The sequence below is a fragment of the Helianthus annuus genome, chromosome 2, assembly GCF_002127325.2.
Source record: "Helianthus annuus cultivar XRQ/B chromosome 2, HanXRQr2.0-SUNRISE, whole genome shotgun sequence".
Classification (NCBI taxonomy): Eukaryota; Viridiplantae; Streptophyta; class Magnoliopsida; order Asterales; family Asteraceae; genus Helianthus; species Helianthus annuus.
The window spans coordinates 72,193,483-72,265,571 of NC_035434.2; the positions used below are offsets into that span (position 1 = coordinate 72,193,483).

The 72,089-nt window shown below is 39.6% G+C and overlaps 2 long non-coding RNA genes across 4 annotated transcripts; both read left to right on the forward strand.

Annotated features, from left to right (window-relative positions):
• The first annotated feature begins 23,618 nt into the window (after window positions 1-23,618).
• LOC110903970 lies at window positions 23,619-25,300 on the forward strand. Of its 3 annotated transcripts, none has more exons than XR_004872632.1 (4): window positions 23,619-23,774; window positions 23,941-24,014; window positions 24,197-24,425; window positions 25,170-25,300. It is a non-coding gene; the product is annotated as an uncharacterized LOC110903970 (long non-coding RNA). The 3 variants fall into 3 exon arrangements; XR_004872631.1 differs by lacking the exon at window positions 25,170-25,300 and adding an exon at window positions 24,503-24,713; XR_004872633.1 differs by lacking the exon at window positions 25,170-25,300 and adding an exon at window positions 24,509-24,713.
• Window positions 25,301-25,565: 265 nt separating this feature from the next.
• Window positions 25,566-28,890, forward strand: LOC110916287. Its single transcript, XR_004872634.1, has 7 exons — window positions 25,566-25,721; window positions 25,949-26,510; window positions 26,588-27,236; window positions 27,321-27,452; window positions 27,620-27,796; window positions 27,932-28,065; window positions 28,178-28,890. It is a non-coding gene; the product is annotated as an uncharacterized LOC110916287 (long non-coding RNA).
• The last annotated feature ends 43,199 nt before the right edge of the window (window positions 28,891-72,089 follow it).

Sequence of the window (72,089 nt, forward strand, 5' to 3'; positions counted from 1 at the left end):
CGTCTTCGCATTCCCCCTATTTCATTTATGGCGATCACGCTATGTTCGACATTCCATGGTAATGTCAACTAACAAACGATTATCAAGCAAAATTCCAGGTAAAGTCCTTAAATTTCATTTGTTGAAATTTCGACGTTTTGCATATAGTGAGTAGATTTTTGCATTTCTACTCCCTCATCATGATCATTGCATCACAAATATTTTCTTTCGTAATAGCGAATGCTCATTTGCTTCATTCTTGATGAATTCATATTTATACATGCGTTGTTTGTTACGCATGTGACTTTACTTGAAATTGTTGCTTTATCAAGTTCAAATATTATTTCGCTATACTCACTCCTTGCATTGTGATCTAGATAAACCATGTTATTGCATAATGTTGACTCTTTGATACCGAGTCAACGTAACTCGTTGAAACTCCTTTCTTTTTAGCCACATACATGGTTTTCGTTGTAACCATGTCGAAATCTTCTTGTTGATACACGCATCCATTGTTGGATTGTGTTTCTACCAAGTTCAATTGTTTGAACTTGCTCGTAATATACATTCAATTCAAGGTTCCATATGATGGATTGAGGCCATCATATTCAACTTAATCCTAACAAGCACTTCATTTGTTTTGAACTATAACATGCTTGTTTGGTCTTTGACTTTATTGAATTGTTTCTTTGATCACAATCACCTTGTGGTGGTGTCTTTCACAAGTTTGAAGCTTGCGCTAATCTCGTTGCTCACATCATGTACGGATTTAATTATTTATTTATTTTTTTATTGATATTAAATCCGCTTTGTTGGTTTATCATATTAAAGCAATCTTAACACAATCGTGTGTTAAGATAATGGTACACAAATTTATGTCATATTCTGGTGTACCTCTTAACGGATCATTCATCATCAATCGAACGTTTTGTGATATTTATTGCTCTTTCATCTTCGCTCGAAAACATTGTTTATTTGTTTCATTATCAATTGAAAATCCTCTGATATTTGTTGGAACGAGCATTCAAAATTAACTTCGTTGAGCCTTCATTTGATTGCAAACGCGATGATACTTGTTCGGTCACCGCTATTATTGAATTATTCCATTCACTACGACACCTTGTGGCGTCGATATAAACTTGTAGCTTGCGCTAATTTTGATAAATCGTTTCCTGCGAAATTACATATGCTTTTCGTTCGACTCACCATTTAAACAGTCTTAATGCAACTATGTATTAAGACGATGATACACCAGGTTCGGTTGTATTTCATTTCGGTGTATCCTTGCAACTCAACAATGTCAACACCTTGATTTTATCTTATTCATTTATTGGTTCGATGGTTGACAAATCATTTTTATGATTCTATTTATTTGAGTTTGTTGAATTCGAGTTTCAATCATACAACAACCAATGCAAGTTTCCATTGGTAGTGAATTCTATTGTTTCAAAAAAATTGAATGCCTATTGTGAATGTTCATTTGGAATTCCATTGGTTGAATTTCCTCTTTTGTTGAACCCAGTAAACCTAGTCACATTGGTGATAGTATCACAACATTTCGTTCACTTGACATCGATTTCTGGAACAAACTCAGTTGATTTGTTGGGTTCTTATTGATTCAAAATGTCCTTACATTCACGTGATCTGAATAAGTTTTGATTCAATTACGGTCATTCACTTTGTTATTATTCGGACTTACCTGCGAACAACACAACTTTGAGAAGATAACATAGACTAAATTTCGAGGACGAAATTTCTGCAACAGGGGGAGAATGTGACAACCGGTAATTAACGGCTTCTAATTAAGCGATTAACAGATGTTTGAAACAATAATAAATAGTGTTTAAGACGTGGATTAACTTAATTAGGCCTTTGGAGTGGTTAGAAACATCTACTCGACAATTCAGTACGCGTATGACGATCTGAGGAGAAACTGCTGGAATTTAAACGGTAACAAACTGAAACCAAACAAAATGCTGACCACACCGACAAATACGAACTTTATGCATATAATATAAACATATGAATGGGATTTTGCGAAAATATTATCCTATCAAACGACGCAAAGCGCAAACGTGAACAAAAAACGCGGAAACGTTAACGCACCGACAATCAACGACAAAACGGAAGCCCCAGACTCGAATTACGTCGCGATATTAATATATTACGATAGATTTAGCTTCGTTTTAAAATTTTATTATCCGTAGTTGAAAACTAATCACAGAACGGACACGAAACGACGAACAACGCGTTTTACGCGTTTTAACGTAACCGACAAACGGACGCAGTAAACATCAAGTTATGACGTAATTCCTAGCGTTTCGACTCTAAAACTTTAAAAACGACATTTTACACCAAACATGATTCGAAAACGGGCCTTGGATAGTTAGCGGGTCCCTTAAAGCACGCGATTGGGCTTGTGGGCCTTGGCCCAAGCCCACTTAACCAACACATACCCTAGCTATTTAAATCTAGTGAAAACCCTAAATCCCACTTTAGATCAGCTGCTACCCCCATTTCCTTTAAACCCCTGCGCAAAACAACACCCCTAACTCTCTCATCACCTCGTATCCTCCAAACACCCACTGTCTTCTTCATGTCTCCGGTTGCCGGAGATCGACTGCCGGCTGTGACTACTCCGATGAACTCACGATGGCAGCGACCAGACAGAGGGCATGAAGAAAGAGGAGTGACGGCGGAACCCGACGAGAAGCAGAGAGAGAGAGAGACGGGAACGAGAGACTGAGGAGAGAGAGAGAGGGACCGAGGTGGTGGTGAGCGGCGACAACATTCAACACGGGTCGGGCCTGCTCCGATGAAGATGATGTCGCTGATGATGATGACGACAATCGCCATCCAGCGACGACTCCGGCTGCTGAAATCCAAGTCAGTTCGGTAAGCACATCTCCACTCGTCTCTACTCCAGATCATTGGATCTGTTAGTTTTCTTTAAATTTTCCTTTCTTTTGTTTTCCGGTAACGACAAACGAAGGTGACGAAGATGATGACCGATAGTGATGATGGTGTGAACATCAGTTGATGATGATGTTCGAGTTTTCAAGTTTGGTTGGAATCAAGTTCGGGTTCAGGCACAGTCAACTGACTCAACAGGTTCGGGTTTGCTCCGGTTTGAGGTGTAAGAACACAAGTGAGTTTTGGCTTCGGTTCAAAGTGGATTATGATTCGGTTCGCGTTTTATTTCAGATTCGGTTCAAGTCAGCTATCGGCCAACCTTAACTTCTGTTCAAGACTCGGTCACACCGAGTCAACTCGGGTAAACTCAGTCGGTTCCGGGTCAAAGCAGTCAAAGTCAGTCAGGCTACGGGTCAACAGGTCAACGGCTTGGTCAAAGTCAGATTCGGGTTCGGTCAATATTCAGTCAACGCCCGGTCAACTCACAAGACCCGGTAAAGTGATAAGAGTAGCGGGTTATTCTTCTTAAAAGTATATAGATTTTTTTAGACTACGCGAAACCGAGCTCGACCCGTTTCAACTAGATATTAGTTACGTTTTTTTATAAAGTTGATAAAACCTATATTTAGTTGATTATATTAATTGAACTGTTGTTGAATTTTTGACAAATAACGACAATTTTTATTGTCGGGTTATTCGAAAAAACAGGGGAAACTCTGCCCGATTTTTGTTAAAACCCGGTTTACTAAACATATATTGTTATAATAAAAAAAACTACACTTGTTGAAAAATCCGAGTTTTTATCATAAAGTAAATACATAAATATACTTATTTTGGTGACGCTTTACGGATTACAAAAAACGACGTTATAATATTCCAACAAACTTAACTTATTACTTAACGAAACCCGAAGATTTCTATAGAACCAAAATAATTAGTTATATTATTTTCAACGATTAGAAACCTCGAAACTCGATATTTATATAGAATAAACATGAATATTTATGTTCTATTCAAAACGCCAATAATCGAAATACGTGAATATTTTCATAAAATAAATATGAAATTTCTATTTATTTTAAGTGTCGAGATTTCTAAACACATTTATAAAGTAAATATAATGTTCTATGTTCGTTTCAACGTCGTTATACGTATAATTTTTATATGATAAATATATTTCCTTATAGTTATTTCGAACGACTATTATTCGACGATTATTTAACAAACTATAATTAGTTATTTATTATAACCGTTGTTAGTTCGAATAATCTTATAAAATGAATATATTTGTTTATATTCGTTCAAACGTCAAGTTTTCGAATATATACATGTATACATATTTATCTACTTCCATCATACGAAAACTACAACGGTGTATTACCGTATCATTATCGATCTACGCCTTCTATTCGCGACGACTAACACGCATTCGTATACACACACATATATAAATATATATGATTATATACATAATCGTATATATTTTCTAAAACACTCGAAAACTAAGTTGTTTTTGAGAATTAGTTTTATCCCGATTATCAATGGGATCAAATAACCATAGTTCAGTTATTTCAAAACAAAGTATTAACACCTTCGTAGAGTCGTCTTATTAGCGACTCGGTAGAGCTCGGACACGTGGTTTAGCTACGTTTAAATTAGAAAACTCATAAGTATTCATTCGTAGGGATGCCATAGTTGCACGCTAGCTAATCCACATTCTTGGAACGACACTATGGAATCACGCTAAGCTAGCACTGCACAGGAATGTCAAGGTGAGTTCATAACCCCCACTTTTTAATGTTTTACATTTTTATAAAATGTTTTCGGGGGTGGAAAGACATGCAAGTTTTTGCAAAAGAAAACACTATTTCGATGAACAAAAACACATATTCATAAACCATGTTGCAAATGAATTTCAACAAACTCAGATGGTTTACGAAAAGATTATGCTAAACATACTGGTTTTATAAAAACATAAGTGTTTTTCGAAACATGCATGAGTTTTAATAACACGAATGGCGTGGGCAAAGGCCCAAGGACATGGGCAGAGGCCCAAGGACATGAATAACTCTCACATTATACGTTAACTAGGGTATGGTTAAGCTAGGGAATGAACTGTTAGATCAGGTGAGCGAATAGTAATCTCTCTTAAGTGCCATTAATCTTGTATAAGACCGAGGGCAAAAGTGGTAGATCTATCGGGTGTAGCGAGCCCCACTCTTGGGTCCTTGTGTGGCCCATGTAGTGCTTTTGTTGTTCTAACCGGGTGGACCGGGGGAAATCCGCTAGGGTTGAGTGCTTCCTATGTCGCCACACATATTAATGTCCTTGCAAAACATTAATGATCTGTTCATAGACGCTTACATACCAGTTTTAATACTCAGATTTTCAAATGTTTTTAAGATTCATTTGAAGTAAACTCACAAATACATGGATTTACAAACTTTGGTAACGTTTTTCAAACTATACCTAAGTAAAAGGACACGCTGATCCTGCTTACAAAGGTTCGTTTGGGCTCGGCCCATTCTCTCTCGTGCAATGCACAAAGACTCTCGTGGGCTAGACTCACAGTTTTCATATATCATGCCAAGAAAATGATTTTACTATATCTTCTCAGCAATCTTAAAACCGGTTATCAAAAAGATTTATTTTAAATCTTTTCAAAACAAACTATGAACTCGCTCAACTTTATGTTGACTTTTTCGCATGTTCTTTCTCAGGTTACTTTTCAAAGATATGGCATGGTTGGAATAGGAGAACCCATGGGAATTCGAGTACTTAGCAGGCGTTTAATTTCTAGAAGTCTTAGCTTATTTGCTTCCACTGTGCAATGAAGATACCGGTCCAGTCACGCCAGCTCTGATATTTCAGGGTGTGACAGATAGCACTGGAAAGCTTGCTGAGATATACCTGAAAGAAATTGTGACGCGTCATGGGGTGCCTATCTCAATTATTTCAGACAGAGATGGACGCTTTGTCTCAAGAATCTGGCAATCCTTTCAGGAAGCCTTTGGATCTCAACTAGATCTAAGCACGGCATTCCATCTACAAACAGACGGACAGAGCGAACGGACTATACAAACGTTAGAAGATATGCTTCACGCATGCGTCATGGACCTAGGCGGCAGCTGGGATACTCACCTACCTTTGGTTGAGTTTTCCTACAATAACAGTTATCATACGAGCATAAAAGCCGCACCGTTCGAAGCTCTGTATGGCCGCAAGTGCCGATCACCCTTATGTTGGGCAGACGCTGGAGATAAATGTATGGTTGGTCCTGAACTTTTGCAAGAGACAACCGACAAGATTACACAGATCCGAGAGTGCATTAAGGCGGCCCGAGATCGAAAAAAGAGCTACGCTGATCAAAGACGGAAACCCTTAGAATTCGAGGTAGGAGACAAAGTGTTGTTGAAAGTCTCACCTTGGAAGGGCGTAGTGAGATTCGGAAAACGTGGGAAGCTGAATCCACGATACATCGGACCATTCAAGATCTTAGAGAGAATTGGTACCGTAGCATACAAGTTGGAATTACCGGAAGAACTGAATGGAGTACATGACACGTTCCATGTATCCAACCTCAAGAAGAGTCCAACACAAGAAAACGTGATCATCCCTGCGGATGAAGTGCATATTGATGACGCCCTCCGATTTACAGAACAACCCATTGAGGTTACAGACTGGAAAGTCAACAAGACCAGGAGGAGCACTGTTAAACTTGTCAAAGTACGTTGGAACTCCAAGCACGGACCCGAGTACACGTGGGAACGTGAAGACCAGTTCAAAGAAAAGTATCCCCACCTGTTCAAGAAGACTCCTGCGAGAGTTAGTTCAGCCTGAATTTCGGGACGAAATTCTTTTAACGGGAGGAGACTGTGACAACTGGCACCAAACCGGTAATTTCCGTACACTTTATTTATTATTTAATGACTGCAATTATGTGCTTTAGTGTCAACATTATCTGATTTCATACAATACAAGTGAATTCATGCACGTTTTATACTACCAAATATTGCTTTATACATTAACGACAGCGTTGCGTCAAAAATACTAGTAAACTCACCGGTAAGACACAATGTGTCAACAGAACTGCAGAAAGCAGTCAGACATTAGAATTAGGGCCTAGGTGTAGGTCCAACAACAAGAATAGTTAACATATAAACATTCCGGAAGCTAAAATAAGCACTAAAAAGCACCCAAAACGCACCTTAAGTGCAGAATTTTAATAAATTCATCTCAAATCAGCTTTTTAACCTCAAAAGATTATGTAGAATTTACGTTTTATCATCCAGAATATTTCCCTAAGTGTCGGGAATTGAAAATATCACAAAAGGGCACTTAAAAGACACTTAGCAGTGCAATTTAGCACTTTAACGAATCGGTAATTAACCGAACAACCGGACTTTACCTGGAACACAAAAATATTGTCAAACACATTGTTTTTATTTTTCTAAGCTAGTTAGGGCCCTCGAACACCCTAACACACTATATATTAATTAACACACATAAACCACTAATTATTTCATTTATTTCCTAACTAGATTAGTAACTAACCATTACCACCCAACCAAGCACCCCCCCCCCATCTAAGGGCCGGTTAAAGGGACCCCACTTGTTGATTTTTTTTATTATATTTGATATGTTATGAAGATCTTGGACATAATAACCATAGAATAAAGAAATGTTGGAGTAAAGTCTATATAAACCAAGGGATCTTGCATACTTAACATCTCATCACCCTAAACCACACTACACCTTCTTCTTCTCCTCCATTACCTACGGCTCCAACACCCCTCCATCATCTTCATTTCTTTAGCTAAATTCCAAGTATTCTAAGCATACATTGAGGTGTAAGAAGGTCACTAACGAAGCTTGGTGTGTTCGGAAGTTGAAAGACCACTCTCGTTTTCTTTTATCCACCACATTTATACTCTTGAACTCCCCTAGCCTTGTGCTAGTAGTAAGTGTCTTAGATCTTCATAATCTTCATATTCTTGTTGGTTAATAGTAAAAAGGATGGTGAAATATTAAGAAACTCTAAGAACATAAACAAGTCTTGAACATAAACTAACAAGGTGATGAAGTATGGTTAAAGTAATGAAGAAATCATGTTATACTTATGTTGTTATGCTTGTTGTTTATTGTTTACTAGTAAAAATGATATGGTTCATCACATGGACTTGCTAGATCATGTTTAAAGACTTGAACTAGCAAGATGTGAAAGTTAGAGATGTGTAGGATGATGGAATCATCCACACATAAACAATGAACTTGAACAAATAAGTGTTTTCTAGGAAAATAAAGATCAAAGTAAGTTATAATCTTGTAGATCTAAAGATCCATGAGTGGTTTTTCGAAATAACCATGTGAAAAGTATGAGTTTTGTTAAAACTTGGATCTTACATAAACTTAACACATTTTTAGTGGGTAAACAAGTGTAGAAACACTTGTGAAAAAAGAAAATTTCACAAAGAAATACTTTTAGAAAATATGACTAGAAGTTGTAAATGTACAAACTCTTTAAAAATAAAGTTTTTAAAAGAACTAATCACATTTTGAGAGGCAACAAGACTTACTAAATACACTAGTAAGTTACTACACATTTTTGTAAATTTTCAAGTTCATGAAATAGAGAAATTAGTATATGTTGTTGATGATTGTTGTTGAAATTGATTGGTGATGATTTTTAAAAAGAAAATAAACACATGTTTTGAAAACATGGGAAACCTCCATTTTTAGGGGAAACTCTGTCAAAATTTTTATAGAATTTTGACACTTAGAAAAATATAAGTTTCGAGAAACTTATCCCCTAAAAACGTGTCTAGAAAATTTACCAAGGTTTCCCTAATTTTTATGATAAGAAATGATGATTTCTTCAAGACTAAAATTGGTATTAAGTATGTATATTTTTGAGAAAAATACATATATTATTTGATCACCAAACTTTGTGCTAAGTGTATGTAGTATGTATTATACGTGCTAGTGTATTAGCACTTGAAAATATACTAAATACTCTTGAGAAGTAAAAACACAAAGATACACATACAACATACAAGATACATAACTCGGGTGCAAAATACAAAATACTTATATTAATTTCGAGAAAATAATATAAGTAAGATACATAGTTAAAAATATAAAATATTTTTAACACAACAACACATATACAAAAGATAGTGACTTGTGCTTGTACGATACAAGTCTAGTGACTGACGATAATAAAACACGTTTAGGTCACGACGCACTATAAGCAAATCCGGTGAAGTTTACGACGCAAGGAACGCAAAGTTGTGAGTTTATGCTCCCCCTTTTTCTTTTAACTGTTTTCAGTTTTATAATGACGGGGGTGAAATAGATGTTACAAATACTTCAATAGTTACAAAATGGTATGATGTGTACTAAAACGAGAAGTACTCTTGGTGAAAACTAGTGCCAAGAATTGATACGAGAAAATCGTGTCACGAATAGGGTACCATAAGCACCATTAATCGTGTACATATTTAGACCGCAGAACAAAAGGTTAGATCTAATGGGTTTCAGGGCAGCCCCACTCTTGGTGACAACTAGAACCAAGTAGTGTTTTTGTGTCTCAGTCATGAATCGACTACAGAAAAATGCCTATGGTTTGGTGACTTCCTATTTCGTGTCACATGTTAATGGCTTTGCAACCCATTAACACTTGATACATATAGAAATATTTGATTTATACATGAATACGTGATTTAAACAAAATACATACCATGTTTTTCATACAAAGTATACAAACGTTCAATACAAAAACTGCATGAATTCACACCAACATTATGTTGACGTTTTTTTTTTCCAAAACTCACATGTATTTCAGGTAACTAGAAGTGGATGTGCGCGCGGCTTTACTCATGCTTGTGGATGTCGCTTATGCTTATCTTTAAATAAAGTTGTAAACTTTTTAAGACAATGTTTTATGCTATCTCGCGATGTAAACTCTAACTTATGATTTCAAATTATGAAATGTTTGGTATTTGAAGTTATTTTTTTTACGAGCATGTAGTATGTGTACCTTTCGTATGCAATGAGAACCTTTCATGATCACACCTCGTGCTTCCGCCGCAGAAAGGGGTGTGACAATCGACCAGCCCTTTCCACTTATGGTAAGCTTATAAATATCCCTGTCAACATCACAAACTTACCATTTCTGCACCTCTCGTCCGACCAGCGCTCTTGCCCACTTTTCTTCAGATTTCTCGCTATTCTTGTAAGTTTTCCATCTAAATTTTGTACTTTCTTGATCTACACGCACTCCTACACCTTTCTATCTTTTGAATCTTAACTTTTAACCGTGAAATCACTAGGTTTGAGGTGTTCTAGGATGATGTCATCATGGTGTTCTTGAGAACTTCATGTTTTGGCTTCAATCCACCAAGAACAACTTAGATCTGAACGATTTCCATATGAATAAACAAAGATCTTTCATAGATCTAAACATATTCATGGTGAAAAGGATTGAAAGATGGTTTTCCAACTTTCTTTCAACTCTTTTACACTCAATGCACTCAAAACCGATAGAATCAGAGCTTGTTCTGATCTTCTACTCTTTCTTGTGGATGCGTTGGTTCAAGATCTGGATTCTATCCACGAGATTACTGATTTCGGGTTAGACATGGAACGCCGTCTCGAACAATTAACTGGTCGGATTTGGGTGATTCCTGTCCGATCAGGTTACTAAGTCTTGACGAGGTTTTTGTTGTCTAATACGTTATCAAATCATCTTGATATAATGACAAACCATCAAAATGACCAAGGAAGAAGACGATCAGGTCGACCAGGTTGGAGTGTCGCCCGATCGGACTACTGTCCGATCGGATTGTCACCCGATCGGGTTGCCGCCCGATCGGCTTGCACCTTGGCCCCAGATTTAACTTTTATTTCCATTTTCAAACTTTTGAGGTTGGACATCGAACGAAGTGCTGTCCGAGCGAGCTACCGTCCGAACGGATTGTCACTCGACCATGTTATGCACTGACCTCAACACTTAAACAATTTTCAACATGTTCAATGCACAAGGGTTGCCACCCGATCGGATTGCCATCCGATCGAGTGACCGTCCTGCGGTGAACTTGTTCTCAACCTGAGAAGCATCGCCAATCGGATTGTCGTCCGATCGAACTACCGACCAATCGACTGACCTGAAAGGTAGAGACATTTCAATGTTTTCGAAGTACTACAACGAAAGCTTCAAAAGACAAGCTATCATACACAAACACATCCTTCCCAAAGGAAGTAACAATCCACTCGGAAGGTCACCCGATCGGATGACCATCCGAGCGGATTGTCACTCGACCAATCGGCCACCCGATCGCATTGCCATCCGATCGGATTGCTGTCCGACCCACTTACACTTTGCATCGTTTTACGCGTTGCTTATCATTATGCTATCATTCTGATCAGGCTAACTTTACTCTCTAGCGCTCCCTTCAATCCATCCATCGCTGTGAGTATGCTCGATCCCTTTTTGATTTATGCACTTTTGGGTGTTACATACGTTACTTATTCTAAATCACATCGAACACACTACGCAATACTTTAATTGTTAACCAATTACCGCATGTTATACGTGACTTAATGAATGCTTGTTTGTTATGTTTACACATGGAATGCTGTCTACCTGCCTTAGCAACGATAGTACTATTTCTTTGGACTCAGCACCTGTTCTCAGGGGTTGTTAAGGATAATTTGTTACATGGCTCACAGTGGTGAGTGCGTATTACGAACTGCCTTGGGCAGTCAACCCGCAGTCATTGGTATCGATAGGTTCATGTCGATAACTAACATGCCTCATTTTACACTGTGTACGTGCTAGTTATGCGTAACGATTTCGAACTCTATTATGTCTATTAAACTTGTATGCTCACCTTTACGCTATGTGTATTGACTTTTACTTTAACGTATGTGACAGGTGCTTAGGATGCTTATATGCTTAGCTTGCTGTGAAATCGAGGCTAGGAAAGGTCTAGAAACAAATAAACAATTGTCTGTATTTTGAAATCTGAGTTGTCGGAACAGAACAATTTGACTAGATCTTATCTGTAATAATTATGTTATCTTTTATGACATGGTATGGGACATGTTACTTTAAATAACTAGTAATTATAGTTATTATGGAAACTTCTGGACAATCTGTTTCGCTCAGTGCCGTGCCCCGATGATTCCGCCATCGATTGGGGTGTGACAGATTGGTATCAAAGCCATAACTATAGAATTAGGCAAGACTCGACCTAGTCCGGGTCGATGTCTTAGAAATGACCTAGTCTATAGTTAGGTACCGATAGACCAACTTGTGCATATCCAGTAGGGATGATGTACGAGTTTACTGCTATCTCTCGCTATTCTCGCCTACGCTACACTAATTACTGCACTTTAATTTTCAAAAATGAACGAGCGATTAGGTCAAGATTAGGTGTGAAAACCGCAAACTCTAGACTAAACTGCTTGCTCAACCGGCATTTTATCTATAGACACGAGAATTTGCGTTGAATCAAGAGTGAAATCCCTACTTTGACGCATAATTCTTCTCCATTTTTATCAAAACAGGAACAAAGTTGTAAAGTCAGGGGTGAAACCCGAACCTTGACGACTTATTCCGCCCCATTTTGTTTTACAAACTCTCACCAAAGTCTCGACGGACTCCAATCGACTTGAAGTCACGATATGACTGGACGGATGCGTGCCGATCGCCCAGATTCGAGGCGAGAGCACAGTCCCGAAGGCCAAAGTGTGTACCAAGAGTCCTTGTGAATAGTCAAACCGCTTTGGTTAGTCAACGTCTATATAGCCATAAACAATCTGTTTCTCGATTTCTATGTGTTTCGATTCTGAGCTCGCTACTGCCGACTCTGAAAAATCGTCATTTTTTTGTAGATTTTATGTGATTATCTGTTTACGTGTTACGGTTTTTGGTGATTTATTCGCTTTCGCTATCGCTTTAATCGACACACACGACTCGCACTGCATATCTATCTCAAAACGTTAACAAATCGCTACCATTAGTGGAACGACCTTATGCCATATTGTTTGCTATGTTATCCGATCATACTATACTACTCGTTATGTTAATCGCGGACGCTATTTCTCGAACGCTCGCGGACTTTGTATGATAGGTTTCTGTATTCTGACTGCCTCTTGTGATTACATGCGTATGTGCTTCTGTGTTTATGTGCCTTAGGTGCTTCTGTGCTTATGTGAATCTGTGATTATGTGCCTACGTGGTTACATGATTATACGTGTTCCTGAGCTTTAGTATTATCAGACGTGTGAGGAGAGATTCGACTATGTTGTGTCCGAGACCTATGACGATGTCTGTTGCAGACAATGTCATCATCTGGACCATCATCTGGACCCTGTCACCCACGAGTTACTCGTCAAGAACATAGAGACAAACGCCTTGCTGCTCTCGTCACTAAACAAGTAGCAAAGGTTGTTCCTAAGATCGTGAGTGAGCTATACGAGACTTTGAGCAAATCGTCCGAAGAATCCAGGATCGAGACTCCCAAAGCTACTCCTGCAGCTGCTTTCAGCTTCAAACAGTTCAAGGCATGCAGACCGAAAGAGTTCACTGGCGAAGATGGCCCTACGGCGTTGTTTCAATGGTTCGACTCGATCGAAGTCACCTTGCGCCAGAGTGGATGTCCTGACAATCTACGCACTCTGAATGCTACCGGCGTTTTCCAGTCCCGCGCACTAGACTGGTGGACGCCCGAGAGGAACAAGCGCGGAAACGATGCAGCCTATGGTCTGTCATGGGACGAGTTGAAGAACGTTATGATCGAAGAGTTCTGCCCTCTCCATGAGCTCCAAAAGCTGGAGGATGAATTCTGGCACATCAAGAAGAAATATGGTGACAACGCTGCTTTGACTGCTCGCTTCAAGCAGCTCAGTATCATCTGCCCCGATCAAGTGAATACTACTGAGATAACAATCAAGAAGTACATCCGCGCTCTGCCGGATTGTGTTGCAGATTTTGTGCAAGCTTCAAAGCCAACAACAATCTAAGAAACTTACTTGCCGTTGAAATCAACGACAAGCGAGTAAAAGCTGGTTTTTGGGATAAAGCTTCGAAGAACCTGCACCAAGCTACCACCGCACCAACCACCGACACCGCCACCGCATCGCAGTCATCGAAGTCCTCTCGCCGCAAGAGGAAGAACAACAACAGCAGCTCCAGCAACAAGAACTATGCTGTCACAACCACTACTGCTCCACTCCAAGTCGTACCGGCTCAGCAGCAACCCCAGCACCGATTAGCACCAGCACCGGTTACCTATGCACCGCCTGCAACGCGTGCATATACAGGTCCTCACACTGCTTGCCCAACCTGTACTTATCATCACCCAGTGGGTATCGCCTGCCTTTTTGCGTGCACTGCAATATTTACGGCCACTTCACCGCAAACTGCCGTACTGGTCCTCTCCAAGCACCAGCTCAAGCCATTGCTCATTAAGCTCTATTTCCAGCTCCTCAAGGCCAACAAGCGGCTCAGGCACCCGCGATCAACGCCGGAGTCTGCTTCGCATGTGGTGATCCCAACCACTTTGCGAACATGTGCCCGAACAGGGTTGTGAAACAAGAGCCCCAGCAGCAGCAGCCTCAGCAACAGGAACAGGAGCAGCAACAGCCTCAAAAGCAACAGCAACAAGCCGCCCGCGCCAGAACTTTCTACATCAACACGCGCCACGCCCAAGCCGACAACAATGTGGTTAATGGTACGTTTCTCGTGAACGGTATTTATGCTTCGTGTTTGTTTAATACTGGAGCCGATAACTGTTTTGTGTCATTTGAATTCGAGAAGCTCCTTAATCGTAAGCGCTCCCATCTCCCCTCGACATTCGATGTCGAAGTCGCCACCGGAAGAACCGTCGTCGTTAATTCTGTTCTTCGTGATTGTACTCTTGAACTCAACAATCACATCTTTTCGATTTATCTTATTCCAATGCAGCTCGGAAGTTTTGACATCATAGTAGGCATGGACTTTCTTCGTGAAAACCATGCTGAAGTTGTGTGCTTCGATAAGATGATTCGTTTCGCGCTCGCTAACGGTAATATATTGTGTGTTTATGGTGAAACTCCTTCAAAAGGTCTCAAGCTTATGTCGTGTGTCCAAGCTAGCAAGTATCTCCGCAAGGAATACAGAGCTTTCTTGGCCAACATTGTAGTCGCGGAGAAGGAAAAAAAAGGGAAGACAAAAGTGAAAGACGTTCCTGTGGTTTGTGAATTTCCTAATGTGTTTCCTGATGATCTTCCTGGTCTTCCGCCAAGTCGTGATATCGACTTTCGTATCGACCTCATTCCTGGAGCAAACCCTATTGCTAGAGCTCCCTATCGACTCGCCCCATCCGAAATGCGTGAACTCTCGAGTTAGCTCCAGAAATTACTTGATAAAGGCTTCATTCGCCCGAGCACCTCTCCATGGGGCGCACCAGTCCTTTTCGTCAAAAAGAAGGATGGGTCGTTCAGGATGTGCATCGACTATCTGGAATTGAACAAGCTGACAATCAAGAATCGCTATCCGCTGCCTCGAATTGATGATTTGTTTGACCAGTTACAAGGTGCTACGTGTTTCTCAAAGATCGATCTACGCTCAGGCTATCACCAACTACGCATTCAAGAGGAGGATATACCTAAAACCGCTTTTCGCACTCGATACGGCCACTATAAGTTCGTTGTTATGCCTTTTGGTTTAACTAACGCACATGCGGTTTTCATGGATCTGATGAATCCGGTGTGTAAACCATTTCTTGACCGCTTCGTCAACGTGTTCATCGATGATATCCTTATCAATTCCAAGTCGAAAGCCGAACACGCGCAACATCTACGTTTGGTTCTCGAGCTACTCCAAGGGAATCGACTCTATGCCAAGTTCTCCAAGTGCGAATTTTGGCTGGAGGAGGTTTAATTCCTCGGTCATATTGTCAATAGTCAAGGTATTCATGTCGATCCAACGAAGATTGAAGCAGTTAAGAGTTGGGTTACGCCAAAGAACCCGTCAGAAGTCCATTCTTTTCTCGGACTAGCGGGCTATTATCGTCGATTTATCGAAGAATTCTCTAAAATCGCTGTGCCGCTTACCGCCCTCACGCATAAAGACAAGCCTTTTGTTTGGGGGACTGAACAAGAGTCTGCTTTCCAAACTCTCAAGCGTATGCTTTGTAATGCTCCTATTCTCACTTTACCTGACGGAGACGACGACTTTATTGTCTATTGCGATGCCTCAAACCTTGGTCTTGATTGTGTTCTCATGCAACTAGACAAGGTTATCGCCTACGCATCTCGTCAGCTCAAGATCTACGAGAAGAACTATAATACCCATGACCTCGAGCTAGGCGTAGTTGTTTCTGCGTTAAAGATTTGGCGACACTACCTGTATGGTACCAAGTGTACGATCTTCACCGATCATAGGAGCCTACAACACATCTTTGACCAGAAAGAACTTAATATGCGTCAACGCTGATGGGTAGAACTTCTTAACGATTACGACTGTGAGATTCGTTACCACCCAGGCAAAGCCAATGTCGTTACCGATGCTCTAAGCTGACGAAGCTATTTGCATAGCGCCCGTAATGTTCTAGCCCAGCAACATCTCGAAACCCTTATTCGCGAAGCCCAGCATGCGTGTTTTACCGAACGCACTTTGAAGAAGGAAAGAATCCACCACGATGGAGCCTATCTTGTTAATAAGTCAAATGGGATATTCCATTATCTGGATCGAATCTGGATCCCTAAGCGGACCGATTTGTGACAGATTTTGATGGACGAAGCCCACAAATCTCGGGTATTGTATTCATCCCGGTACCGATAAAATGTACTAGGACCTTCGCTATAAGAATTGGTGGCCGGGCATGAAGAGGGATATCGCTCTCTACGTCGGAAAGTGCCTGACTTACTCGAAAGTTGATGTGCTAAAAGTGGTTTAATAAAAACAACTAAAATTAACCCTAAATTAGACACTATAAGCTTTAAATTTATAAACTTAGACTCGATCTAAAACTAAAACCACACAACCGGCAAGTGTACCGATCAATGTAGTATAGCTAAAGTAAGTCCGAGTATCGAACCCACGAGACTCTAATGATTACGCTAAGACTCTATTTAGACTACGACTGACACGACTTAACTAATTGTTTATTGATTGGGGGGGGGGAGTTTCTAAAAATCCTAAATAATGCAAATAACGACTAAACTAGATTAGCTAAATTAACTAAACACGAACTCGGACGAAGACTTGAACCAGTGGCGATGAAGACTACCTAGGCTAGACGCAAGCTTAACTTGGAATGGGTTTCTATTCGAAAGTAATGTGGTATGGAACCGGGGTCTTTGGATACTAAACCTATTAAGACACCAAACAAGCCCCTCAACCCTTCTCGAGGCGATTCTTGTGGCACTACTTAGGCTGTTACGATTACCGGTTGTTAGATTTCCTTACAGTCCTCTAACTTTTTGAAAGTGCCTTAATGTGACAATCTACCTTATAGCGCGAAAGTCTAAGGCAACTATGGGTTTCAACCTGGTTTAATAGACAAGAGATTGGTTAGGGAACTAGACCGGTTTCTTACAAAACCTAAACCTAGCTATCTACCAAACCAAGATCTATTAACAACCTCGAGCCTTACAGCGACAAGATTAGGAGAACACTTGATTTTATAAAATTACCGAATATTACTTCTAAGGTAACTTACTAAATTTTCGCCTTAAAAGGATTAGAGATTTATAACGTGATATAGACACTCACCTAAATCAAAAACCCTAGAACAACCCTATTATGTGATATAGACCGTCACCCAGGATCATACGAAGCAATAAACAGCGATCAAACAATATCAAGCACGCATATACACCAAATCAAAATTCCATAATCGTTTACAATACAAGAAAAACCCATAAACCTCAATATTAACAAATAAAAATCCAAACTTTTATTAAACCATTGTCATGCCTAGGTAGTTAAAGAAGTCTAGCCGAATATCATAGTCAAGAACAAGAAGCAAATCACAAATAACAAACAATTCATAATTATAAGTTCGAATAACATAAAGTATATCAAACTAATAAATTAATTATTTGCAAACCCGGAATTGAATCTTGATCGTGGCTTGAACCCTCGAACCAATCGGCTTTCCTTCTCCTTAAAATTTGCGAACCTCTAAAAATATTCAAGATGGCAGCCACTCCCTTCAATAAGTCCCTAGTATCTTTTCGTCCCTAATATCTTTTCGTCCGTGATGTGGATGTCGCCTCTGATGTTTGAATTATTCCCCCAAAATATTATGGCTGCCTCCAAGTTTGCGTGCAACTTTCTTTAATATTCTCCACCACTGCCTTTTCGTCCACAAGTCATCTTTATATATATGCATGATGTTTTAGTAGCACTAGGAATATTAGGGTTTATTTTATTATATTATAATATAAAACGTTATTCACTTAATTGATTCACATGCCAACATCCATATTCATTAAACATCTGGCCTGTATCCCTTTTACGTTTTCTAATAGGCTGATGATGTTTTACGGCCCAACTGTAGCCATATCTCTATTTTAAATCTTTGGGGGCCCGCTGTAACCCACTTGGGAACAGCTTCCTTCTTATTTCTTTTACCAACAATCATAAATATATATGCATTATAACATATGGCCTCACACTAATAATATAGATATAGCGGTCTCGACCTACTAAAAGAAAATAGCGATAATTTTAATTCAGTCATTGGCGTTCTACTCTGCCCAACTGGCTGGTCATTTTTTATTACTCGTTTTTCACTCCATTTGCACCAGGACCTGACACAACACAAAATAATATAATATAATACTAAAACTAAATAAAAACAAATAAAACCTATACAAAAATTATACAATCTACACCGGACAAATATGTGTATTTTACCCCACATCAAATATCCCAACACTTAACCTTTTTTCGTCCCCGAAAAAGAATTATGCATAACGGAATCATAGTCGAAATAATCAATCGGGACAAAAGCTTAATTTACTTATTAAAACTGAAACTTGTGTTAGCGCGATTGCAAGTATTTTTGTCCTCTTAAACCCAAACCTGGTTCCAAGCCCGTATCATGCAATTTTAGTTCAATTATGGTCAATCTACCTAGGGTCTCACACTAAGAATCGCAAGTCCACCTAATCCCCCCTCAAGCTTATACGACAAAAGGAACAACCACTGGGTTATTTCCTAACCGTTTTATACTAAGATCAAGAGAGTTTAGAATCAAATCTATTCTTTCCAATTTTTTTTCTCATCACTTTTTCATCATTTTTTTTTCTTTTCGAGCGTAGACGTTGCTTTCTCTAACCCAGAGGCATTCCGGTTGTAGAGTCGCTATCCCCAACTCGGATTACTTAGGCTTTGGTACTTTTTATTTTCTTTGCAAGGTCGATTTCACACACCCTAGCTGTATTCCGGTTGTAAAGTCACTATACCCAACCCAGACTACATAGAAATGGCTACTTTCATTCAGTTTCTAGCTCTTTTTATTTTTTTTTTCAACGAGATATGACAAAAACTCTAACGATCTTAGCTTTTAACGGCATCCCTTATACTATTATCGGCGGTTTCAATCTCCCCACTTTCCCTAGATGAGAACCGACTAGTAGACCGACAATTAGGTAATTTTAAGATCAAAGGAACCTAGAACCGAATCGAGCCTACCCACACATCCCAAACTAGACACAAGCTCAGTTATTTTCTCATATTATTATTATTTGAACCCAAACAAAAATCCAACTTTTCTATCATTTTCTGTTTTTTAATTTGCAAACTTCTTATTTCAAAAGACATTTTTTTAATTTTTTTATTTATTTTTTCGGATTTTTGAAAATTTTTTAATTTTTTTGTATTTTTCGACTTTTTATGACTCGACTAACTATATTAATGACACTAAACAATAGTTTCTCATCCCCACACTTAAACTCTACATTGCCCTCAATGTAGGATGGAAACCGATTCAAAAACTAAAAATAAATAAGAAATAAAAGACAAAGGGCATAAATGGAAAGGACTTAGCTGATTAATAACAACGCGTATGCTCCGAAACTCTCGTCCAATCCAGCTCGATCGTACAGCATTTCGTTCGTGATCGGCTTTGACATTGACTGACATGCCTGATAAGTGTCTTGAAATTTGAAAAGCAGCTCCAAAATCACCCGAATGGAGATTGAGTACGGGTGGTACATATTCAAACCTGCATAAACAAAAACAAGCAAACACCAAAGCAATACCGACTCTAAACAAAAGACTGACTCAAAACTACTAGCAAAGACTCATTATACAAAAACTACGACTCTATACAAACTCTACAAAACCTCCCCACACTTATATTTAATCAGGAGGTTTTTCCTTGACTTGGACCCTATCTAACCCGTTTAATTCCACCCAATCCTCCAAAATAGTTAAAAATTTAATAGTCAAATAATAAAATATTTTAAAAATTTGAAACGGCTCAGACCACCAGAATTTATACTTACCAGGAAGAAACCGAATGCATGACATGTAGCGAGAAGACTGATCGTGCGTGAATTGTAATGTCTTCTTCTTTTCCATCTCGCCCCAACCTTCGATCCTCTTCCGGTTTAAATCCTTTCTCTTTCTTTTCTTTGCCCTCTCCCGTGGTTTTGTTGATTTTTTAGTTTCACTTATTACTAACACCGGGGGCCAGCTGTTGTGCTCTTCTTCATCCACCACTCTCGCAGGATGATCCCCACACTTAGTCTTTTCATCTGAGGTAGGTTTGATTACCTCTGTCAGTTCACCTTCAAGTAGGGCATCAAAGTATGCTATGTCCCCATCAGGATCCAACACTCCTACCTCTTCATAGACCGGTAAACCATCTAATTCTAACTCTAAAAACTCATCCTCCCCGAACGACTTAATTTCAACCTCTTCAATTTCTTCCTATGCACCAAACATTAACCCAAGGGAGTCTCCTAAATCCACTTCCTCCTCCATGACTTTTTATTTTTCCACTTCATCAAACATCCAACCAGTGGAATCCCCCAATTCCACTTCTTCTCCAATTACTTCTTTCTTCACTAACAACCTCTGATACGCCACCCATTCTTCTTCGTCTATTTTATCATCAGAGTCACTCCAGTAATTAATAATTGGAACCTGTGGAACCGGAGGTAGGACTTCAGCTTCCATTTTCGTCTCCGTTTCTGGAATGATCTCCTCATCTGACTCATCATTGTAATCCGTATATGGTGGCGACTTTCTTGGTTCTGGAAAAGTTGGGAACAACTCACCTAGAATATTCATGAAACCAAGATAGTTTCCCTCTGCATCATATGTATAACCGGTCGTCGGCTTCTCTGGCTGCACTTTCTCCTTTTCTATCTCTTCTTCTACTTCGACACTCTCTCTAACTACCTCTCCTAAACTCTTTCCACTACAGGTAGTGATAGCCTTAGTTGAATGGTTAGCCGGGTTTGTGTGAGTGTTACCCGAAAACTGACCAGGAGGGTATTCTTGTAACTGTTTAGCTATATCACCTACTTGTCGCTGAAAATCTAAGAGTGCATATTGTTGATTTTTAATATAAAGCTCTTGATTTTTATTTATCTGCTCAATTTCAGCTAGGGTTTTCTGGGTAACCTGATCTCTCGCCATCATCTGAGCGAACATCTCTTCCATCCTACTTAGACTACCCCAAGCAGCATCATCAACCCCATCAAAGTTGCTACCAGAATATTGATCATAATACTGACCCTCGTTATACTGTGGCTGCTGATACGGATCATCGTAATATGGCTGATTATCATAATAATGCAAAGAATACCCCTGTGAAAAATATGGCTGTGACTGCATAAAAGGGTTAACATAACATTGTGCAGAGGACCCCTCATATTGTGGGCAATTAACAGTAAAATGAGGTCCTCCACAAATTTCACACATATTTACTAGACTCAACAAAAATAAAAGACACAGACAATTAGACTCCTACGACTCAATATACAAAAGCTAGTAGCACGTATGATGTCAATTAAGTCCAAATAAAGTAATCAACGCAATTGCCAAAGAGTCCCCGGCAACGGCGCCAAAAACTTGATGTGCTAAAAGTGGTTAAATAAAAACAACTAAAATTAACCCTAAATTAGACACTTTAAGCTTTAAATTTATAAACTTAGACTCGATCTAAAACTAAAACCACACAACCGGCAAGTGTACTAATCAATGTAGTATAGCTAAAGTAAGTCCGAGTATCGAACCCACGAGACTCTAATGATTACGCTAAAACTCTATTTAGACTACGACTGACACGACTTAACTAATTGTTTATTGATTGGGGGGGGGGGTTTCTAAAAATCCTAAATAATGCAAATAACGACTAAACTAGATTAGCTAAGTTAACTAAACACGAACTCGGATGAAGACTTAAACCAGTGGCGATGAATACTACCTAGGCTAGACGCAAGCTTAACTTGGAATGGGTTTCTATTCGAAAGTAATGTGGTATGGAACCGGGATCTTTGGATACTAAACCTATTAAGACACCAAACAAGCCCCTCAACCCTTCTCGAGGCGATTCTTGTGGCACTACCTAGGCTGTTACGATTACCGGTTGTTAGATTTCCTTACAGTCCTCTAACTTCTTGAAAGCGCCTTAATGTGACAATCTACCTTACACCGCGAAAGTCTAAGGCAACTATGGGTTTCAACTTGGTTTAATAGACAAGAGAATGGTTAGGGAACTAGACCGATTTCTTACAAAACCTAAACCTAGCTATATACCAAACCAAGACCTATTAACAACCTCGAGCCTTATAGCGACAAGATTAGTAGAACACTTGATTTTATAAAATTACCGAATATTACTTCTAAGGTTACTTACTAAATTTTCACCAGGATTAGAGATTTATAACGTGATATAGACACTCACCTAAATCAAAAACCCTAACCGTCACCCAGGATCATACGAAGCAATAAACAACGATCAAACAATATCAAGCACACATATACACCAAATCAAAATTCTATAATCGTTTACAATACAAGAAAAACCCATAAACCTCATTATTAACGAATAAAAATCCAAACTTTTATTAAACCATTGTCATGCCTAGGTAGTTAAAGAAGTCTAGCCGAATATCATAGTCAAGAACAAGAAGCTAATCTCAAATAACAAACAATTCATAATTATGAGTTCGAATAACATAAAGTATATCAAACTAATAAATTAATTATTTGCAAACCCGGGATTGAATCTTGATCGTGGCTTGAACCCTCAAACCAATCGGCTTTCCTTCTCCTTAAAATTTGCGAACCTCTAAAAATATTCAAGATGGCAGCCACTCCCTTCAATTCGTCCCTGATATCTTTTCGTCCGTGATGTCGATGTCGCCTCTGATGTTCGAATTATTCCCCCAAAATATTATGGCTGTCTCCAAGTTTGCGTGCAACTTTCTTTAATATTCTCCACCACCGCCTTTTCGTCCAAGTCATCTTTATATATATGTATGATGTTTTAGTGTCACTAGGAATATTAGGGTTTATTATTATATTATAATCTATATATATAATATATGAACAAAGTGTGGGACACGTGTCAATTTGTGGTGCAACCTCAATAGGTTTTTGGCGGGAAAATGTGGGAAACATGTTATTTCTGCACGGGATCCGAATAGAAATAACCATACCCGCAAATATGACCCGGAGTATAAATCATGTAAGAATCCATCATCCTTTCACCCTATGTTTCAGAAACCCTAATCTCCTTCGCCTCCATCGTTCGTTCTTTCATCATCGGTCATCGATATTAAATCACCATTCTTTTGTAAACCCTAACTTTCCTTCCCCTTCATCATGAATCATCATTCTCTTCTCGAATGGTTAAACAAACCAGGTACCACTTCCGATTACAATAACAATCTAAATGGTATCACTTTTGCTCCTAACAACAATTGGAACATCATTGGGTCTTTCGATTTCTAGGGGATATTGGTGTAATCCAGTCAGATTTATCTTTCGATCCTGATTTCTAAGTGTATTTTGTGTTTGTGAATATGTAGATAGTGTTTCCATTTCCTCATCGCAATCCGATTTCAAATCTCAGAAACCCTATGCAATCCGAAGATATCTTTAGGTGCTTTCCTTTTGTGAAATTTATACTTTCATTGTATTATGATTCTTCATTCTAATATTTTTTATTTGATTAATTTAGGGTATGATTAGGGTTTCGCTGTACACAATCATCCATCCTTGATGACACTTTATTATTTACATTTATATTATTTTGATGTTTTTTTCTTTGTATGATCTGTGTAGGATTGTTGTCGAAGCCCTAGATATCGCATACAAGCATCAGGTGTACTCTTTCATTTTCTGTTCTGGCTTTCATATGTTTTAGTTGTTGCAACAAGGGTTTATAAGAATTCAAGATACATTTGTTGTTTTGTAGTCTAGGGTTCCGGTGGTAGAACTCAAGCAGATCGGTGGAAATAAAGACGAGTTCCCAGGTGTAGATGGTGGTTGAGGTAGGTCCCGACAAACAGAGGTATGTCCGACGACCTTCTTTTGATTTTATTAGGTCATGCGCTTTAGTTCTTGAATCTGATTTTTGTTGTTCTAAAGCTGCAGATCTAGGGTTTAACTTTCATGTGTGGATTTTTTAACTCTAAAGTTGCTTCTGTGGTTTGTTTCTAACTTTTTTTCATTTGAGAAATTTATTTGGGTTTGTAGTTGTTAGGTAGCTGGATTGTGTATTTCTGTTGTTCTAGATTCTGACATCATGATGATTGTTTGTTTGTTTATTTATTAAAAAAGTTGTTCTAATGAATTTAATTGATGGATGATGGAGAAATGTGGTGATAATATATTGTGTTCCTAAAAGAATATTGGGCTTTGATTTGTATGATTGTTGTTGTAGACTCTTGTAAGCAGAATTGGTCTTGCTGATAAACTGTTGAGGCATGAAGGGTGCACAAAGACAGTTGCTTTTGTAAGAAAAATAGTTTTTTTTTGTATAAAACCTCAAAACCGAACCATCAAACCATGAAAATTGGCCGGTTCAGTTTGTATTTTCACAAAACCATAGTTACCAATTTGGCTCAACAAACATAGGGTATGTGATGCGTTAGATGTGAATAATGTACGGAATAGTATGATTGGTGAAATCAAAAACCGGTCATCTCATTTGCTTGCTTGCGGTAAGTTTTTTGATAAATTGTCTTGATTTTCAACTTTTAGTTTAGTAGATGAGAAATCATGTTTGAATATTGACATTTTATGTAATTTTTAGATAAAGGAGGATGTTGAGACTCAAGGGAATTCGTGAATTCGTTAATATGAGAGGTCAACAATGCGATTTATCTGCAAATAGAAGATGTGGGGGCTTTTGTGAACTAGCTGGATGATAAACTCGGCTTTCTTGTAAGTTTATCATATGAGCTAAAGCAGGAAATTTTGACCCGTTTATGAATAAATGGATCCATTCGGGTTATGTTTTTCCTCAAACGGGTCAGTTGAGTAAAATAGTTGGCTTAAAACAGGTTGGATGGATCAAGATTGCCATCATAAAAATACATACATTTTAATCAAATTAAAACATTAATTTTTGTCTATTAATCATGGTTCTACTTTACTATATAAAGACCTATTGACCATTCTTGTATGTAATGCTTATTGGATATTCCAGTCAGTGGCAGAGGACATGTGCGAATGTTACGACCACAAAATTGGGACCGATTATTCTGGACTCTTCAGGGCTATGTCACATGTTAATTATAATGTTCGAATAGCTGCTGCTGACGCACTAGCTGCTTTATTAGATGAGTACCCAGATACATTAGAGGTGATTAAAATATTTTTAAAGGTGGTACTTGTAAATGGGTTGATTTGGGTTTTGTTTTCATCTCCAATGGGTCAAATAAAAGCATGTGCTCACTTTGAAACTGGTCAAATGGGTTTATTACTGAGTCAGCCCATTTTGCTACCTTAAATATTCATATCAGAGGATTTGGTGACTTTTAAACATCTTAGAATTGTTATCTTACTTACAGATTAATGATTTTTTTTCAGGAATCTTTAGCAACTTTATTCTCTCTTTATCGTGATGGTGGTATTGGTGAGGGAAACATAGATTCTGGTTGGATGGATGGGCAGACAAGGGACTGCATTGGCTTTACATGCTACCGCTAATATACTTAGAACCAAATACCTTCCAGCTGTCATGACATTCTTAATATCCCGAGCGCTGGTAAAATATTTGTTTTTGAAGGATTAGGGACTGTTTGGTTTGTGGGTATGGGCTTAATAGTACAGAAAGTTGTATTACTATTGAAATGGTACAACTTTTGTAAATTATTTTTTCGCAAGAAAGGCAACTAGAGTTGTGCCAGTTTTTCAGTTTTCATTGCTACCCAACCCGCTAAATCCACCCGTTTTGGTAGTTTTATTATTAAATCAAGCAAATGTATGGCCACTTGTAGGTCGTAGTTTTCATATAGCTTGATCAAATATCATTAAGTAGCTTTGACTAGATGCTTATTTATATTCAACTGACATGATTTTACTTTGCTGTTTTTGGCGTATTGGTGTATTGGTGGCGTATTGGTGTATTTGGCGAGCTAAGTAATAACCTGTAAGTCTCCCTTGGTAATAGAAGACGCGATAACGAGCCTTGTAATATTTACATATGGAAGTTTTAATTGACTGCAGGATCATACAAAAGCCAACTGCTCTTCAACGGTAGAATACAACAACAAGAGAGAATGCGGTTGAGGAAGAGAACTTGATATTGAAAGAGAGATTGTTTTTGATGGAAAGGGAGTTTGACGATTTGCGAATGCGGTTGCAGTATCTTGAAAGACAGAGCCGAGGCGGGGAAAGGCTTAACGAGGAGGTCGTGGAGAATCATTCTGAAAACGAAAGCGAGAGCAGGGGATACAGTCGATGGATGGAGGATAATATCGAGGTTATGGAAGAAAACCATGAACAATCAGAGGACAATAACAATAATAATAGATTCTTTGGTTGACCATTAATATAATGTGTTCTATGTCAAACTTTCATAATTACATTAGGACAAATATTAATAGTATAAAATATGAACCAAATAATTCCAGTTTTCATATTGGCTCTTTGCAGGTCTCAAAGCCTATAAATCAAGTGCTATCAACTCTGGTTGATCAAGAATCTGGCCACCAAATTGAGCATGATAATTTAAATCTTTATGGTACTTATATTGTTGAAGAATTCGAGGTTAGAATTTTGGAACCAGAGAGTTCTGGTGGGCCATGGCAAACAAAAGGAACTATTCACATACAAACTTCTGAGAATGCGTTAACTGTCAGTGGTTACATTATCTGTAAGTTGCTTTCATTTCAGTCATTATTTATATGTATTTATTGTACTTATTATTGTTGTTTTTAATTGTTTTGGAATGAGGTAGAATACAACAAAAAGAGAGAATGAAACTCTGTTGGCAATTGGGACTGCCTATGTGCAAGGGGAAGATGTAGCTGCAAGAGGACGTGTTCTTTTGTTCTCAGTTGAAAATAGCACTGAGAATTCACCGGCAAAGGTAACTTGATTATTGTTATCTATTTTAGGATTTAATATTATTTTCAGTTTTTATAAATTTTAATGTACCCATTCGACCTCCTGAATCAACCTTTTCTTTAGTATCTAGGTCAAAATTGTATATTTGGCATTATAATTCGTTCATTTAATGTTTTCGTCTTTTGTTAGGTCACCGAGGTCTACTCAAAGGAAATGAAAGGTGCCATATCAGCATTAGCTTCTATTCAAGGTTATCTATTAGTTGCTTCAGACCCAAAAGTTATCCTACACAAGTGGACCGGTGCTGAGTTGAACGATGTTGCTTTTTTCTATGCCCCACCACTTTATGTAGTCAACTTAAATATTGTGAGTCATCATCTTTTACTTGCATTTTGATCTCAATCAGTTTATTTATTTTTACTTGATTTGATGTTGGTTTTCTTTTTCGGTCAAGAATTTTATTCTGATTGGAGATATTCACAAAAGCATTTATTTCTTAAGTTGGAAAGCAAACGGATCACAGTTGACTTTACTTGCTAAGGATTTTGGCGTTCCTGGACTGCTTTGCAACAGAGTTTCTGATTGACGGGAGCACTCTTAGCCTGATGGTTTCCGATGACCAAAAGAATGTGCAGGTTAGCACTTCTTCTTGTATTGTATGCTCTCTTTTAGTTGTTTTATAAAGTGTTTCGGCTAAATATATTTACCTGTTTTGTAACTACCAAATATTTTATTATGCACCAAAAGCGTTGGAAAGCTGGAAAGCACAGAAACTACTTTCACTGGTCGAGTTTCATGTGGGGGCACATGTGACTAAATTTCTCCGGTTACAGATGCTTCCAGCTTCTTCTGCTGGTTCTGATAAAACAAACCATTTCGCCCTTGTGTTTGGAACCCTAGATGGCAGCATTGGGTTTAGAGAGAATGGGGTACAATTCTTAAGTTGCATTGGATAAGAAGGCCACGTTCTACGGAAGAGGTAATGGAATTAGATGGACTAATGGCAGTTCTTGCTAATATTAGTGTTGGAACTGGACTTGATAAGTGGGAGAAGGCAGAATGACATGGTATTTAATAGGAGACAAGTTACGCTATCAAGTCTGATGGAGGAGATTAAAGTTCTTAGCTACTTGTCTATTCAAAATCGTATGGGCTTACGTGGGAATTATGGTTCAGCTTTAATATAGATTGTATGGGTGTATTATTGTAGTCTAGATATAGCTGGCGGTTATGTAATGGGCTAACTGTTAGTTGTGTAATGCTTTTGGCTTAATTTAGTCACATTAGTTAGTAGTATACGTTCTATTAATATCTGATCATGTTACCTTTTGCAGTGGCCTTTGGCGATAATGTGATATTGGTTTACAAAAAAATTAGCCATTTTAACTTTTAAACCTATTAATTGAATTTTAACGCAGTTGAACAAGTGGTATTGGTTTGGTTACTGATGAATATTGAATATTAAGTATGAGATCAATATCGGTACTCAAAATTTGTCAAATGTGAGCACCGGTATCGAAAAATGCTAGGTACGGTATGGTATTCCAACGTAGAAGTCATACCGGTAACGTACCGTAGTGACCCAAAGTCTTGATCCCCGAAAATGGCAAATAGTTGGTACCAAATTTTACTCGGTACGGTACCATTCAGTAAGAGTGCCGAAATGCTCAACCCATATTGATCGGTTGAACAACTAAGGTAATGCTAAATACATGGTTAAAAGAAATAAAAAGGGTGAGCATATTCTCAAGGATTTAGAAAATTATGTTATACTTATTTTAAACATATAATATATTACTTACACTATTATTTTTATTTATAAACTTATATAGTCTTTCTATTTGATTAAAAACCTTTTATGCATGTGAAAGAGGCTATGGCAAGATACGTTAGGAAGAATCAACCTGGAAACTTTAACAATATGGATACCAATATGCAACCTCAAAGAGGTGGTCATCGAACATAACGTGCACCAACTGAATATAAGTACCCACGGCAACGTGCGGGCGTTCCCACTATAATGATAAGTATAAAAAGATATTTTGAATTTGAAATGTTTTTGACCAAGTTTTTGCGGTTTTTTCATTCGTTCTCATGGTTCTCGCGATATTTAGCATTATCATTTAAACCCTTCCTTATATATATATATATATATATATATATATATATATATATATATATATATATATATATAGGGTGGGAGTTGGCTACAAAGTTTATTTTTCCTATAAAGTGTACAAAGTTATAAAACACCACAATTTCAGCCATAAAACACACTCAAACCCCACAAACAACAAAGTGAAGATTACTAAAATGCCATATTTGTGGGTTTTGTGTTGTGTTTTGAATGATAAGGCTTTGATTTTCGAATGACTAATATTATTGTGTTTTATGATTATTATCATGTTGTGTTTTATATTCATATTTCTACGATGGTGTGTTTGAAATTTTTATGGAGCGTTAGGGTTTGGATATTGTGTTTTAGTAATCTTGACTATGTTATTTTTGGTTTTTGAGTGTGTTTTATGGCTGAAATTGTGGTGTTTTATTACTTTGTACACTTTGTAGGAAAAATGAACTTTGTAGCCAAATCCCACCATATATATATAATTTTTAATTTTAGAGTATTAATATACAATAAAAATTAAATTCGGGTAAACGGGTCGTGTTAGTGTTAGGGTTCGTGTCAAACTTTTTGAGTTCGACATGCCGATCCGCAAACATTACATGACCCATTTAACACCCCTAGATGACCCGTTACGCTGTATGCAATTGTTACAGGCTGCAGAGAGTGTGCACAATGCCAGCAAAACATTCGTAATGGAAGAGACTACCGGATGTGCTCGAGTCAAAGTTCAATTCGAAGATGATGACACTAGCATAGAGGTATCTAAAGTATAATGTTTATTCAGAGGTTAAATAATAAGTTTTTATCACAGCAACAAAATGCACCAAAACTACGGAGATTAGGATTTAGGTGGTTTTAATCTTCTTTCCTAATACAAAGTTGTGATTGATTTAAAAAAAATAATAAAGAATGGATACTTTTAATAATCTTTCATATATCCTTTTTAGTGTTATATTAACATTTGTTATTCATGTAGATCGGAAAGCTCAATATGAAAAGGGGAAGCAAGAGATGCCACAATGAAGTGAAAGCTTCACTCATACATTAATTTAATAATAAATCCATTATGCTTAAGGAATTTATAGTAAAATTTGTTCATGAATTAGTTGTAATACACTATAGTAAATCTACACATTTTGACATGAATATAATGTATTAAGTAACATCTTTTAATTTATTTATGAGTGGGTTAATTTAGACAATGTTTATTTCAAACTATTGGTCCCACTGTACAATCCACTTTTACATAACATCTTTTAATTGTTAAATGCTAAGTTTTGAAATTTTGGGGTACATTATGAGAAAAAAATAAAGATCAAGCATGATATTATGATGTTCAGACACAATGGTATGATATAAGGGGTTGTAAATGCGTTTTTCGGATTTTGTTTGAGCATGACAACTTTGAGGTAATTACATAACATAGAACTGAGTTTGACCTTTTGAAGATAAAAGATATTGTTGATTTTATTTAGGATGGATCGTTTTTCGGATTTTGTTTGAGCATGACAACTTTGAGGTGATTACATAACATAAAACTGAGTTTGACCTTTTGAAGATAAAAAATATTGTTGATTTTATTTTGGATGGATGGGTTATTTAATCGTCTAAATCTATATACGAGAAAGGAAAGAACACAATAGATGAAGCTGGTTACAATGTAGGTTATATAAAGGATTTTTTGTTAAACATTCTTATATTGAGATCTCATTATCAATTAAAAAGGAATTAGCTTTACATGAAAACTTTGAATAAATATGGAGGCAAAGTTGAGATACTTATGAAACCGAACTAAAAATTTGTTGAGAGGAAGGGAAAGAGGATACGAAAGATGTTCAAAGTGTTGTTTATGTACTTTTGTTTATTGTAAATTAAATTTTTCTAGCCCGGGAAGTTCCCGGGTGAATACACATGGAGACAAAGTTAGGATACTGATGAAACGGAACAAATAAATTATTGTGGGAAGGGAAAGAAGATACTAATGAGTTAGAAAATATTGTTTATATACCTTTTATTATTGAAAACTAAATTTTCCTAACCCGAGATGTTCCCGGGTGATAGCCTAGTTATAATATAAAACGTTATTCAGTTAATTGATTCACATGCCAACATCCATATTCATTAAACATCTGGCCTGTATCCCTTTTACGTTTTCTGCTAGGCTGATGATGTTTTACGGCCCAACTGTAGCCATATCTCTATTTTAAATCTTTGGTGGCCCGCTGTAACCCACTTGTGAACAGCTTCCTTCTTATTTCTTTTACCAACAATTATAAATATATATGCACTAGATTATAACCCCGTGTATTATACGGGTTGAGTAAATAAATTTATATACTAAATAATAAAACATTATATCTTTAAAAACTTCCTTTATTGTACGGGTTAAATAAATATAATTTTATATATTAAATAATAAAAAGTTATATATATAAGAACCATATTATACGGGTTGAATTAATATAATTTTATATACCAACTAAAAAAATTATATCTTTAAAACCACATATATTACACGGGTTGAATAAATGTAATATTGATTACTAAATAATAAAATAATACATCTCTAAAAAACCTCATTTATTACACGAGTTAAATAAATGTAATTTTATATACCAAATAATAAAAAAGTTAGTAAATGTAATTTTGTATAGTGAAAATAAAAATGTTTAATATATTAATACAAAGTTTGGTTTTCGTGATAAATAATTTGTTTTATTTAAAATGTTTTAAATTAACAATTTACAATTTCGGATAATATTTTATTAGAAAAATAGAAGAATGGTATTCGAAATTTAAAGTAGGATAAAATTTAATATTAGCTCAGTATTCATTTAATTAATATAAGATAAGTTTGGAAGTGAGGCGAGAAAATCATAAAATAAATATCTACAATGAACGACATGTGTCACACATTAATGTTTTATTATATAGTATAGTATAGATAAAAATTTAGATTGATATAAATAGATTATTTTGTTTTAGCAAAATTTGTTAACGAAGTCTTAATAAATTTAACCCATTATTTAAAACTCCGTAAATGTATAAATGATAAATAATATTAGTTAGAGTAAATTACGATTTTGGCCCCTGTGGTTATATCACCTTTACCCATTTTAGCCCAAAAAAGAATTTTTTAAACAACTGAGCCCCCAACGTCTTTTTTTTCTAACCCTTTTGGCCCCTAAAAAGATTAGAAAAAAAGACGTTGGGGGCTCAGATTTTAAAAATTATTTTTGGGCTAAAAGAGTAAAAGTGATATAACCACAGGGGCCAAAATCGTATTTACTCTATTAGTTAAATAAATAATATTATAAATGAGAAGGAGATTAAACTAAATAATAATTATCCATAAGAAATTAAACTAAATAATATTTGGTAGGAGGATTATCTATAATTAATTAGAAAAGATTAAACTAAAATAATAGTTATCTATAAAAATGGACTAATATGATGACAAGTGTCCCAAAAGTGGTTTCTTTTATTATATAGTATAGATTATAACATATGGCCTCACACTAATAATATAGAGATAGCGGTCTCGACCCACTCAAAGAAAATAGCGGCAATTTTAATTCAGTCACTAGCGTTCTACTCTGCCCAACTGGCTGGTCATTTTTTTATTACTCGTTTTGCACTTCATTTGCACCAGGACCTGACACAACACAAAATAATATAATATAATACTAAAACTAAATAAGAACAAATAAAACCTACACAAAAATTATACAATCTACACCGGAAAAATATGTGTATTTTACCCCACATCAAATATCCCAACACTTAACCTTTTTTCGTCCCCAAAAAAGAATTATGCATAACGGAATCATAGTCGAAATAATCATTCGGGACAAAAGCTTAATTTACTTATTAAAACCGAAACTTGTGTTAGCCGCGATTGCAAGTATTTTTGTCCTCTTAAACCCAAACCCGGTTCCAAGCCCTTATCATGCAATTATGGTCAATCTACCTAGGGTCTCACACTAAGAATCGCAAGTCCACCTAATCCCCTCTCAAGCTTATAGGACAAAAGGAACTCGAAAGCGACATGAAGGCGAAGTACCCACCGGTTGTTTGTTACGGCTTCGGCCTAATTTCGGGACGACATTCCCTCAACTAAGGGAGGCTGTAACACCCCGTGTTTCAGAAGTCAAAGTCAAAGTCAAAGTCAAAGTCAAGATTGAAGTCAAAGGGAGACAAGATTGCTAATTGTGATCTGTCACTCCTTGCTCAAGTCCTGTTTTGACTCCTTTGACTCGTAGATAGTCTTTTTTATGCTTTACGTTAGTTGTATTATGTGGAGTACTTATTAATAATCGAGGTTTATTCGATATTTATCGCATATGTTATCGCTTATCACTAGACGCAATCGCACTCGCAACTCGAATTACGCGTTCTGGATATTGTTTTACGTGTGTGTGTGCCTTATGTGTTACTTGTGCATGTTTATTTATGTTTATGTTGTGGTGATTAATCGAAACGCAATCGAAACCCAATCGCAATCGAATAGCAAACGCTAAACGCAAGATAAATAAGGATGATTGTATGTTGATATAGTAGTTGGGATTAAAAGTAATTTGAATAGGAAACTCTATCGCATCGCAACGCTCTACACGCGAATCAAAATCGCAAAACTCGACGCGCCTTCACTCCAATCGAGTGGCCAGCCGATCGAGCTGCTATCCGACCTGTTACCGACCAGGGTACCGCTCGATCGACCAGCCCTTCCACTTATGGTAAGCCTATAAATACCCCTGTCAACATCACAAACTTACCATTTCTACACCTCTCATCCGACCAGCGCTCTTGCCCACTTTTTTTTAGATTTCTCGCGATTCTTGTAAGTTTTCCATCTAAATCTTGTACTTTCTTGATCTACACGCACTCCTACACCTTTCTATCTTTTGAATCTTAACTTTTAACCGTGAAATTGTAGGATCGTGATGCTGACCCGAATGAGTCGTTCAGAGGAGCTTTGATCAATTACAGGTGCAGAATATAAGTAATTGACTTAGAAACAGCTGATTCTTCACTTTAACTACTGATTGTATTGATTTGACAGCAATTACACTCAGTCTTCACATCGGCAGCACTTCGGCGTGGAATACAAGGTCTCAGATCTACTGATTTCGCTCATGGAGACCCTATATATAGGGTTCTGATTTCGCCCCAAGATGACACATGTCCACAGGAGCGAAATCACCATTAGTAGCACATAGTAGCGAAATCAGCCTAATAAACTCTAAACTCTCCTATTTTCTCGTAAAACGTGCCCTAATCTATACAATGCAATCTAAGACTCGATACAAGACGAAGTCGATAGATGTATGCACTAACAGACTCCCCCTCAGATGTTGACGAGTCGCAAGTGTCGAGTCTTCTAGTCTTCAATCTTGATCAGTCTCTGGGCTTTTCTCTTTCACTAACAGCATCAACAGACTCCCCTTTAACAATGTGCTGGCATTTCTTTGTTCTTCAGCAACATCTGCTACAGGATCGTTGTCTGGCTTTCACAGGCTCATGATTGTTGCCTGGCTTTAACTTTGACCACAGAATCGAAACCTGGCTCAAGCTCTATCCACAGAGTCTTCAGGTATCGTAATCTGTCTCTCTAACATATAAGCTTCTCAGGATCGATCAGCTTGGCTCTTCAGAAAGTGTTCCAAGATCGTCACTTGGCTCTCATTTTGCTCAGGACTCAGGATCAAATAACCTGACTCAACTTAATTCCTGCACAATCTCTACCTCACAATAAATTTCACAAGTTTAAACATTTCAAATATCAAGACAAACATCAACACATACTCTCCCTCAGACCAACCTATCTTCTTTGATGAACCACTTGTTGATTTAAAAAACACATTTTGACATTCAAAACACATTCCCCCTCACAACAATGTCATCATGTTTAGCACTTGAGACTTTGAAAATCAGCTTTCCAACATAAGTTGTCGAAAAATCTTTTTGACTTTTTCAAAAGTTTATGCTAAAACACACACAAAATCTTTTTGGATTTTCTGAAAGAAAGTAAATGACACCACTTGTGGAATCAAAAGAATGCAAGAATGAAATATTTACAAACAATATTTTTGTGAATTTGCGTAAGAGGATCAAATCAGTTAATGAGACATGTCACCAACACCGTTAAGCTTCATTACATTTTAAGTTCTAAACAATTCACCCAGATTGTCAGTATATTGGTCCACTTAAATTTTCACACAAATTTCAATTGTTCCGAGATACGAAATTAATGTTTTAAGCTCTTGAACTTATCCGTGCGCCCCACTATTTGAATATACTCCCGTATCCAGATCCCACTATTCAGTCTTACAGGTGCATATACCACAGATGATATCTGTCAGGGGATTAATTGCGAGGGCCGTGAGAGCTCGGGTCGATACTTCCGTATACGCAAAGAGATGACGGGTTCGACTTTTCGGTGTGTCCCCTTTAGAGGATCTTTTTTTTTCAACAGCAGCGACTAACAATTTTATTGTTTCATCAGCTTGCTGAGGGCGAGCTTATATTTCAAAGCATTTGTAGAAAGCATTATCCGAGGACTAGGTCAGTATTTCCATACAACAGAAGTCCCGGGATAATACCCCAGATATCACTGAGCATAAAGACCTAGTATCTCAGAATAAGGGACCTTTCAAACAAGATTTCAGGGGTTACCTATATATCCAAGAAGTTGTTAACCCACAGAACAAGCAAGTTTGAAATTTTTTAGGTTTATATCTCGTCACAATTTACTAAGTGTGCAAAAACCTACTGGCACATCCGCAGTGAGATTGTTTATCACATATTTATCATTCTAATTCTTTAGCATGTTGTGACAGTCCATTGATGTACTATCGTTTCCTCTTTTCTCAACAAAACTCATTTTTGGTTTTATCATGTTTTTGTATTTTCAAATTTTTCTAATGTTTTTGGATTTTCTGAAATTTTCTACTCCCCCTAAAATGCAAACACATTTAAAAGGAAATTTGAAAACTATCTAAACTCTTGACCCACTTGAAGAAAAAAAATCAAAACAAACTGTACAAATAAAGTGACAACTGATATTGAATCACATCAAATCTCCATCCACTCGGCGTAAACAATCCGAACTACCCTTTCAACAAACCATTTTCTCATTTAGATTTCAAAACACTTAAGTTTGTTTTAATCAAAATGATTTTTTCCGGAAAATGAATTTGTTTTTACCACTTGAAGGTTTATCACTTGTTAAGTACGGGGATATGGTTCATCATTTTGTCAGTTTTTATCATGTAAAGTAAATCAAGTAAAACTTAATGTCCCTGATTTACCGTTTTGCATTCAAGCAACCTCAATTCGTCCCTGATTTACCGTTTTGCATTCAAGCAACCTCTATACCACTCGTAAGAATAATCACTTGTAGGTATAACCAAACAATACCAATTGTAGGAATGTCACTTCTACATAAATCACTTTACCAATCAGGATGCCGATTCCTGCTTCACACTTACCAACCTGGAAGCTCCGGCGTAGTCCTTTAACCTGTAAAAATTCAAACATTTTTCAAATTCATTCAACTCTCATAAAACATGAATGATGCCGATTCCTGATCCACGATTACAAACTTGGGATCTCCGGTATAGTCCTGAGACTTCAAGGAAAACAAACTTCCATCCAAGTCTTTTCAGACTTGATGGTTTTCAATTCTTGCGCAGTAGGGTTATAAGTTGCCTTTTTGGTCGCATAAAAATCTTTAACCCCCTTTGCTTTTCCATTAAGCATTTTCCCAAAAATTTTCTTAACATTCCCATTGAATGTTTTCTTGACATCAAACTTAGTTTTCTCGGTATAAAACTGACTCGAGATTTCAACCTTCCCAACTTTCTGTTTAACTTCTTCAAATTTCAGTGATGGAAAATCATCATCATTCACCGAAATTTTTTCTTCAACCTGTGGCTCTTCTGCCTTTGTGGAACCAGATTTATCGCCGACTTTCTCATCAACCTTTTTAACAACCCACACTTGGTTATCTTTCTCTTTCTTTTTGTAAAAATTCTTTTTCGAACACTCACCAATCTCATAAGTTGAGTTTTAAAAAATTTTAAATTTTTCGATTGGTGGTTCAACATCAACAACTTTTTCTTTCAATTTCTTAGAAACTCCCTGTTTTGTTTTGGCATTTTTCGGACAATTCCATGCAATGTGACCAGCTTCATTGCATTTGAAACAGGTTCGAGTTTCCTTTGGATAAAACACTCCAGTTCCATTCCTTTTCTTTTCAGCAAGAAACTCCTGGTTCGATTGTTTCCAGAACGGTTTCTTCTGTTCTTCCTCAGTACTTCCACCTGAAACAAATTCTGTTTTTGTTTTAGAATTTTTCTCATTTTTATATTTTTCTGGTGGAACAAAACCAAGACCTTTCTTTTTGTAGCTATGATTTTGGTTTGGTTTCTTTTGAAAAACCAGAACCAGAATTGTAACCTTTTTTCTTGTTTAAACGTTGTTGAACTCTTGAAGTGTATTTTTTAGGTTGTCCATTAAGATTTAAATCTTTTATTTCAGAAATATTAATTTCTGTCATTTTGAAAACCTTTTTGATCATTTCAAAACAAACACTCCTTATTGGAAACTCTTTGTCAGAGTATAATTTGTCAGAATCATTTAAAGTGTATGCGACTTCAAATGTTTCATCATCCAAATTTGCCTTTGATAACAAAATTCTTTACTGTAAGACCATTTGACCGTCGACTTTTGACTGTTGACTGATGAACTTGACCCTCCAGACTCAGATTTTGACTCGGACTCCTCATCAGTATCCAACACCTGATCAACCACCTTTTTGATTAACTCAGACTCATGATCAGTGTCAGACGAGGTAAACGTGACGTCAATATTTTCCGGTAATTCATCAGTTGTGTCGGTTTTTAGCTTTATATTGATAGCCTTTTCAAGTTGCTCCTCGTTTGGTATTCTAGGAGAATACCCTTCCCAAATTGGAGGCGGACACTTGTTATAGCTAACAGTCGGTTTCTTACCACTATCTTTCTTCTTTGGCTTGTCATCTTGAAAAGCTTCCATACCTTCAACAGTCGGATAAATTCGATCAATGAGATAATCAGAACTAGAATAACTTTGCAATAAACGTCTGATTCTCTCATTTTCAATCTTCTCTGTCTCCAACTCTTGCTTCCACTTAGCACTCTCTTCGATGTAGAAGTTTATAGCTTTCTGCTTCGACATCATGACTGCATTCATCATCATTAGAGCTTGTTCTCTCTCAGAATTTGTCTTTCGAAGACCAATTACTGTTTTGTTCAAAACATCATAAGATTCTTTCACATAATTGAGATTGAACAGCAACTGCTCCTTCTTCTTCTCATACTCAACAATCATATCATCTTTTACTACACATTCCTTGCATGCTTCCAAACACTTGGTGCAAGGCTTGACGACTTCAACAATCTTTTCAACTTCTATTGTTTTCACCACTTCAACCACCTTTTCTGCTTCAGTCACCTTCTCAGCTTCAGCAATCTCCTCAGCAACACTTTCAACATTCTCATTCTGAACAATATCTTCAGTTTTCATTTGTTGTTGTTCTTTTGCAGCTCGTTTCTCTTTTAGCTTCTCCATGCGATCTGCAAAATAGAAATGAAAACCTTCAGGAGATAAATGAGATTTTGCAATATTAATATGTTTTTCCTCCTCATCATCACTATTGCTATCATCAGTTGGTGACTGATCAGACTGTACAGATTTTTCAGAACTAGCATCTGATAAACCAGAATCTGATGGTGTTTGATCAAAAACAACTTCCTTTTCTGAACTAACATCATTTTGTAAACTCTCATCTGAAATCTGTGAGCTTTCATCAGCACTTTCTGAGCTTTCATCAGATTCAACAGACTCTTCCTCCACACTCTTCACAGTCTCACCAATAGACTTCATCCATGTGGCGAACATGTCTGGTTCTCTAACAATCTTAGCGATGAAGGCTTTGAATTCTCCTTTTTCATCAACAAACATATCCCAGCTGAATCCTTCAGGTAGTTTTTCATCATCTTGATCGACTAAACATGCTTTGCTTTCAGGTGATATGTAGTTGTTCCAGTTGAAATCCACCAAACACGCTCTCTTTGAATCCTCAATCTTTCTTCCATGAGCCACCTGCGGTTCTTGCTGTTGACCAACTTGTTGATAAATGGCTTTTCGGTAGTAATCGTCTTTTTCGAACGGATTCTGAGCTCCACTAGCTTCCCTGTTCTTGCACTCTCGTTTGAAATGGCCTTTCTCCCTGCAACGAAAACAAGTAACTTTAGATTTATCAAAACCAAAAGTAGATACATGTGCATCGAGAAAGTCATTTCTCCCAGTAATAGTCATTTCTCCCAGTAATAAGCTTGAACTTTTCAGCACGCCTAAAAATACTAGCTAGACACCATTTGATGTCCATTAACTCCATTTCTTCGGTGTCTATCTGATCGTAGTCTTCCTTTGTGAGCATAGGATTCCCAATACGACCAGCAACTAGACCTTCATACGAAAGTAACACAGAACCAAGTAAAGCCATGTGGTCTTTAGCAGTTTCTTCAGAAAAACTTTGGCCTTCTGGAATATTTAAAGCGATGTTGCACTGGATCACATAACCATTTCCTGTCTTTGTGCTCTGAGAATGAAAACTTGTAGTTGACTCTTTCGGATTGACACTTGGAAATGATGAAAATCCACTGCTGCTTTTGTTAGAACCCTGATCAACGTTTTCTGTTGAATCCCCAGCACTAAATGCAGTCTGGATTTTCGGACTTCTCTCAGCTTCTGGAACCGGAACACTACCTTTGTTGCACATCTTTACGTCTTGCTGACCACTTGGACTATTCATCCTCGCGATCTTTTGCTGTTCCAGATCCTGACTTTCAATCTTTTCAATAAACTGAGAAATCGTTAACCCATCATAAACACCCGTATTCTTCAAAATCATCAAATACGTTCCCCACTCTTTCTACGGTAGTGCATCAGCTAACTTGTCTACCCACTCTTCACGATCTTTTGTAATACTTAGCATCGACATGGATCACACTAAGTGGCAGTATCGCTCAATCAGCTTCTTCGTATCTTCTCCCGGTAAACTACTGAACAGATCAAACTCTTTCTTGAGCAACGCCTTCTTGCTCTTTATCATGTTCTCACTACCCTCAAACTTAACACGAAGAGCATCCCATATTGACTTTGATGTTTTGTCATGTTGTAACAGTATGAAGATGTCTTCTTTGATAGCCTGCAAATCTGTTCGAGGCAACACATATTTCATCAAAATACATTCCCAAGACCTTAGATGGTTTGCTTGAACCCAATTTTCAAATCTGTCTTTCCACCCGTAATATTCTTCGATACTCATCAGTTTCGGGGGCTTTTGTGTAGTTCCTGTCTCATTTTCCAAGTTCATAGTTTGTGCAATGACGGTTGGAGCAGACGGTGTAGCAAATGCGTTGTAAAATTCTTCACTCATGATTTCGTGTTACGTTTTTCAAACACAGACACTTTGGAGCGGAATTAACCAAATAGCAACTTTCGAGCAAAATCCCAAATTGTAATTTCGAGCGAAATAGCAAAATTCACTTATGAGCGAAATCACCCTGATCACTGGAGCAAAATCACTATATTGTTCACTTGGAGCGAAAACCCAAAGTTCACAGGAGCGAAATCAACGAATAGTCACCCTGGAGCCAAATCAATACCAATCTCGAGCGAAATCAGACTGTTTCGGACTTCTGGAGCGAAATCAGGATGTGATTTGGGGCGGAATCAAGAATTAGGTGTTGCACAGGGGCGAAATCAGAAAACATCCCTTCGAGCGAGATCAACCAGGAGGTCATTTTGGTCCAGTTCTAATGTGAATTTTGGTCTCAAATTTCCAGGGATTTGTTAATGTCCAATTATCTATAGTCTGTGAAATTTTGAGCAGGTTTTGACCGTTAAATCTCGTTCTGGTGAAGAAAGGAGGTGTAGAAGCAAGAAATCTTGATGAATTCCAGCTAATCTCTTGTAGGACTCCTCCTCCTGAGCTCTGATACCACTTGTAGGATCGTGATGCTGACCCGAATGAGTCGTTCAGAGGAGCTTTGATCAATTACAGGTGCGGAATACAAATAATTGACTTAGAAACAGCTGATTCTTCACTTTAACTACTGATTGTATTGATTTGACAACAATTACACTCAGTCTTCACACCGGCAGCACTTCGGCGTGGAATACAAGGTCTCAGATCTACTGATTTCGCTCATGGAGACCCTATATATAGGGTTCTGATTTCGCCCCAAGATGACACATGTCCACAGGAGCGAAATCACCATTAGTGATTTCGGGTGAAATCACCTGCTAAGCACATAGGAGCGAAATCAGCCTAATAAACTCTAAACTCTCCTATTTTCTCGTAAAACATGCCCTAATCTATACAATGCAATCTAAGACTCGATACAAGACGAAGTCGATAGATGTATGCACTAACAGAAATCACTAGGTTTGAGGTGTTCTAGGATGATGTCATCATGGTGTTCTTGAGAACTTCATGTTTTGGCTTCAATCCACCAAGAACAACTTAGATCTGAACGATTTCCATATGAATAAACAAAGATCTTTCATAGATCTAAACATATTCATGGTGAAAAGGATTGAAAGATGGTTTTACAACTTTCTTTCAACTCTTTCACACTCAATACACTCATAACCGATAGAATCGGAGCTTGATATGATCTTCTACTATTTTTTGTAGATGCATTGGTTCAATATCTGGATTCTATCCACGAGATTACCGATTTCGGGTTAAACATGGAACGCCGTCTCAAACAGTTAACTGGTCGGATTTGGGTGATTCCTATCCGATCAGGTTACTAAGTCTTGACGAGGTTTCTGTTGTCTAATACGTTATCAAATCATCTCGATAAATCGACAAACCATCAAAATGACCACGGAAGAAGACGATCAGGTCGACCAGGTGGAGTGTCGCCCGATCGGACTACTGTCCGATCGGATTGTCACCTGATCGGCTTGCACCTTGGCCCCACATTTAACTTTTATTTCCATTTTCAAACTTTTGAGGTTGGACATCGAATGAAGTGCTGTCCGAGCGGACTACCGTCCGAACGGAATGTCACTCGACCATGTGATGCACTGACCTCAACACTTAAACAATTTTCAACATGTTCAATGCACAAGGGTTGCCACCCGATTGGATTGCCATCCGATCGAGTGACCATCCTACGGTGAACTTGTTCTCAACCTGAGAAGCGTCGCCAAACGGATTTTCGTCCGATCGGACTACTGACCGATCGACCGACCTGAAAGGTAGAGACATTTCAATGTTTTCAAAGTACTACAACGAAAACTTCAAAAGACAAGCTATCATACACAAACACATCCTTCCCAAAGGAAGTAACAATCCACTCGAAAGGTCACCTGATCGGATGACCATCCGAGTGGATTGTCACTCGACCGACCGGCCACCCGATCAGATTGCTATCCGTGCCACTTACACTTTGCATCGTTTTACGCGTTGCTTATCGTTATGCTATCGTTCTGATCAGGCTAACTTTACTCTCTAGCGCTCCCTTCAATCTATCCATCGCTGTGAGTATACTCGATCCCTTTTTGCTTTATGCACTTTTGGGTGTTACATACGTTACTTATTCTAAATCACATCGAACACACTACGCAATACTTTAATCGCTAACCATTTATCGCCTGTTATACGTGACTTAATGAATGCTTGTTTGTTATGTTTACACATGGAATGATGTTTATGTAACAATCCTCAATTAAACCGACACCCTCAATTGTTTCCCGACACCCTAATATATTTTAAAATGTCCCAATATGTAACCTGTATGTGAAAACCGAGCCGAAATAACAAGGTAACATTAAAAAAAAAAACAAGAAATATTAAGTTGAGGCGGGCCGCGTAGGACCCCACCCCAACCTTACGCTGGCGGTATCAAGGTTAGACCTGATTTCGTTGATTTCATTAAGTTCAGGCGGGCCGCGTAAGATGTTTGATTACTTAACGCGGGCCACGAGAAGCCCAGAATGTGGCAAAGCCCGGTGCGGCCACGTGGCCCAACACCCGACAGACCTATGTGATGACCCAGCTAAGCTACTCGTTGACCCAGGGTTGACGCGGGCCGCGTAAGGCTTTGCCTTATCTTACGCGGGCCGCGAGAGAGTCAGGATCAACACCTATAAATAGAACGCATCGGATCTCAGTTGAATTCGTTCATTTCTTTCTTTCTTAAGCAAATTTCTGATTAGTGGGCATTATACCCGAGTCTAATACCCCCTAAATAGCGAGGTTCTGCTACGATGTAAGTATTATAACCCCTGGAGACGTATTAGATACTCTGCCCGATTGATCCAGGGTTCCGTAACGGCTGTCGTGGTTCTGCCCGACGTAGTCGTTGGAATGCCGTATCGGGGAGGGTATTACTAATGTTAAAATGGGTTATTATACTAACACATGTGCATTTGTGTAATTTATAGATTATTCCCAGGAAATCCTTACTGATAACTCTAAGACAGCAATGTGGGTTGATCCACGTTTTGTAAACCTTTTGTTAATTGTTTTTACAAAACCTTAAATACTTTTCCATGCGAATAACAGTTATTGAGTATTTGTAAGAATACAATTATCGTGGGTATGTTGGGGTTTTGTATACAAAATTTGTTACCACCTGGTCAAGGAGTAACATTTCCACAAGTCAGGCCTGACAGTACCAACAGGTGATAATTGGTATAACTTGGACACAAATGTAATTGCGAGATCACCCTCAATACTGTACACTGTGAAATGGTTTTACTTAAACTTGATTAAACTGGGATTCACTCACCAGTATTTCCCAATGACAAAACATTTTTAAAACGCGTTTCAGGTAACAATATATGAAAGCCAAATAGAAGCCAGCTGGACAGCACTGAAGGCTTGGAAAAGTGGCAATATAGTCACCTAAGAATACAATAGATGTTTTTCTTAAATAAAAATAGGATTTATTCCTATAAAAGTGTGTATACTGAAAACTTGGGTTTTACCCATGTGTTTAATGTTATAAAATGTGGTGGTTTACTCTGATAAAATATTTCCTAACTACGATCCTGATGAAAATTTCCGCTGCCAAATTGGACAATAACGTGATACCACCAAAACTGGCTCGCGACCGCCCGTTCCCGGGGACTAGGGATCGGGGGTTGCGACAGAAGGTGGTATCAGAGCTATGCCACTGATTCAGCCCCAGAAGTGTTCTGCTGACATCAAAATTCAAAGTGTTAGGAAATAAATAACAGAAATACGTGTATAATTGTATTTTCTTGTTATGTGTTATCTGACTATTTGTTAGTTTACAGTATGAACGACCAAGGACCATCTGACGCGTATCGTTAATTGTTTGGTTCACATAGCAGCGAAGGTGCCTCTTCTCAGCCTGCCCTCTCGGGGTACTCTGCTGATACAGAAGAAGGAATATTCGTATTTAAGGCTCAATCTGAAGAGCCATTTCCTCAGAAAAAGAGGGGATGGTTCAGTAGGGGAGCACATGTGTTGGGATTGAACCCTAACAGAGGAACAGATAATGTAAAGCCAAAACCGGATCCCATCAGTGGACACTTAATAAGCAGCAGTTTACTCTAATCTCTCCCCTTGACAGTGGTTATCTAACAGCTGATAATCTTAAGTGCTGCTCAACTACAACAACTGATAAACCAAACTCTGATGATTACCTAACAACTGCTGAAGACAAACTCTGTTGCTCTATCTACTGCTGTTTCCTAAGTGCTGTTGAAGACTCAAGCACTGCCCTCTCAAAGACTGATCACCTTTGAAGAAAGCACTGAAGACTCAACATCTGTGTTAAGGCTACAACAGTGGAACGTGAAGCAGTAGTTTCCTTATGTTTTGTATGTTAGTAAGTGTCAGACGTTACATAACAGTAGTTTGTACAGATCAGTATTTATAGTTTGTTAGGTCGTTAGATGTCACTATCATGGTGACATCAGCTGAAGTATATCAGTAGTTTGGTTTGCCTATAAGTATGACAATACTCTGTACTGTTACACTTGATCGTTTTGAGTGAGTTCTTCTCCTCAATTCATCCTTTCATCTTGTGCAACCAACTCTGGTGTATCAGGCTGAGGGGGAGTTTAGATTGTAAGCTTTTACTGTAATCTTTTGCTTATATGTAAATCATTTGACTCAATGAAAAGCAATTGTCTATCAATCTATTCTTTCCTTTGATTGTGTTTACAAAGTTTGCTACTCATTTCCGCTGCACTTCATCATTTATGCGAACAAACACAAATCATGACAGCCTCAGATCCTAACAATTGGTATCAGAGCTGGGACAGTCAAAATTCGATCTAACAATCAATTTGACATAACAGTTCAGCTCAAAATTCATTGATACTAAGGTTGGTTGCATTCAGTTGAAAAACAGAGTAACGAGTAAATCATGGTCAAAGTGGTTATTCAAAAACTCTGTAAAACAACCAAGATGTCATGTGACACACAAATATCAAACAACAAATGTTATCATGCATGTGTCACTCATAGTTTTCAGATCTGTGAAATATCTGATAAATTATGAGATCGTTCAATATTTCAAAATTGATTTCAAATGTTGTTTCGATATTTGTGATGTTCTTAATAAACACTAAAGTATGTACCTCAGATCAGCAAAACTTGTGTTCTTCTAAGACACTAGTATACCGCTGATATAGAAAAGAGGGAAATAAAACTTTAGTAAAAAATTTCTCATGTGTTCAAAGGCAAGTTGAGTACCTTCAAAAGGACCAAATCAACCTTGTCTAACACCTATTGAGAAAAATAAATTGTCAAAAACAGTCCTAATCATAAGTAATGTGAGATCTGAACTAAAACATGCTCAAACATGGTCAGATTTCTTAAAACATTGCTTCAAGGTGATTATGGACAAGGTATGTTCAAAATATAATCTCCTAGTGAGTATTTCTGAACATATGAATAATAAGGGTAAAAAGGGAAAAAGGGAAATAAGAAATCTCAAAGTGTGACTATCTCAAAACTTTTGAAATCAAAAGGAAAGAGTATTAGCATAAAACACTTTTGAGGTTAAAATTAGATCTTCAGTGGTCATCATGCAACTGTGTGCATTCGTCAATACAGAAATTGTTCTGGTAACAATGGCATATCCAGTGATTGTGCTTAAAAGAAATTTACAATCAATTGACAAGAAAATGACCCAATTAATGGTCAGAATAACTTGAGAATAATTTGATCATTTACTTGAAAAAAAAAACTGTCAGATCCTTTTGATTATATCCAAAACATCCTTTATTTTTTTTAAGATGTTTTCCTTTTAATAAAACCAGATGCATTTTAATTTCTATAAAATGTATTTTGAACTTTTACTCATTTTTAATAGTGAAAGTTCATCTCTGCTCAGGATGTAATCTCCTTATTTTTTGTGTGAAATTACTATCCTTAAAACTAGTCAAAAGGAAATGACTCACACATCAAGGTCATGTTAAGCTCAAGTTTAGTTTGTCACAGATCAGAAATTGATTGTAAATCCATTTTTGAACTACTAAGACACTCATATTCTAGTAATAAGACATAAAATGAGTTGTTCTAAGTAGAGCAAGACTTCATCATTTGGGATGCTAAACCACTGTCTGAAATAATAGACAGATGGCAAAACCTTGAACAAAATTTCTGAAGATGACTGCTGACAACTTAATCTTGATATAATACATCTAAAATGTATTTTGTTAAGAATAGCATTTTTGGTGCTCAACAGATGATAGATAAGATATTGTGTTTCCACAAAGACAAAAATCAATATCTACATCTAAATCAACAGATGCTAAAATTATTTGTTAAAAGTCAAAACACTGCTGCACAAACAGTTGATTAAACATATGATCTTCATTTTTATCCACTGCTGTATCTAAAATGCTGTTGTGCCTTAACATCTGCTTTCTAAAGTCTGTCCACTGCTAAAGTGTCAACATCTGTTCTTCAAAAACACTGATGTTAAAATCATTGTTTTAACCACTGATACATCCACTGTTTCATTTTATTACCGTTGTAACTACTGATGCTTGATCCATCAGTAGTTGTTAAAACAACTGTCTTCCATCATTTACCATTTCATCAGATGTTTGACACGTGGTCCGTTTTTAGCCTTTAGATCAAAATAACCGCTGCCACATCAGCAATCACTTTTTCCCTAAATAAAACCCTGATTAAATCCAAACAGAGGATTACACTGTCGAACTGAATTCTAAACATTCTCTTCACAAAACAGTTTCCCTCTCATAACTCCAAAAATCTTCTTCGATATTCATCATCAAAATGACGAAGCCAAAATCGAAATAAAAAACAAAACCTTCATCATCCTCCTCCAAAATAGCAGAAGCCACTGAAATGGCCGCTGAAACCATGGAGATACGCTACAAAGCTCCACACAACTATGTGGGTATACTCACAAAACCCACCGATAACCACACATTCGACTCCATCCTTGACATCATTTCTGCATCAAAGTACAAAACTTTGATGATAGCAGATGCACCTATTTACCTTGATACCCAGAGAGAGTTCTGGAAAAATGCCACCCTTGAAAAACAAGGAGATATCACCGCCGCCATCAACTCCTCGATACAGGGTAAGAAGGTAAAAATCTCTCCGAAATCTATCTCTGAAACCTTTAAACCCGATGATTTAAATGGAAAAACCTCTTTTACAAAAGACGAGTTGGTAAAGGATTTCATGAACAGGGGATATGCAGAACAACCAAAGGTAGATACCCTACAAAAGGGTTACTTCCCTTCTGCACCCAGATTTTTATTTCACACAATGCTCATGTGTGTTTCAAATAAAACAACGTCCTTCAATGAGATACCAACAAAAATCCAATGCCTGGGGTATGCAATTTTAAACGATAAAAACTTTAACTACTCCCAGGTAATATTTGAGGATTTGGTAAAGAACGTTGATAATAAAGCTTTTCTACTCTTTCCGAGATTTCTAAGCTATTATTTTGAACAACATTTGTAGAGAAAGATGCAGAACTGCCCAAACAAGGTGTTTCATTCAAAATAAACTTTTTAACAAAAGAAACTTTTTCAAGAATGATGGCACCAATAAAATTAAAAACAAAAGAGGCAGAGCAGGTTTTAGAAACTGCCATTGACCCTGAAGCAACCACTGCTGAGCCCACTGCTCCAGGTGATCAAAGTAGCACACCCACTGCTTTGAAACCAACACCTGCCACCAAAAAGACCAAAAGAAAACCATCCAGAAAACCCACCAAACCCACACCAAAGGCAACTCTGGAAGATGAGATCCCAGAGTTAATGTCAGTGACAACACAAAAGTCACAAGAAACCACTGCTGCTACTTCCTCACAGCAGTTGGAAGAAAGATCTCAACGCCAGCCTAAAACTCCTCTTGCATCCTCACAAAAGGATCAGGTTGTAAGCACAGGGACACCACAATATGAAGCTCTGGACCCACTCGGATCCATCTTCCACAGTCCTGATCCCAAGGACATGTCTCTTTCTACCCCCACACCCTCACCAATAATATTACCACAATCATTTATACCCTTGTTGCATGCAGTTGATATTGCACAAACTAAAACCAGTTCCTTTCAATAACCCCTTACGGAGAGTATACCTCCACAAGTGACTGGGTCTGTTGCTTATACCTCTGCTATCCCAGCAACAACTGAGGAGGTTACACCCCCTGAGTTACAAGTAACTCTCGGTGGTAGTTCAAGTGGAGCAGCAACTACAACTGTTGGATCAACAGATCTTCGGTTGGACAGTTGTTTCATTACTAAGACTCCCTTGAAGGCAATTTCTTCCATGGCAACATCGGTAACCACTAGTGAGTTAAATATAACCACTGGTACCATCAAAGGTTTATCGGTTGCTGAAGAAAAAGTCCCCAGCACCAAGAACAAGGGGCATCAATGGATGATTTTTGGGATTCACTTCCTAAATCAAACATTGATATAACCACCGCTGGTGGGGATTCAGATGATCCTACTCATGTAGGTGATGATTCAAGATATCAGGAATTGACGGATAGAGTTGAAAAAATTGAAGGTTCAGTTGCTGAAATCAAAGAAATGGTGCAAGAGATGTTGAAAGCTCAAAAAGCACAAACTACTGCTCCTCCTGCTCAAGCATTTGCTCCACAAGCATTCGCTGCAAATGAGCTTTGGAATATTTTTCAACCCATGTTAGAGCAACAGCAACAAATGGCTGCTAAAAAGCATGCTCTTCAAATGCAAATGCTGACCAACATGGTTGAATCACGGTTCAAAGACACCCAAGCAGACATCAAGGCTATAAAGGCCAGCATACAACAGAATGCTCAAAGAGAGAAAGCCCCATCTGCCATTCTCTTCATGGATACACCCCTTGCAGATAATGCCAAAAAGGGGGAGAAATTGAAGCTAAAGAAGAAAGGTATAGATGATGGGTTGTATGTTGAACCAGAAAAACCCAAAACAGCTGATACATCAGCAGTTACAAAAACTGCTGAAAGTAGCCAAACAACTGCCATCTCATCAACACACACACCTCCATCACACACCATCACAACTACTGTTCCACCACCATCTGTGTCTACAACACAAAAATCCTCATCAAAACCAAGAACCACCAAACCACCATCATCCAAAGCCACACCACCACTGCCTCCTGCCATAAAGCAGAAGACAGCAGATGTTACAACATCTGCTGTAGTGACAACAGTGATTGAAGCACCAGTTGTTTCAACCACTGTTAGTCAATCACAATCCACTGCCATCCAATCTCAAACCACTGATCCACCCAAAACATCATCAGCCTCTTCTTCAAAAAGGAGAAGGGTCTTCATTCCTGATGATGAGTCACCACCACCATCACCACCTTCAAATACCATTTCACTTTCTCCATCCCCTGCTCAAAAGCAGATGACAACTACTGATACATCAGTAGTTGTAATGATAATAGCAGTTGAGACACCAGTTGTTTCAACCACTGTTAGTCAGACATCCACAACTGCCCTAATTCTTCCTATATCTCTTCCTATATCACAACCACAGCTCCTAAAAAGAAAAAGAAAGCCAATCACTGCTGATGAAGGTAGTCATGATCCAAATGCTGCAAAGTATCCACTGAACTAGAAGCCATCAAAGATGAGATGAGGCAGTTTTACACAGAAGCAGACCCATCAAAAAGAAAATTCTCCTCACTCATCGGTTATATGGTTCCTGAAGACAATGGATGATTATCTCAGAATAAAGGCAAGGCAAGCTAAAGTTAAAGCTAAAATTGATTGTGAAAGTGAGAAACTGAGCGAAGAAGGCTTTGCTACAAGACTGGAGTTCTACCTCACAAAGGAAAAGCAGATAGAAGAATTTGCACAAGAGCTAGAAAGAGAAAAGGCTGATCTATCACACCCCCAAAAATCCACACGCGGAGTACCACCGCTTGGAGGCGTGACGTGACCAGGATCAAGCCATCAATCATATCAAACATTGTGTATAGTAGTTAAGGTAATTCATAAAACCCAATTCAATACGATTGATGTTCAAACCAAACTTTGTTTAAGTAGCGGAAGCATGTAAGTAAAACCCAACATAAATAATAATGTAGGAAATGTCATAAGTGTTTAGCAAGCATTCACGATCCATTGCCCACAACGACCTGCTCCTCCCTGTGCAAGCTCCATAAGTACCTAAGGTCCTGCAAAGCATGCAGCAGAGAGTCAACAACTAGTTGAGCGAGTTCACAGTTAACAGTTCAGTAATAGTATAGTGTGAGTAGTAGTATGTTCGTTCGTTATGTCATATATCGTATCAGTTTCCATCGCGACCTCCCAGGCAGGTGTGCGAAGATTAGGGGATGTTCTTCCCAAGTATTCTAGACTAGGTTTGTTCGTATCGCGGCCCCCCAGGCAGGTGTGCGAAGATTAGTAAATTTAGTTCGCGGCCTTCCTAAGGCAGGTGTGCGAAGTCAGTCATAATATCGCGGCTAACCCTTGGCAGGTGTGCGAAGATCAGTTCAATAAGTGTTACTAGTCTAGTCATATCTTGTCGTTAGGTTCTATCATCCGAGTATGCACAATAATTCATCAAATCCCATTCCCACCCGGGAACCCATGCCTTGGCTGTGTGAACTCACCTTGGTTTGCTCGGCAGATACACAGAAAGTTCGAGTAAGCTATATGGTGATCAACCACGTCCTAGCATGGTTATCATACAAGTCAGGTTCGTATTCGAATATAGCACATAGGTTCTACACGTATTGTGGCAAATATAATCATGGCATACACAAGTACTTATAGCAGTCCAACAGCAATCACGTAACCAGTCCAAGTATCCGGCCCAAACAGTTGGGCTCGTAACAGTGCAAGGTCCAAACAGTGTGCATGTGTAGCTGGTCTCGAGTCGAGACTAGTCGGTCTCGAGTTGTACTGGTTTCGAGGTCTCGAGTCGCAACAAGGAGGTCTCGAGTGGTCATGGTCAAGTCGAGACTACACGGTCTCGAGTCGCAACAGGACTCGCAAACGCTGGTCTCGAGTTGTGCTGTTTGTGTGCGAGTGTTGTGGTCTCGAGTCGAGACTAAGGGTTCTCGACTCGCAACCCTGGTCGAGACTAGCAGATTGTAACAATTTCCTTATTATCAGCTCAATCAGTTCCGTAATATCAGCAAACAGATTAGGCAGTTTCGCAAACAGATCAAATCAACAATTAATCCATATTCAAGCATGTTCATAATCATCATCCTCAAGAACAAACAATCGGATCAACATACAACCCTAAACCGAATCATTTAACTATTATGTAACCGGATTCTAGACCAAACATGCCATCCTAACCCGAAATCATATTATCACAGCCGGTTTAACAAGCAATATTCGGACTAATTATCATATTGCCAATCATTCATGCAGCCGATTTCAAGCACATTAACATTAACAATTTATAACATCACTAACCATAATCACCACATAAAGCATGCATATCACAACATCCATAAACATGAAATCGGTAAACACACACTAACCGGTTAGAGAAGGAATGATCCGAAACAAAACTTCGAGAGAGATGGGGTGTTCGGCTGCCTTGGTTCCGAGTCGAGAGAGAGAGAGAGAGAGTGTGTTCTATGGTTTGTGTGTGTGCTAGGATGTTTTGCAAGTTTTGAGAATGTTACTAACATTCTAGGTATAATTCGGTTAAGGGAGGGATGGGCCGAACCCTTACTTGGGCCGCCTCATGGTCTCGAGTCGAATGTGTGTGGCCCGAATGGGCTTGTGTAGTCGAGTGGGTCATGCAAGCATATAAACAAACATTCACAATTTCACACAAGGCACGTATAACATGTTATTCAAATAGAGTTCACATAATCACGTTACGTTACACGAAAGTAGGTTTGAAATACGGGTTGTCACATTATCCCCAACTTAAAAGAAATTTCGTCCCGAAATTTGGTACGCACTCACTGAGGAAGCTAGGTAGGTTCTATCGTTCACTGGTTTTCCTGGGGTGTCACATCCTCCCCCTGTTGATCTGGAATTTCGTCCCGAAATTCCGCAGTAGTAGCTTCAGCCTCAGTAGTGGTTGTATTGGTTCCGAATAATTGGGGATACTTTTCTGTCATCTGGTCTTCGCGTTCCCAGGTGTACTCTGGGCCACGACGGGAGTTCCAACGAACTCGAACAAGAGGGATTCTCTTGTGATTGAGGACCTTAACATCCCGGTCCGTGATTTCTACAGGTTCCTCGACGAAGTGCAACTGTTCGTCGATAGTGAGCTCTTTCAAAGGAATTATGAGGGTCTCATCTGACAGGCATTTCTTCAGATTCGACACGTGGAAAACGTTGTGAACTGCCCCGAGTTCAGCTGGTAGGTTCAGTCTGTAGGCTACTTTGCCTATTTTCTCTATAATCTCGAATGGTCCGACATATCGTGGATTGAGCTTGCCTCGTTTGCCAAAACGAACCACACTGTGACAACTCGAGTTTCTGACTTTCACTTTCGCATTAAATGCGCGTTGACTTTGACTGTTTAGTTGTTTGGATTGTGAACTTGTAATTGTACACGTTGTGTTTTAATGAAGCGTACTGTCATTTTGCGTATATGTGATTACTTGCTGAAATGGAAAATAATATTATAACTATTATGAAGAACACTTAGTCTAGATCACTCGAAAATGGCACACAGTTCGAAAGACTCGAAGGACCACGAAAGATGACTTTCAATCCGAAGGATCAACCTTCGAATTAAAGGTTCCCGAAACATATCATTCGGCCAAAGACTTCATCCTTCGAACACGAAACATATCTTTCGACATGTTTCGGCCCAGCCATTCTGATGGGCTTGGCCCATTCCTGTAATATGTTTATATACGTGAATGCATGTAAACAGACGGTTATTTTCTGAAAAACCCTAGTTCCCTTGCGTGTGTGTGTGACGGCATAGCAAACCTATCCTCTGTTCGAAGGATTTCCATTCCGTAATCCAGATTTCCGGTTAGTATGCGATGATTATTATGCTAATAGATGATGCTTCGAGTATGCATAACTTCATGATTTATCGATTGTTTTGCAATATGTTGTTTGTATATTAACCGAATACGTATGCTAATTGAATAGGTATGTTGATCAGATTTAGTTGATAATCGGATGCGTATGTTAACCGGATTGTTTGTATGATGTTAACCTGTTTAATCGATTACGTATGTGATGCATCCGAACGGTTCTGCTAGTATGATTGGTTGTCTATACTTGAGGCTTGATGTTGTTTTAATAGAATCGCATGATAATGATTTAGGGCCGGTTCGGTGGTGATATTATTGTTCATGTGGTTAAGTTAGGGTTCATGAGACTTAATATGAAACTCCCCGTTTGATTTGATTCTGAGGTAATTGAATACTGAAATTGTGTTGATTGATAATGGTTATGTTTGGAAACAATGTAACAAATTCAGAAAATTTAGGAAACACGTAACTGATTGTAACCGAAAGATATCTGCTGCTCGAACCATAGCTGTGACCGAAGGATGCTTGTCCTTCGAATCATGGCTGTTGACCGAAGGATGACTTTACCGAACCATAGTAGTGTATGCCGAAAGATAATAGTTAGTCGAAACATAGTTGTAACCGAAAGATAGGTTGGTCGAAAGATGACATATGGTTCGAAACATAGCAATTGATCCGAAAGACAACTGTGATAACTTATATACCGAAAGATATGTGGTTATAAGCATACTTTGAATGATTTAATGTGAAGTAATACGTGTTGTTCGGATATGCAAACTGACTGTTATGTGAACATTAAATTGCATGCGAATCATTGTGAACATGAACTGATTTGTTATACATGCATACAATAGGACGTGATTAAATTCTTGTGAGTGCATAACCTAGCATACCGAGCAAACCAAGGTGAGTTCACACAGCCAAGGCATGGGTTCCCAGGGTGGGAATGGGTTGGATGATTACTTGTGCATACTTTGATACTGTAACGAACGACTAAACTGTTGATGCTTACGAACTACTCAACTGCCTTCGCACACACCCTGGTCGGTAAGGACTATGGTCGCGAACGAACTGATAAATTGCCTTCGCACACACCCTGGTCGGTAAAGACTACGGTCGCGAACTAACGAACCTAATCTTCGCACACATGCCTGTGAGGCCGCGATGGAACTGATACGATATGATACTTTATGGAACAAACGCACTATTACCCAAACTAAACTATTAACTGTGAACTCGCTCAACTAGTTTGTTGATTATCTGCTGCATGCCTTGCAGGACCTTAGGTACATATTGGAGCTTGCACACGGAGGAGCTGGTCGTTGTGGGGCTTGGATCTTGATCATCTTATTGAACACTTTTGATATTTGATACTTAATTGCTATGGGTTTTACAATAATACGCTTCCGCTAAACAATGACAACTTACTTATGTTTTGGAAACACCTTTCATATGGAAATGGGTTGGACTATATTGCATTTACTTTTATTTTATACAATGTTCTGTATGATTGGTGGCTTGATCCTGGTCAGTCACGCTCCCAAGCGGTGATACTCCGCAGGTGGATTTTGGGGGTGTGACAGATTGGTATCAGAGCCATTGGTTATAGAGAACTTGGTTTTAATATGGGAAAACGTTTTATTAAAACCAGACTATAACCAGAACAGTGCTCTCAACGATCCACAACGACGCTTCGCTCCACGTGCAAGACTCAACTTCCTAGGTAATAAGGTTTATGTTTATTGCCTACATGCTAGAATTTGCATAGAACTTTGCTCGTAGTATGCTTACATTACCTTGCTCACACCTTGTCATTGCATGAGAATACTTATGTGCTTACACTCTTCTGTCATCGCACTATTTGCGAACCTTTCTCACTATTGTTGCCTTTGATGTGAAGATCAATGGCCGCACGAATTACCATGACTCAAGCCCAGCTAGAGGCTCTCGTTGCTGCGGCAGTTGCAGCCGCCCAAGCAGGTCAACCCGCTCAGCAACAACCTGGGTGCACATTCAAGAATTTCATGGACTGTCGTCCTAGCTCGTTCAGCGGCACGGAGGGGGCAGTTGGACTCCTCCACTGGTTTGAAAAGCTCGAGTCGGTTTTTGAAATGTGTGAATGCCCTGAGGCTCGCAGGGTGAAGTTCGCCACTGGCACACTTGAAGGGATTGCGCTCACTTGGTGGAACGCACAAGTGCAGATCTTAGGGTTGGCGGCTGCTAACGCCACACCCTGGAATGAATTCAAAGAACTGATCAAGAGGGAATACTGCACTAGAGAAGACATTCACAAGTTGGAGGATGAGTTGTACAACTTGAAGATGGTGGGTTCAGAGATTGAAGCTTACACCAAGAGGTCGAACGAGTTGGCTGTGCTATGTCCAACCATGGTAGACCCACCATACAAGCGCATTGAGTTGTATCTCAAGGGGCTTGTACCAGAGATTCAGAGCCACGTTACCTCGGCTAACCTCAACAACATTCAGGAGATCCAGCGTCTCGCTCATCGCATCACCGATCAGGCAGTGGATCAGAACAAACTGCCAAAGCGTATCAGTGCTACTGCTACCGCTACTGCTTCTACTACACTTGCTACTCCCAGTGAAAGTAAAAGAAAATGGGAGGGGGATTCTAGCAAGGGGTCAGCTTCAGTGCAGGCGCAGTCTCAGCAGCGAAAGACGGACAGCTACCAGAGTCCAAGTCAGCACTCCTCTAGCAGCCATAAACAAGGAGGGTATCGAGGAAACCTTCCAAAGTGTAACACCTGCAACAAACATCACAGTGGCCAGTGTAATAAGGTTCGTTGTCAAAGATGCCTCAAGATGGGTCATGAGGCCAAAGACTGTAGGAGTCCACGGCCTGCAAATCAGAACCAGCAACTCCCACCGCCAGCTCCACAGAACCAGCAGCAGCAACCACAGCGTGGAAACCGGGGATGTTTCCAGTGTGGGGCAGAAGGACACTACAAACGCGATTGTCCTCAGTTGAACCAGAATCAGAACCACAACAATAACCAGGGCAACGGGAACAACGACAACAACGGGGGAAACAACAATAACAATGGCAACGAGGCAAGAGGTCGAGTTTTCATGTTAGGAGGAGGAGACGCAATGAACGCTAATTGAACTTATGACTTCTTTTTGGGGTTTTTCATTATTATGTTTCCGCTATTCGAACAAAGTTTGGTTTGAACATCAAATGTTTTGGGTTTTATGAATTATTTCAACTACTATATTTTATGATTGATGTGATAAATGGTTTGATATTATTGAACACACCCGCCGTATTTATGGACATTACGAACAGAGTGTGCAAACCCTACCTAGACAAAATGTTCTTGACTCCATCAACGACATTCTGATCTACTCCAAGAGTCAGGAGGAGCACGAGCAGCATCTTCGTCTTATTTTGGAACTCCTTCGGAAGGAACAGTTGTACGCCAAGCTTTCTAAATGCGACTTCTGGCTTCGTGAAGTCCACTTCTTAGGCCACGTAGTGAACAAGGATGGGATACATGTCGATCCATCCAAGGTAGATTCGATCCGAAACTGGCCAGCACCACGTACACCGACAGAAATACGCCAATTCTTGGGTTTGGCAGGTTACTACAGGCGATTTATTAAAGACTTCTCCAAGATCGCACAACCACTCACTATGCTTACACAGAAAGGTGTCGTTTACAGATGGGGTAATACACAGGAGACCGCTTTTCAGTACTTAAAGGATAGGCTTTGCAGCGCGCCTATTCTCTCACTGCCTGAGGGCACGGATGACTTCGTGGTTTATTGTGACGCATCGATACAAGGGCTTGGTTGTGTATTGATGCAAAGGGATAAAGTTATCGCATACGCCTCTCGGCAACTCAAGGTTCATGAACGGAACTACACGACGCACGATTTAGAGCTGGGAGCTGTTGTTTTCGCGCTTAAGATATGGCGACACTATCTGTACGGTACCAGGTGCACGATTTACACCGATCACAGGAGTCTCGAGCATATCCTTAAGCAAAAGGACTTGAATATGCGTCAACGAAGATGGGTTGAACTTCTGAACGACTACGAATGCGCCATCAAGTATCATCCAGGCAAGGCCAATGTTGTGGCTGATGCCCTCAGTCGGAAAGACACTCTACCTAAGCGCGTGCGAGCGCTACAGCTTACCATTCTGTCCAGTCTTCCTGCACAGATACGAGCTGCTCAGATAGAAGCACTAAAACCCGAAAACGTCAAGGCTGAAGCCTTGCGCGGTTCAAGGCAACAAATGGAACAAAAGGAAGACGGCGCCTACTATGTGACGGGGCGTATTTGGGTCCCGCTTTATGGCGGTTTACGCGAACTTGTGATGGATGAAGCGCACAAGTCTCGCTACTCGGTACATCCAGGGTCGGATAAGATGTACCACGATATCAGAACAACTTACTGGTGGCCAAACATGAAAGCTCTTATCGCAACTTACGTCGGCAAGTGTTTAACTTGTGCAAGGGTTAAAATCGAGTACCAGAAACCATCAGGCCTACTTCAGCAACCAGAAATACCACAATGGAAATGGGAGCAAATTTCCATGGATTTTGTTACTGGCCTACCTAGATCCCAGCGTGGGAATGACACTATCTGGGTGGTCGTTGATCGGCTCACAAAGTCTGCTCACTTCTTGGCTATCAAAGAAAAGGATAAGTTTTCTACCCTAGCAGACATCTACATGAAAGAAGTTGTTTCGAGGCACGGAGTGCCCATTTCTATTATTTCGGATCGGGATGCACGATTCACGTCAGAACTACGGCATGCGATGCACAAAGCGTTTGGCTCACGTTTAGACATGAGCACAGCATATCATCCTCAGACGGATGGGCAGTCTGAGCGAACTATCCAAACCCTAGAAGACATGCTTCGAGCGTGTGTCATAGACTTCGGCAACGGCTGGGAAAAACACCTCCCTTTGGTGGAGTTCTCGTACAATAACAGTTACCATACCAGCATTCAAGCCGCTCCATTTGAGGCATTGTACGGACGTAAATGCCGGTCACCTCTCTGTTGGGCAGAGGTGGGGGATAGTCAAATTACGGGTCCAGATATTGTTGTGGACGCCACAGAAAAGATAGCACAGATACGACAACGCATGGCGGCAGCACGCGACCGCCAGAAAGCCTACGCGGACAAGCGTAGAAAGCCATTGGAATTTGCGGTCGGGGACCGGGTTTTATTGAAAGTTTCACCCTGGAAGGGTGTGGTACGTTTTGGCAAACGGGGCAAACTGAATCCGCGGTACGTCGGACCATTCGAAATTTCAGAAAAGATTGGCAAGGTAGCCTACAAGTTGAACCTACCAGCTGAACTCGGTGCAGTTCACAATGTATTCCACGTGTCGAATCTGAAGAAATGCCTATCAGATGAAAACCTCATCATTCCTTTTAAGGAACTCACTATCGACGAGCGGTTGCAGTTCGTCGAGGAACCAGTTGAAATCACGGACCGGGATGTTAAGGTCCTCAAACACAAGAGAATCCCTCTTGTTCGAGTTCGTTGGAACTCCCAGCGTGGTCCAGAGTATACCTGGGAACGCGAAGATCAGATGAAAGAAAAGTACCCCCAGCTATTCGAAACCAATGCATCCACTTCTGAGGCTGAAGCTACTACTACTGAATTTCGGGACGAAATTCCAAATCAACGGGGGGATGATGTGACACCCCAGGAAAACCAGTGAACGATGTAACTTACCTAGCTTCCTCAGTGAGTGCGTACCAAATTTCGGGACGAAATTTCTTTTAAGTTGGGGATAATGTGACAACTCGAGTTTCTGACTTTCACTTTCGCATTAAATGCGCGTTGACTTTGACTGTTTAGTTGTTTGGATTGTGAACTTGTAATTGTACACGTTGTGTTTTAATGAAGCGTACTGTCATTTTGCGTATATGTGATTACTTGCTGAAATGGAAAATAATATTATAACTATTATGAAGAACACTTAGTCTAGATCACTCGAAAATGGCACACAGTTCGAAAGACTCGAAGGACCACGAAAGATGACTTTCAATCCGAAGGATCAACCTTCGAATTAAAGGTTCCCGAAACATATCATTCGGCCAAAGACTTCATCCTTCGAACACGAAACATATCTTTCGACATGTTTCGGCCCAGCCATTCTGATGGGCTTGGCCCATTCCTGTAATATGTTTATATACGTGAATGCATGTAAACAGACGGTTATTTTCTGAAAAACCCTAGTTCCCTTGCGTGTGTGTGTGACGGCATAGCAAACCTATCCTCTGTTCGAAGGATTTCCATTCCGTAATCCAGATTTCCGGTTAGTATGCGATGATTATTATGCTAATAGATGATGCTTCGAGTATGCATAACTTCATGATTTATCGATTGTTTTGCAATATGTTGTTTGTATATTAACCGAATACGTATGCTAATTGAATAGGTATGTTGATCAGATTTAGTTGATAATCGGATGCGTATGTTAACCGGATTGTTTGTATGATGTTAACCTGTTTAATCGATTACGTATGTGATGCATCCGAACGGTTCTGCTAGTATGATTGGTTGTCTATACTTGAGGCTTGATGTTGTTTTAATAGAATCGCATGATAATGATTTAGGGCCGGTTCGGTGGTGATATTATTGTTCATGTGGTTAAGTTAGGGTTCATGAGACTTAATATGAAACTCCCCGTTTGATTTGATTCTGAGGTAATTGAATACTGAAATTGTGTTGATTGATAATGGTTATGTTTGGAAACAATGTAACAAATTCAGAAAATTTAGGAAACACGTAACTGATTGTAACCGAAAGATATCTGCTGCTCGAACCATAGCTGTGACCGAAGGATGCTTGTCCTTCGAATCATGGCTGTTGACCGAAGGATGACTTTACCGAACCATAGTAGTGTATGCCGAAAGATAATAGTTAGTCGAAACATAGTTGTAACCGAAAGATAGGTTGGTCGAAAGATGACATATGGTTCGAAACATAGCAATTGATCCGAAAGACAACTGTGATAACTTATATACCGAAAGATATGTGGTTATAAGCATACTTTGAATGATTTAATGTGAAGTAATACGTGTTGTTCGGATATGCAAACTGACTGTTATGTGAACATTAAATTGCATGCGAATCATTGTGAACATGAACTGATTTGTTATACATGCATACAATAGGACGTGATTAAATTCTTGTGAGTGCATAACCTAGCATACCGAGCAAACCAAGGTGAGTTCACACAGCCAAGGCATGGGTTCCCAGGGTGGGAATGGGTTGGATGATTACTTGTGCATACTTTGATACTGTAACGAACGACTAAACTGTTGATGCTTACGAACTACTCAACTGCCTTCGCACACACCCTGGTCGGTAAGGACTATGGTCGCGAACGAACTGATAAATTGCCTTCGCACACACCCTGGTCGGTAAAGACTACGGTCGCGAACTAACGAACCTAATCTTCGCACACATGCCTGTGAGGCCGCGATGGAACTGATACGATATGATACTTTATGGAACAAACGCACTATTACCCAAACTAAACTATTAACTGTGAACTCGCTCAACTAGTTTGTTGATTATCTGCTGCATGCCTTGCAGGACCTTAGGTACATATTGGAGCTTGCACACGGAGGAGCTGGTCGTTGTGGGGCTTGGATCTTGATCATCTTATTGAACACTTTTGATATTTGATACTTAATTGCTATGGGTTTTACAATAATACGCTTCCGCTAAACAATGACAACTTACTTATGTTTTGGAAACACCTTTCATATGGAAATGGGTTGGACTATATTGCATTTACTTTTATTTTATACAATGTTCTGTATGATTGGTGGCTTGATCCTGGTCAGTCACGCTCCCAAGCGGTGATACTCCGCAGGTGGATTTTGGGGGTGTGACACACACCCTTCCAGGGTGAGACTTTAAGTAAAACCCGGTCCCCGACCTGAAATTCCAATGGCTTCCTACGCTTATCCGCGTAGGCTTTCTGACGGTCGCGTGCTGCCGCCATGCGTTGTCTTATCTGTGCAATCTTTTCTGTGGTGTCCACTATAAGTTCTGGACCCGTGATCTGACTATCCCCCACCTCTGCCCAACAGAGAGGTGACAGGCATTTACGCCCGTACAATGCCTCGAATGGAGCGGCTTGGATGCTGGTGTGATAACTGTTATTGTATGAGAACTCCACCAAAGGGAGATGCTTTTCCCAGCCGTTGCCGAAATCGATAACACATGCCCGAAGCATGTCTTCTAGAGTTTGTATCGTGCGTTCAGACTGTCCATCCGTCTGAGGGTGATATGCTGTGCTCATGTCTAGTTGTGAGCCAAAAGCTTTGTGCATTGCTTGCCATAGCTCTGAAGTGAACCGTGCATCGCGATCCAAAATAATAGAGGTGGGCACCCCGTGCCTTGAGACTACTTCCTTCAAGTATATGTCTGCTAGTGTGGAAAACTTGTCCGTTTCTTTGATTTCCAAGAAGTGAGCAGACTTGGTGAGTCGATCCACGATCACCCAAATAGTATCGTTACCACGCTGAGATCTAGGCAGGCCTGTAACAAAATCCATGGAAATTTCCTCCCATTTCCACTGTGGTATCTTTGGTTGCTGAAGTAAGCCTGCTGGTTTCTGATACTCTGCCTTGACTCTTGCACAGGTCAAGCATTTGCCGACATAAGTGGCAATGTGGGCCTTCATGCTAGGCCACCAATACGTCGTCTTGATGTCGTGGTACATTTTATCCGAACCTGGATGTATAGAGTAGCGAGACTTGTGTGCTTCATCCATCACAAGTTCTCGTAAACCTCCATATAGTGGGACCCAGATACGCCCCGTTACGTAGTAGGCGCCGTCTCCCTTCTGTTCTAATCATTGCCTCGAGCCGCGTAGGGCTTCAGCCTTTACGTTTTCTGGTTTCAATGCTTCTACCTGAGTATCTCGTATCTGTGCAGGAAGACTAGACTGAATCGTAAGCTGTAGCGCTCGCACGCGCTTAGGTAGGGTGTCCTTTCGACTGACGGCATCAGCCACAACATTGGCTTTGCCTGGATGGTACTTGATAGCGCATTCATAATCGTTGAGTAACTCGACCCATCTTCGTTGACGCATGTTCAAATCCTTCTGCCTAAGAATATGCTCAAGACTCCTGTGGTCAGTGTAAATTGTGCACTTGGTACCGTACAGATAGTGTCGCCATATCTTTAGCGCGAAAACAACAGCTCCCAGCTCTAAATCGTGCGTCGTGTAGTTCCGTTCGTGAACCTTGAGTTGACGAGAAGCGTAGGCTATAACTTTATCCCGTTGCATCAATACACACCCAAGTCCCTGTATCGATGCGTCACAATAGACCACAAAATCATCCGTGCCCTCTAGCAATGAAAGAATAGGTGCGCTGCATAATCTATCCTTCAGGTACTGAAAAGCGGTTTCCTGGGAGTCTCCCCAACGGTAGGTGACACCCTTCTGTGTCAGTAGTGTGAGTGGTTGCGCGATCTTGGAGAAGTCTTTGATGAATCGCCTGTAGTAACCCGCCAAACCCAAGAATTGGCGTATTTCCGTTGGTGTACGCGGTGCAGGCCAGTTCCTGATCGAATCTACTTTGGATGGATCGACATGAATCCCATCCCTGTTCACCACATGGCCTAAGAAGTGGACTTCAGGAAGCCAGAAATCGCATTTGGAAAACTTGGCGTACAATTGCTCCTTTCGAAGAAGTTCCAAAATCTATCGTAGGTGTTGTTCGTGCTCCTCCTGACTCTTGGAGTAAATCAAAATGTCGTCGATGAAAACAATGACGAACTTGTCAAGATAGGGTTTACACACCCTGTTCATAAGATCCATGAACACGGCAGGCGCGTTCGTTAACCCGAATGGCATGACAAGAAACTCGTAGTGACCGTAGCGAGTTCTGAAAGCGGTTTTAGAGACGTCCTCATCCCGGACTCTCAGCTGATGATACCCTGACCTCAAGTCTATCTTGGAATAGTAACTCGACCCCTGCAACTGGTCGAATAAGTCGTCTATACGCGGAAGGGGATAACGGTTCTTCACCGTTACCTTGTTCAGTTCACGGTAGTCGATGCACATCCTGAAAGTGCCATCCTTCTTTTTCACGAAAAGTACTGGAGCTCCCCAAGGCGATGAGCTTGGACGAATAAAGCCCTTTTCTAAGAGCTCTTGTAACTGCTTCGACAGTTCTTCCAGTTCGGTTGGAGCTAAACGATACAGTGCGCGGGCTATTGGTGCTGCTCCAGGAGCTAACTCAATCTGAAATTCGACTTGGCGGTGAGGCGGTAAACCGGGTAAATCTTCAGGAAACACCTGAGGAAAGTCACGTACAACTGGAATATCCTCCAGCTTCTTTTCCTTTGCTGATGCGTCAGTGACAAGTGCCAGAATTGTAGTGTGCCCCTTTCGTAAACATTTCTGCGCCTTTAGGAAAGAGATGATGCCAACCACAGCACCACTCTTGTCGCCTTGAACTTCGAGAGGTTCTCGACTAGAGCGAGGAATACGAATGATCTTTTCCTTGCATAAAATCTCCGCGTGATGCTGGGATAACCAATCCATACCGATGACAACGTCGAAGCTACCCAAAACTATGGGTACAAGATCAATCGAGAAGGTCTGACCAGCTAAAACGATGTTACAACCCTTGATTACATGTGCGGCTTCTACACTTTTACCATTTGCTAGTTCTACGACGTGTTTGGTGTTTAGGGATGTTGGTGTACGTTTTAACAATTTACTCATTTTCAAGGACATATAACTTGTATCAGCACCCGAATCAAATAAGACAGTAACATAAATATCGTCGAGAAGAAACTTACCCATAACCACATTGGGATCATTCATCGCGTCGCCCCGACCTAGCACAAAAGCACGACCCCGAGCTTCATTCCCATTGTTATTTCCCCCGTTGTTGTTGTTGTTCCCGTTGCCCTGGTTGTTGTTGTTGTTGCGATTCTGGTTTTGGTTCAATTGAGGGCAATCACGTTTAAATGACCTTCAGCCCCACACTGGAAACACCCCCGGTTTCCTTGCTGTGGCTGCTGCTGCTGGTTTTGTGGAGCTGGCGGTGGGAGTTGCTGGTTCTGATTTGCTGGCCGTGAGCTTCTACAATCCTTTGCCTCATGACCCGGCTTGAGGCATCTTTGACAACGTTCCCTGCGACATCTCCCACTGTGGTGTTTGTTGCACCTATTACACCACGGGTGGATTCCCCGATATCCACTCTGTCCCTGACTGCCTGACGACTGCTGATTCGGACTCTGGTAGTCGTTGGTGCGATGCTGCTGCGCTTGAGACTGAACAGAAACTGATCCCTTGCTGGAATCCCCATCCCACTTTCTTTTGTTCTCGCTGTGTGTGGCAGAAGTAGTAGCTGGAGTGGTAGTAGCAGTAGTGGTAGCACTGATGCGTTTTGGCAGCTTGTTCTGATCCACTGCCTGATCGGTGAGTCGGTGAGCAAGACGCTGAATGTCTTGGATATTGTTGAGGTTAGCCGACGTCACGTGGCTCTGAATCTCTGGCGCAAGCCCCTTAAGGTACAACTCAATGCGCTTGACTGGAGGGTCCACCATCGTTGGACATAAGATAGCCAGTTCGTTTGACCGTTTCGTGTAAGCCTCAATCTCTGACCCCGTCATCTTCAAGTGGTATAGCTCGTTCTCCAACTTGTTAATGTCGTCTCGTGTGCAATACTCACGTTTAATCAATTCCTTGAAATCCTCCCAAGGTGTGGCGTTAGCAGCTGCCAACCCTAGGATTTGTACTTGCGCGTTCCACCAGGTGAGCGCAATCCCTTCCAACGTGCCAGTGGCATACTTGACCCTGCGAGCCTCAGGGCATTCGCACATTTCAAACACTAACTCTAGCTTCTCAAACTAATGGAGGAGTCCCACTGCCCCCTCGGTGCCACTGAAAGTACTTGGACGACAGTCCATGAAGTTCTTGAAAGTGCAGACAGGCTGCTGAGCGTGCTGACCTATCGTGTACGAATAGGAAAAAGTTAAATACGAGAGTTAATGTAGGATCTAAAGATCCTAGTGTGAGTCTGTACTGCAGGGTATACTACCTGCTTGAGCAGCTGCAAGTGCCGCAGCAATTTGTTCATTAACGAAAGCCGTCAACTGGGCTTGAGTCATGTTCACACGTCCAGACATGATCTTCATAGCAAATGCAACATGAGTTAGAGAGGTTCGCGAATAGAGCGATGACAGAAGAGTGTAAGCACATAGGTTGTTCTCATGTAGTGACGTATAGTAGGAAATGTATTCTAGCATACTACGAGCAAAGTTCTATGTAGTTCTAGCATGCAGGCAATAAACATAAACCTTATTACCTAGGATGTCGAGTCTTGCACGTGGAGCGAAGCGTCGTTGTGGATCGTTGAGAGCACTGTTCTGGTTATAGTCTGGTTTTAATAAAAACGTTTTCCCCATATTAAAACCAAGTTCTCTATAACCAATGGCTCTGATAGCAATCTGTCACACCCCCAAAAATCCACACGCGGAGTACCACCGCTTGGAGGCGTGACGTGACCAGGATCAAGCCATCAATCATATCAAACATTGTGTATAGTAGTTAAGGTAATTCATAAAACCCAATTCAATACGATTGATGTTCAAACCAAACTTTGTTTAAGTAGCGGAAGCATGTAAGTAAAACCCAACATAAATAATAATGTAGGAAATGTCATAAGTGTTTAGCAAGCATTCACGATCCATTGCCCACAACGACCTGCTCCTCCCTGTGCAAGCTCCATAAGTACCTAAGGTCCTGCAAAGCATGCAGCAGAGAGTCAACAACTAGTTGAGCGAGTTCACAGTTAACAGTTCAGTAATAGTATAGTGTGAGTAGTAGTATGTTCGTTCGTTATGTCATATATCGTATCAGTTTCCATCGCGGCCTCCCAGGCAGGTGTGCGAAGATTAGGGGATGTTCTTCCCAAGTATTCTAGACTAGGTTTGTTCGTATTGCGGCCCCCCAGGCAGGTGTGCGAAGATTAGTAAATTTAGTTCGCGGCATTTCTAAGGCAGGTGTGCGAAGTCAGTCATAATATCGCGGCCAACCCTTGGCAGGTGTGCGAAGATCAGTTCAATAAGTGTTATTAGTCTAGTCATATCTTGTCGTTAGGTTCTATCATCCGAGTATGCACAATAATTCATCAAATCCCATTCCCACCCGGGAACCCATGCCTTCGCTGTGTGAACTCACCTTGGTTTGCTCGGCAGATACACAGAAAGTTCAAGTAAGCTATATGGTGATCAACCACGTCCTAGCATGGTTATCATACAAGTCAGGTTCGTATTCAAATATAGCACATAGGTTCTACACGTATTGTGGCAAATATAATCATGGCATACACAAGTACTCATAGCAGTCCAATAGCAATCACGTAACCAGTCCAAGTATCCGGCCCAAACAGTTGGGCTCGTAACAGTGCAAGGTCCAAACAGTGTGCATGTGTAGCTGGTCTCGAGTCGAGACTAGTCGGTCTCGAGTTGTACTGGTTTCGAGGTCTCGAGTCCCAACAAGGAGGTCTCGAGTGGTCATGGTCAAGTCGAGACTACACGGTCTCGAGTCGCAACAGGACTCGCAAACGCTGGTCTCGAGTTGTGCTGTTTGTGTGCGAGTGTTGTGGTCTCGAGTCGAGACTAAGGGTTCTCGACTCGCAACCCTGGTCGAGACAAGCAGATTGTAATAGTTTCCTTATTATCAGCTCAATCAGTTCCGTAATATCAGCAAACAGATTAGGCAGTTTCACAAACAGATCAAATCAACAATTAATCCATATTCAAGCATGTTCATAATCATCATCCTCAAGAACAAACAATCGGATCAACATACAACCCTAAACCGAATCATTTAACTATTATGTAACCGGATTCTAGACCAAACATGCCATCCTAACCCGAAATCATATTATCACAGCCGGTTTAACAAGCAATATTCGGACTAATTATCATATTGCCAATCATTCATGCAGCCGATTTCAAGCACATTAACATTAACAATTTATAACATCACTAACCATAATCACCACATAAAGCATGCATATCACAACATCCATAAACATGAAATCGGTAAACACACACTAACCGGTTAGAGAAGGAATGATCCGAAACAAAACTTCGAGAGAGATGGGGTGTTCGGCTGCCTTGGTTCCGAGTCGAGAGAGAGAGAGAGAGAGTGTGTTCTAGGGTTTGTGTGTGTGCTAGGATGTTTTGCAAGTTGTGAGAATGTTACTAACATTCTAGGTATAATTCGGTTAAGGGAGGGATGGGCCGAACCCTTACTTGGGCCGCCTCATGGTCTCGAGTCGAATGTGTGTGGCCCGAATGGGCTTGTGTAGTCGAGTGGGTCATGCAAGCATATAAACAAACATTCACAATTTCACACAAGGCACGTATAACATGTTATTCAAATAGAGTTCACATAATCATGTAACGTTACACGAAAGTAGGTTCGAAATACGGGTTGTCACATGATCAAAAGAAGAAACTCAGAGAACAGCTTCTAGCCTACATCATGAAAGAAAAGTTCTATCCTGCTGAAGAACAATAGTTTGAGGAATGGCCTTTAGTAGCTTTATAGCGTGAGGCAGAGAGGATTCAAAAGGTGAAGAATGATCCTTCAAAGAAGAAAACTGCTCCAAACTGGAGTAAGTACAAAAGACTCATTGCTGATCTCACTGCTGAGTATAAAAGAAAGAAAAGGGAGTTGGTGGATGCTAAGATAGGCACTGCTGAAGCCATATCAAAATGGTCTAGGTAACAAACTGATGAATCTTATGAAAGACTTGAGAAGCAGAGGATGAAAGCCTCTAACTCTCCTAAAAAGTCTGACTACAAAAAGCTTCAAGAGCAAGTCAAACTTTTCGAAACATAGATTAGCACAGCAGAAGATTTTGTCACAAAGCTGAGTAAAGAAAAGAAGGAAATGCTATCTGCTGGAGTAGATAAGAACAAAGAAGCTGAACAGATTGAAGAAGCTATGAAGAAAATAGCTTCAGATAAAGAAAGATTGGCTAAACTACAAGCTCTTGCCAAAAAGGTTAAAGTAGTAAGCCAAAAGTCATCAGCAGGCATCACAAACAGTGAGCTGATTGACAAAGAAGTTGAAGCAGACATAGCTACAGCCAACAAGATCATTGAACAGGCATTCATACGAGTGTCTGAAGCTCAAGATGCTGCTCTTCACTTCTTCAGGCCAATCACTTCAAGTTCATCAGATAATAAATCTCTCCCAAGAAACCCATTGAGTTCAAAAATACTAAAGTGGATGTCTGATCAAAAGACCTACGTATTGACTTTGCTCAGATTCAATGGTGAAGTGAAGCATATATCAAGGAATCAGGCACTAGGCCTAGGTGCTGAAGATCTACAGGATCTCCTTGAGCTTACATTGTGCAGGGAAGAGGATGATACAAGTTCCAAGGATTTTGAGAAAGAATTTAAAAGAAAAGCAAAGGAACTTCTGATGAAAAATAAAGGTTCTGAATAAGGAAGGGTTTTGGCATTATCTGTTCCAGGGGGAGATTGTTGGGATTGAACCCTAACAGAGGAACAGATAATGTAAAGCCAAAACCGGATCCCATCAGTGGACACTTAATAAGCAGCAGTTTACTCTAATCTCTCCCCTTGACAGTGGTTATCTAACAGCTAATAATCTTAAGTGCTGCTCAACTACAACAACTGATAAACCAAAATCTGATGATTACCTAACAACTGCTGAAGACAAACTCTGTTGCTCTATCTACTGCTGTTTCCTAAGTGCTGCTGAAGACTCAAGCACTGCTCTCTCAAAGACTGATCACCTTTGAAGAAAGCACTGAAGACTCAACATCTATGCTAAGGCTACAACAGTGGAACGTGAAGCAGTAGTTTCCTTATGTTTTGTATGTTAGTGTCAGACGTTACATAACAGTAGTTTGTACAGATCAGTATTTATAGTTTGTTAGGTCGTTAGATGTCACTATCATGGTGACGTCAGCTGAAGTATATCAGTAGTTTGGTTTGCCTATAAGTATGACAGTACTCTGTACTGTTACACTTGATCATTTTGAGTGAGTTCTTCTCCTCAATTCATCCTTTCATCTTGTGCACCCAACTCTGGTGTATCAGGCTGAGGGGGAGTTTAGATTGTAAGCTTTTACTGTAATCTTTTGCTTATATGTAAATCATTTGACTCAATGAAAAGCAATTGTCTATCAATCTATTCTTTCCTTTGATTGTGTTTACAAAGTTTGCTACTCATTTCCGCTGCACTTCATCATTTATGCAAACAAACACAAATCATGACAGCCTCAGATCCTAACAACATGAGCGTAGAAAGCGTATGAAAAAGTTACAAGACCAGAGAGCACTAGCCGCAGCTAAAAGAGAAACCGATGCATATGCCCAGGATATGCTTAATAGGGGTATAGCTAATATCCATATCTTAGCAACCACTGCAGCTGACCCGAACCTGGAGCAAATGTTAGCACCCCAACCACAACCACAACCACAAATTCCTGATCAACCCATAGAAAAAGAAAACCTTGGAAACCAAGTATAAATGCATGATTTCAACCTGGAGGAGATACCTAGGGTACCTGTACCAAATCCCGTAGATCCAAATTATGATCCCTGGTGGGATGATGTTAGGGACTATGTGCAACCCTACCCGATACACGAAGATGTGCCAATGCCCAACTTAGGAGCCTACCCAGGGTTAGATACTCTAGATCCCTATTTTAATAACGATGCATACATTAGAGAGATCTTAGAAAATCCTTACCCATACCAGGCCCCTATACCTCCATATCAGGAACCCGCACCCCAGATTCGAAACCCAGTCCAAGAACCTGCACCCCCAATGAGTGCAGAAAATGTACAAGAACTTAGGACTTTCGGTGAGGAAATTTTAGAAAGCAGTGAGAGAATGTGACAGGTGAACAATGGACCCGTACTTCAGCGTGAACAATGGACCAACTGAACCTGAACACAGCGTGAACAATGGACCTGTATTTCAGGTGCCCATTCCCAAAAGAAGAAGAACCATGCCATATGGTTGTTCTTACAAAGAATTCTGGTCCTGCAAACCAATAGAATTCTCGGGTAATGAAGGACCCATTGCAGCTTTATGCTGGATAGAGAAAACTGAGGATGTTCTGAAAATAAGCAAGTGTGCTGAAGAAGATAAGATAATGTTTGCTTCTAATCTGTTTAAGAATTCAGCCCTAGAATGGTGGAACACTATCCTCCAGTCAAGTGGAAGTGACAGGGTGTATAACATGGAATGGGAGAAATTTAAAAATATGGTAGAAAGGAAGTTCTGCCCTCCCAATGAAAAAGAGCAGATAGCAAATAAGTTTCTGAACCTTAGAATGACCGGGGTAGATAGTAAGGGTTACACTACTACATTCTTTGAATATGCTAGGATAGGGCCAACCCTTGCATCACCTGAACCGGTATTAATCTCCCGATACATCTGGAGATTAATTGGAGAGATTAGACATGTAGTCAAGGCAGCTAGACCCCAAACCATAGAAGAAGCTGTAGAACTAGCCAATACCTTGACTGATGAACTGGTGCGTACTAGAGAAGAAGATCAGAGGAGAAACCTAACCCAAAGGCTTGCCCAAGAATTCTGTTCTGGGAATTCCAACCGTAGGAATATAGGTTCTACCTCTGCACCATACTGCAGGATCTGCAAGAAGAAGCATTCTGGAAAATGCTTTACTCACTGCAATTACTACAAGGCACCAGGACATAAGGAAGAAGATTGCAGGAGGAAAACAAGTAATGGATTGTGCTTCAACTGTGGAGAAAAAGGTCATATCAAGCCAAACTGTCCGAAGTTAGCTCCAACTGCAAACAACAAGAACACTAAAAATGCTAGAGCATTTGTTCTAACTGCAGATGAAGCCAAGATGATCCCGGACGTCATAGCTGGTACGTTCTTAGTTAATGATATTTTTGCTAAAGTATTATTTGACTCTGGCGCGAATAGAAATTTTTAATT